Source organism: Juglans regia, chromosome 8, assembly GCF_001411555.2.
Source record: "Juglans regia cultivar Chandler chromosome 8, Walnut 2.0, whole genome shotgun sequence".
Lineage (NCBI taxonomy): Eukaryota > Viridiplantae > Streptophyta > Magnoliopsida > Fagales > Juglandaceae > Juglans > Juglans regia.
The window spans coordinates 28142027-28202240 of NC_049908.1; the positions used below are offsets into that span (position 1 = coordinate 28142027).

A 60214-nucleotide genomic window follows, 5' to 3' on the forward strand; every position below is an offset into this window, starting at 1 on the left:
AGACTGTGATGTTGCTGAGTTGGATGGTGAGGCAGCTTTAGTCTTAATAGGGATTAATGTTGTTGACGTATCAATCTCTCATATTATTCTTTATTAATTATGATGAAATCTGCAAAATCATCGTCAGTTTCTTGCATCCTTTTTCCAGAAAAAGGACTTCTCTACCAAGGACTTCTCTAACGAGTGCAAGAGCCCAAAAGAGAGTTGGAGAGGGTGTGAGATTTTGAGCTCTTCCTGGGACCAGTTGTAGTACCTAAGAATGATCTCTGGATCGGCCTTTGAGCTAAGCAAATGGCAGAGAAGCGCGGTGGGATCTGTTTCTTTGAGATGGGCCTTGACTTCTGACCAGTGTTGCTTTGATATGAGGTCTTTGAGAATTGGGATGGTGAGGGAGCGTGAGGTTAGGGTTGATGCGGTGGAGTCTGAAGAACAGAAAGGTCTCGGGAAAATAATAAGGGCCCGTTTGTTTTCAGAGATGAGATGAGATGAGATGAGATTAAAGTTAAAAAGTTGAATAAAATATTGTCAGAATATATTTTTTAATATTATTGTTGTTTTGGGATTTGAAAAAGTTGAATTGTTTATTTTATTTTGTGTGGGGATTTGGGAAAGTTGTAATGATGAGGTGAGATGAGATGAGATGTTTTTGAAAAACAAACAAGGCCTAAGTCTTCCATTGAAAAATTTTCCCCCAAGAACCTTGGAGCTCCGATGCATAAAGATATCCATAAAGATATCCAGAAGCTGTCACAGAAAGAGAGAGAGAGAGTGAGGTAACCAGAAAACGAAAGCAAGGTTTGAAGATGTGTTTATCCGATATATAATTGGAAAGACACAAATGACAACCACATCCGTATAGATTGTATAACAACATGCATGTAGATTAGCGAATCAAAATATAATTGGAAAGACACAAATGCCAACCACATCCGTGACCAAACTAACTAAACACATGCAACTCATCCACAAAAGATACATGCATGAAAAGAAGATAGGCAGCAAGTGCCAAGTGACCTAAACTGGAAACGTTTGAACCCCAAAAATGAGAGAGCCGCAAATTCGTAAAACCCAGAAAGAGACTATTTTTCAGAATCGAAAAACCAAATCGAATTTAAAGAGGAAAAAAAGCAAAAGAACAAAAACCGATTCAAATTTAAAGAGGAAAAAAGCAAAAGAACCCGTACATGTACTTCAAACTGCATCTGGTTGCATATGTTTTTCAACAAGTAATTCAGAATCAAGGATTTTTTATTATCTCCCTATTCACATGCGGTGAATGATACAAAATATGTTAAGTTTGACATAACCATGCAGTTTTGATATTTTTCTTATATAGATATAGATAAACATTGACTAGGTCATGTTCTTCTCATATTTGAAAAACTGATTAAAAATATAAAGTAATTATATACATTTTTGTCAGCTTATGATGCTTAGGTTTCTGTTCATGACAACCCATCTCGGATTTGGACGTTTGGGGGTGGGGGGAGAAAACAGGATTGAGATGAGTTTCAAGAGGACGGTATATGCTACCTAATCTGCAAGGAATTTGGGGTACAAATTTAGTAAGGACATAAAAACAATCTTAAAATATTTGGTGACTAATAATGTCAAGTAAGGTCTGATTGGTACCAACTTTGGTGTTTCTAGTTTGCTTTTATATACTCCTCGACCCTAGTAACGATAGACATAGAGAAGAACAGTTTGATATATGATCCGACTGCCCAAAAAGTAGGGGTGTGCAAAATTCTGAAAATTCTGAAAATTCCGTCCGACTTCCGCTCCGACTCCAACTCCGACTTCGTCGGAGTCATCGGAATTCGGAGTCGGAATTCGGAGTAGCTCCGAATATCTATTCGAAGTCGGAGTCGGATTCGGAGCTCCAAGAAGCTCCGATTCCGACTTCGAAATTTTTATTACTGAACACTTGCGCTCGAGCGAGGTGTCGAGCGCAAGTCGAGCATACGTTGTATTGAACATTGGCTCGAGCGACATGTCAAGCGGAAGTCGAGCGAACCTCTCTGGAGTCGGAGTCCGACTCCGATTGGAGGTCGAGCGAACCTCTCTGAAAGAGTTCCGCTCGAGCGCCACGTCGAGCGCACGTCGAGCTCCGATCTTATGTTGGAGCTCCTATAGGAGGTCGGAGCTCCGACCTCCGATCGGAGTCGGACTCCGACTCCAGTTCGGAGTCGGACTCCGACTCCAGTTCGGAGTCGGAGTCGGAGCTCCAATTTGGCTCCGACTCTTGTCGGAGTCGGAGGTCGGAAATGAGCACTCCGACTCCGTCGGAGTCGGAGCCCAGCCCTACCAAAAAGGCATAAGATTTTGATAATTTATAAATTGCAACCACTTTTGTTACTCACCACTCAGAGGAACCATTCCTCCTCTCTTGTACATATCACTGATCTGTAATAAAGCATAAAAAGCTGATGATAAAGTGATTGAGTGAGTTCTGTGGTGTAAATTATAATGTGGGTTTGAGAGTCTGAGTCAGAGTGTTTGGAGAGAGAGAGTGAGAAAGAGGGGGAGATTCAGTCACCATTTAGTTGTAGGGGGAGGCATCCTAAAAATGACAACTGAGAAAGCAAAAATGTAAGAACTTTTTTGTCTCCAATCCTACAAAATTAGCATGGCTTCACTTATTAATAGATCTTTTCATTTTTAGATGGCTACCGATGGCGCAAATATGGACAGAAGCCAGTGCCATAATCTTCTATGTATGACCGTGCGAAACGAGAATCATGCGTGAGAGCAGAGCAACGGTTCCTTACCTGGTTGGTGGTGGCGTCGTGATGGGTGGTGCGGAAGCAAAGCTTTGCTCTGGGGCGGATACAGATCTGTTTTGAGAGCACTCAAATGCAGTCTGCTCCGAATGAGAGCTTACTGGCCGACGGTGGTGGAGGAGATTAGTAACTTGGTGCCGGTGGACGGAGCTGCAAGGGGAACTCGACTGGCAGAGGGAAATTTGGTTGGTGCGGGCTGGGCGTAACTCGAATGCCAGAGCTTTGCTTTGGGTCGACGACTCTTACTGGCCGACGGTGGTGGAGGAGCTGAGCAGGTCGACGCTGGTTGACTGGGCTGTAGAGAGAACTCGAATGGCAGAGAGAAATCTTGGTGGCGCGGGCTGGGCGGAAATCGAAATCGAAATTTGGGTGGCAGCAGCAAAAGGGATCGAAATTGAATCTTGAATGTCCGAAATCTTGAGCAGAAGGTTTTGGGTCATCGTGAGAGCAGAGGGGTTTTTGGTCATGAGGAAAACTAGGGATCAGCCACTCTAGAAGTACACACAACACACCTAACGTGGCTTTTTTTCAACAAAACGTACGGTTACAGCTGATAGTGTCACACATGATAGTGTGTCATTAAACTCAAAGACCCATGATAGTGTCACACACGGTTACAGCTGCTTGCCATTGCCCACGACAACGAGGTTACGAAGAGAAGTTCTCTCATTTTTGCTAGCTTAGAGGAGAAGAAGAGAAACGAGAGAGAAGTTGAGGATGGTCGATCGTGGCCACTGGCATAAAATACATCAAATTAAATAAAATCAGCATCCTCGAATTGCATCAAACACAGCATAAAAATATATCAAATTACATAAAATGCAAAGTAGTAAAACACTATTTTCCTCCTTCTGCAGCTTGTAGTGAGACTTTGGAGGCATGCAGCTTGAATGCATGCGGCCTTGTTGGGGGTTAATGTTGTTGACGCATCAATCTCTCATATTATTCTTTATTAATTATGATGAAATCTGCAAAATCATCGTCAGTTTCATGCATCCTTTTTCCAGAAAAAGGACTTCTCTACCATGTACCCGTTCTGATCATGATCATCATTGCATTGAAGAAGTTCGACGTCACTCGGATTCAGTTGGTTTAAAACTCCATTCAGATCGTATCTTTGAGATTCTGAACTAAACGTCCCCACTTGCTCAGCATAATTAGGAGCCCATCCACTGTAGTTTTGATTATAGTTTTGAAAAGGTATGGTTGGATTCATTTGGATTTCCAAAGGAATATTTCTGTACGGATCTTGAATGATCTGATCTCTCAAATGATCATCTGATGATGTAGCTAATATTGAAAATGGTTCTTGAATCTGATCTCTTCCCAGGATATTTGTAGAATGGATCATTCCTTGACCCCAGATCATTCCCATCATTGGATTTTCTGCTCCTTGGTTTCTAATATTCTCATCTAAATGCGGAGGGAAATTCATAACCATCCCTTCACAAAACATTTGTAAAAGAAAGTTAAAAGAGCAGTACTATTTTTGGTTGTCAAAACCTTGACATGCATAGTTCTGAAAAGGAAGAAAATTACTGCAATTCAATACCTGTTGGATCATTGATACTAAAGCATGGTTGGTAATTGGTTTGTTGATAAGCTTGAACTTGTTGCATGTCACCCACTAATGGAGTAGGGACAATATTCGAGAAAGGCGACTGCAAATTACTGGAGCTGATCATGTTTGGCCTATCTCTATTGAAATCTAAAGAAAACTCTCTTGTGGCATTGTAGAAATGATCTTGATCTGAGTGGAAGAAAGGAGAACTCAGACTAGGGAATGGTCTCATGCTCAACATTAACATCCGGCTGTCGCATTGAAGGAGCTTCTTATAGTGTTTGTCAAGGGCACCTGGTGGAAATTCAAGATAGTGCCTCCTATATATAGATAGCGTGTTAGTGAGAAATTAAAATTCAATAGAGTTGCATGTAAATAACAAAGACAACTGTTGCATATATAAAAAGATTACACAAAAATAAACCCACAAACTGGCGTGAGTTTACCTAATCTGTTAAATATATTTTACAATAAAAGTAAGTTTACAATTTGACGTACTGCATCAAACTACGTCAGTTTGTGAATTTATTTTTGTGTAATCTCTTTTTGACTAAAGTATTTCTCAATAACAAATGAATCAAGGAAATTATGTGTGTGTGTATATATATATATATATATATATATATATATATATATATATATAAGCATATTGTTTATTGAAAACGAATAAACCTGTGAATTAGAGCTTCACCCTCAGTGAAATCTGAACAATTTTTCCAAAGAGTATGTTTCCTTGGCCTCGGATTAGTTTCTTTGTAGAATGCAGGTGGACTACTGAGCTGAAAAAAGTGACAACACTATGATGAATTGAGACTTGAACAAGGGAAAAAAAAAAAAACTATATCAATTTAAGGATATATAATAAAGAGAATGACCTCAATTTCCAGAATTCCTGGCTGACCTTCCACCATTGAAGCTCTAATTGCTAGAACTTGAGACCACTGTATTTCAATCTTGCTCTTCAAACCATCCTTCAAAATTTCCCACATCATGATCTTTTTCTTTGCATAGTAACACTTTGCCACCAAAGTATCTCCACGTTTAGCAACAACCTGCTCATTTTTCAGCCAGATATTCTTATTTATTTTATTTTATTTTATTTTATTAATTACAGATTTAAAATTCCGGGTATCACCTTCCACGAGCCGATTCTAATAAATGATGCGCAGAAGTTTGAAGCTTTCATCTTCTTATTATCAGTACAGGCCTTTTCTTGAACCCCAGAATGGCCTGCGCTATGACTACTAGTCCCAGCAACAGCATCAGTACATTTACTAGTGTTATCTGCATGGGAAACGCCCAGTTCATCCAAGCCCAAGAAAGGGGCCATGTTCGAGAGTGTCAAACCAATAGGAGGCAAGCACAGAAGAGCTTCGATCAACTTAGCCTACAAATTAGGTTTAAAGTGGTAACAAAAAACAAAAACAAAAAAAAAAAAAGAGAAGAAGTTTAGAACTTAAGCGTGTAATTCATGAATGATATCAGAACAACAGAAACCAACCTTATTAATTTATATCAATGCATGAGCAAAGAACAGAAATCTACGTTGTTCACTTCCAAAAATGGCGAAAAGAATATAAAGATCAAATCTTTTGAACAGAAACCAAACTTGAGAGGGACAGAGTTTAATATAAATATTAAATATATATATATATATATATATATATCCATATATACGTACACTATATATAAGCCCCAGCAATGAGTAGTACAGATGCTGCATGCAGATACCAAAACCGCCCATGCAGATACACAAAACCTTTCCAAAACCTCAAACTAGAAACAACACCCCTGAGGCAACCACAGATATGACGTACTGTTTGAACCCCATGCATAAACCCGCGGATAAACAACCATAAACTCATCAAGAAAAAGATCAAGAATACCAGACGTTAATTAAAAAAAAAAATGAATCTTGGTCGACAAACAATGGGAGAAAGAAAAGAGTGCTTCAAGACACCTTTTCCTCAGTGTCTGCTGGTGTTTGCATCAGCCTCTGATTTGCTGCTTCTTGGATCTGAAGCGCACAAGCAGAGCTTCTATTGTTATAGCTAGACTCAAACGGCAGGTTATTTGACTGTTCATGAGACTCAAATAACTCACAATACTTCTGATTCAACGACGAGAGAAACTTCCCACCTTGAACCATGTCTTCGCTTTTACTATTCTTTTAAGCAAACTATTTGAGATCAGAATAACACACACACACACTTTCAAATGAATCCGGAAATCCTTCAGTTGGACGATATAATATATATCTATATATGTAGTGAGAGAGAGAAAGAGAGAGAGAGAGAGAGAGAGAGGGCGCCAATAAGAACAGATGGCCAGCGTAGTTTGGTAGGAATCGTAGAAAAGGGGAAAGCAGAGTATGGGAAAGAAGTCTTTGTGATGTTTGATTTTCAAACGGATTCTTTTGTTTAGAACAGACAATGAGACTCAGGTCATCAAAATTTAAAATATAAAAAATTGGCTCCAAAAATATTTCTTTAAATTTTTGCCGTTTGGATTCGTTATATGTGTGTGTACGTAAATATATATATATATATATTTATTTAAAAATTATAAAACTAAAATCAAGAAATTAATATGACTTAATATGATGATTTTTATTATAAGTAATTCTACATACAACCGTGAAGTGCGTAATCGTCGCGTAATCGCTTTGAAAAAGAGTGAGATCCACTATTAAAAAATTAATTTTTTTATGTGGGTCTCATGTTTTATTCATTTTTTTCAAAGCGATTACGCGGCGGTTACGTAATTCACGGTTGTAAGTATATTTTCTCTTTTATTATTAATAAAGGTTATTAAATAGTACAACATTGGCGGAATGTGATAGTTATTTTAGGGTAATTTTATTTGTGATATTTTCTTATAAAAATATTTTTTTATTTATTTTTATGTCATTTGGATAGTCATAGAAAGTCTGTTTCTAAAACTCACAATCTACGTGTCTCTCTTCAATTGGAAGCAAACTTCTAACAAGTGTCCTAAGGCGCCACCATAACGTCATACATGCTTATGGGTCCGGTATAACTAGGGGTGTAAATTTAAATTGGAAAATCGGTCCAGACCGGACCAGATCGATTTCACCGGTTTTGAACCAGTCCGGTCCGGGACCGGTTCTTGGAATGTGAAAACCGGCCGGTTCCGGTCCGGTTCCTGTTTTAGGATTTTTGGGACCGGACCGGTTGATAAAAAAAATATATAAAAAATAATATTTTTATATATAAGTTATTAAGTTTTATACAAAATATTTTATATATATTAATATATAAAATTATAAATTTATATGTGAAAATTTTATATATAATATATAATTATATATATTCATATTATAATTTATAAATTATTACATTAAATGTTAATACTAATATATAAGTTTATAAATAATACTAATAGTCTAATATAAACTATAGACTATAGTTATACTTATAATTAATACTAAAAGATTTTACTAAAAGTTTATAACTAATACTAATATTAAATATATAGTTTATAACTAATACTAATATATAACTTATAACTATACCAATAGTCTTATATTAATACTATTATATAGTCTGATATATTATTTAGCTATACTAATATTAATATTATAATATATAAGTCTATAACTATTTAATTAATACTAATAGTCTAATATAGACTATAGACTATAGTTATAATTAATACTAAAAGTTTTTACTAGAAGTTTATAACTAATACTAATATTAAATATATAGTTTATAACTAATACTAATATATAACTTATAACTATATTAATAGTCTAATATTAATACTATTATATAGTCTAATATATTATTTAGATTTACTAATATATAAGTCTATAACTATTTAACTAATAGTCTAATACTAATAGTTTAATATAGACTATAGTTTTACTTATACTAATATAGTTATACTAAATCACTATAGACTATAGTTATACTTATACTAATATAGCTATACTAAATCACTAAAAGTTTATAACTAATACTAATATATAGTTTATAACTAATACTAATATATAACTATACTAATAGGCTAATATTAATACTATTATATAGTCTAATATATTATATAGCTATACTAATATACAAGTCTATAACTATTTAACTAATAGTCTAATACTAATAGTTTAATATAGACTATAATTATAGTTATACTATTATAGTTATACTAAATCACTATAACTAATACTAATATATATAATATAACTATACTAATTGACTAATATTAATACTATTAATCTATTATATAGTCTAATATATTATATAGCTATACTAATATATAAGTCTATAACTATTTAACTAATATTAATAGTTTAATATAAACTATAATTATAGTTATACTAATATAGTTATACTAAATCACTATAACTAATACTAATATATAACTATACTAGTAGGCTAAATTGTATATTACAAATATTTATATATAGTTACAAATATTTATATATATAACTATACTAATATTAAATTTATTACAAATATTTATATATAGTTATATTAAATTACTATAGTCTATTAAATGTATTACATTGAAAATATATTAAATGTATTACAAATGTTTATATATAGTTATATATATAAAACATTCCAAGTAGAGAATCATGAAAATTATAGTACCTTCCATCTCTTAAACAGAGTAATACTGAGGTGTTTAATCCACTTCTAGTAAGTGGTTTTATAGTCACTTATACTAATCCAATATGTATGAAAGAGTATTTCTGTTCTTTGTGACGATTAATTGTTATCCTAATTATTCTCTTTCATTATTTGATACCAATATCTTGCATTCTTTAATATTAAATATTAAAACAAATGGTTATCATATGATGAAAGGATCACATCCTTTAACAGTAGTTTATAGGATCTACTATAAATTAATGAAAACAACATTAGAGCCACAAGCTCTTATTACCAGTCCAAAATGATATACATTACTATTACAATCTAGTACACAAAACTCCAGTATACAAATTCCTAAACAAATCAATTAGAACCAAATTACACTTCCAAATGAATGGCAATTAGAGAATATCATCTCATTACCTAAAATAGAAAATAATTCTAAAGATGATTTTGAATATATAGAACAAAAAACAGACGGAACAGTTCAAATAGCTTTTCAACCCTTTAGAAGATCATTTTCACATTATTCTTCTCCAGTACCCTCTAGTTATTAGACACCCAGATCTGCATTTACATCAATCACTCGGAATAAATCTCAAAATTTTGATACTAGATACCAGAATCTTGACACACAGATTCGGGGAATTATTCCTAGAAATATTATAGATACACCAGTATATACTGTTAGCCATCCTGATAAAGCATCCACCTCTCGTAATCTTGAAAAAGAACCTGAACCTTCTTCCCCAACGTACTCACAAGTAGTTGGAGATGATGCCCAAATATATACCCTGAATAAAGAAGACTTTAAAATCAACAAGGAATACCTTAAACAAGATTATATGAAAGAGGAAAATAGTCACAAAAGAATAATATTCTTCTCAACTTTTACAAAATTAGAAAGAGATTATATTCAAGAAAAATATTATGAGGATTTAGAAAAAATACAGACTAATATACATTTCTTTACATGGTTCGAGATATATAAATCCAATCAATTATCTATTATAAACAGAATCACTAACCAATGGATTAAAGGAGAAAATAACCAAACTGTTTATGAGGAATATCCCCATTTTGAAGTTATCAAGTTCAATCAAAGAAACACTCAAATTTTAGCTTCACCAATAAAAAAACATAATATTACAAATACTGATAAAAATTTTGATAATATAATTCAATAAAACAATTATACCAATTTATATTTAAAAACTATGGCAAACAATTAGAAAGAATTGAAACCTAAATATCTCCTATAAAACCTACTATTAAAGAAGTAAAAGAAACCCCTTTGTTTGTTCCCCACGAGATTCCATCTCATTTAAAAACTACTTTTTCTAAAAGCAAAAATGATTTATTAGAACAAATCTCTAGTAAATTAGAAAAATTAACTATTAGTAATTCTGCTTCTACCTCAAAACAACCCCATATTAATGTATTAAGTAAAACAGACTCTCCTGTATTATCTGATTCTGAAATTAGTAATATTGAAAACTAATTTAAAAATCTAGACCTACAAATAAATAAGATTAGAGGAGATCATGTTAATAGCTTTTCAGCTAGAGATTCTAAACATCATATTTCTATTACTCGAAATTGGTATCCTAGGCCCACTCCGCCGGATATGCAATTCGAGGAAAGAGAACATATAGCAAGATCTGATTTCGCACCAGATATATTATATGAATGCAATATAGATGGATTATCTGAATATTAAATATTAAATCATTTCTAAGAGATGATTATAGTTGCCAATGTCTATAAAAGTAATAGAAAGACTAATCATCAAGTAGCACACATTATTATCACAGGGTTTACTGGTCAATTAAAAGGCTGGTGGGATCACTATCTTTCATACGAACAAAAGTCACAGATATTAAATGCTTATAAATATGATAAAAACATGCAAATGATTAAAACTGAAAATGATTTACCTATAAAAGATGCTGTAAACACATTAATATATACATTAACTAAACACTTTGTTAGTGATCTTGTTCAGTTCAAAGAAATAACTAGTGATTTATTGATTAATTTAAAATGTTCCCAATTATCTTATTTCCGTTGGTATAAAGATGTATTTCTAACTAAAGTTATGATCAGAAATGATTGCTAACAGCCATACTGGAAGGAAAAGTTCATAGCCGGACTTCCACATTACTTCGCCCAAAAAGTACGAGAATCATCATTAAGACCAGATGGTACTCTTGATTTTCATAATCTTACATATGGTGATATAATAAGTAAAATTAATAGAACTGCATTAACTATGTGCACCGATTTAAGATTAAAAAAGCAAATGAAGAAAGAAAAGAAATTTGCTAGAAAAGAATTAGGTACCTTTTGTGAACAATTCGGCTATACTCTATTATTAGCCCCTTCAAGTAGACATAGAAAAGGGAAAAAGGTCTACAAGAATTATTCTAATAAAAGACGAAAATACAAAAAATCCTATAAAAAGATAAAAGAGAAACAAACATATAATAAGCCACTAAAAAATTCTAAAAAGACTAATAAAAAGAAAAAACAGATTGTTTGTTATAAATGCGGAAAAGTTGGACATTATAAATCAAATTGTAAAGTCAAACAACAGATTAATGAATTAGATATATCTGAAGCATTAAAAGACAGATTATTAGATATTTTTATAATACATTCAAGCGAAGAGGAAGAAGATAGTTCTTCAAAGGAAGAAGAAATCTATCAATTAAAATAATCAAGTTTTTCAGAACAATCTTCTGATAATGAATCCGAAGAAGATGAAGTATAAATTTATAATTGTCTAAATAAAGATAATTATATCTGTAACAAAACTATTAATATACTTTCAAGGCAAGAAGACATTATATTAGAATTGATAGATAAAATTAATAACCCTCAAGAAAGAAAGGATTACTTAAAAAAGTTAAAAGATACTTTTAGTAATCAAAATTCTTCAGTAACGGCATTTGCAACACCTTATAATTTTTCAGAAATAATAGGAAGATTTAAAACCGACAAACAGAAAATTACGATACAAGATATACAATAAGAAATTAATGAGATAAAACAGGAGATTAAAAATTTAAAAAATCAAATCTTAAACTAGAAGTTTCAAATGAACAATTATTACAAGAAATTATATTATTAAAAATAGAGAAGAATGAAAATAATTTTCATAATAAAGAACATGATAAAGAATAAGGAGAATGCTCAACTTTAGGTATAAAAGATGAAACAGATAACTTCATTAATATCCTTGAAAAGATAAATTTTCAAAAATGGTATACTGAGGTAACAATTTTTATTAACCAAGAATTTTCTTTTACGACAATTGCCCTCTTGGATACAGGAGCAGATTTAAATTGTATACAAGAAGGAATAATACCCTCTAAATATTTTGAAAAGATAAAAGAAATATTATCCCAAGCTAATGGAACAAAATTAAACATAAATTATAAATTATCCAATGCACACATTTGTAATAGTAGAATTTGTTTTAGAACAGCATTTATTTTAGTAAAAAAATGTTAATACTAAAGTAATATTAGGAAATCCTTTTCTTACTCTACTTTATCATTTTTCTGTAACAGAAGAAGGAATTTTTATTAAAATACTTGGACAGGAAATCCAATTTAAATTTTTATTTCCTCAAGTATCAAAAGAAATTAATTCTTTAAAAGAAATCTCATTAACCAAAGAAATTAATTTTTTAACAAAAAATAGAATTAAAACAAAAGAAAACCAGATAAGTTTTTTAAAACAAGAATTAAAATACAAAAGAATCCAAAAACAACTAAAAGACCCGTTATTAACCCAAAAAATTGAAAATTTTAAAACTATAATTGAAAATTAAGTATGCTCTAACCTGCCTAATGCTTTTTGGAACCGAAAACAGCATATAGTTGAATTACCCTATGAAAAAGATTTTTCTGAGAAAAATATTCCAACCAAGGCTAGACCTATCCAAATGAATAATGAATTATTAGAATACTGTAAAAAAGAAATTAAGGATTTAAGATCAAAATGATTAATAAGAAAAAGTAAATCACCATGAAGTTGTGCTACTTTTTATGTTAAGAAATATACAGAATTAGAAAGAGGAGTTCTTCGCCTAGTCATCAATTATAAACCTCTAAATAAAGTATTACAATGGATTAGATATCCAATTCCCAATAAAAAAGATTTATTATCTCGACTTTATAATGCTACAGTATTTTCAAAGTTTGATATGAAAAGTGGATTTTGGAAAATTTAAATTACTGAAAAAGACCGATATAAAACAGCATTTACAGTTTCTTTTGGACATTTTGAATGGAATGTTATGCCATTTGGATTAGAAAATGCCCCTAGTGAATTCCAAAATATTATGAATGAGATATTTACCCCTTTTATTCAATTTGCGATAGTTTATATAGATGATGTATTAATATTTTCTTCATCTATTGAACAACATTAGAAACATTTAAATACTTTTGTTCAAATCATCAAACAAAATGGATTAGTAGTTTCATCACCTAAAATAAAATTATTTCAAAATAAAATTAGGTTCCTTAGACATGAGATTTATCAAGGAACTATTACACCAATTAGCAGAGCTATAGAATTTGTCGATAAATTTTCAGACGAAATAAAAGATAAGAACCAATTACTGAGATTTTTAGTAAGTCTCAATTATGTCGCAGACTTTTATCAATCTCTCAGACCATTATGTAAACCATTATTTAAAAGATTAAAAAAGAACTCACCTCCTTGGACAAATGAACATACTAATATTATAAAACAAATTAAGGCTCATGTTAAGAAATTACCATGTTTAGGAATTCCATCTCCGCATAGCTTTAAAATTGTTGAAACAGATGCCTCTGATCTTGGATATGGAAAAATTATGAAACAGAAATTATCAACGGATTTGGAACAAATTGTTCGATTCCATTCAGGATGTTGGAATTCTGCCCAAAAGAATTATAGTACTATTAAAAAGAAAATTCTAGCTATTGTATTATGTATTTCTAAATTTTAAGATGATTTGCTGAATCAAAAGTTTTTACTTAGAATAGATTGTAAATCAGTCAAGGAAGTTTTGATTAAAAATGTTAAAAACCTAGCTGCTAAGCAAATATTTGACAAATAACAAGCTATATTAAGTATTTTTGATTTTGATATTGAACATTAAAGGAGAATCTAATTCTCTTCCTGATTTTCTATCTCGAGAATTCTTACAGGGAAAATCATGTCTTCCTCAACGTCCAGAGTAAAGTCCAAATCCTCATATGCGAGGCCACCATCTCCTCCTTATCCTTCACCTTGTCCCTCCGCAACTCCAAGACCATATACGGTATTGGGGTCATTACCACAAAACATTAGACCCTCTTATAATTCATTTTCACCATTAGCTGCTCTAAAACTACCGACCTATTCCAAAGCTGTTTCTCCCTCTTCCTCTTCTCCTTCCCAAATTATTAATCCTCCATTATTATCTCAACTTTTTTCATCTCCTATTATCATCAAATCTCATTGGCACCCAGTTTTTCCTATTGAATCTGAAATTCAACATCTGTCTGACTCCCAGAAATTACTTGATGCCTTCATTTTACCAGACTGGCATTATATTCCACAAAACATTAAGAAAACTCAGCATTTTTATAAATTCATATTAGTAGATACCGACTCAATTATTCTCTCTGAAATTCATTGTTCTCTACAAACCCAACCTTCTCCACCTGCATCACCAATTATTGATTTTCATAAAGTCGCCATTAAACAGGTTCTCACTCTGGAACATTGAGGAAAAAATCCCTATTTAACAAGAAAGTTCACTCATCCTTATGATCCTACTTATTATGATTATTATGATTACCAGCAAGCATTGACAAAAATGTTTCTAAAACAAAATAAAAACCTGCGTCATTCATGGTTCCTTTATTTTGACAAATTATAATAAATCACCACACTCCCGAAATGGTTTTCACTATGGTGGGAATATTACGGACCTGAAACTCTTATCCTTCCTCTTCCCCTTCAAGAAAGTCTCCGAAATTTCATTTCACAAAATGATAATCCACCAGCATTAACCCATTGTTCTCCACTTCTGATTTTCTTTCTCAAAACAAAATTAAATTGGATTTATGAAATGAGAATATGTTATCAAACCTCATCACTCTCTCAAAACCATTATGTTTCTAGCCCGTCAAGTTTCTGTCAAATGGTGGAAAAAATACAATTACGATCATGTATTAAAAATGTTTTCAAAAGTCACCAAAACTCCAGAAGTCCTAGTCCAATGAAACAGATTTTAAGCACAATTAGCATCCATTACCAATAAGAAAGATTTGAAAAAATTTGCTGAAGCAATGTCACAAATATCAGACAGTGACGATGAAGAAGAAGCACAACACCAAGCCAAATTATATCCACTACAACAATCCGCATTATCACCAACTCATCAAGCCTCTCCTTCTCAACAGGCCTCCCAAAGTAACCAAGCCGCCTCTCCCTCTCAAGATTACTCACCTTATCATCCAGTATAACTGATGGATTCTCAAGACCCATTTGAACTTGAATTAGCAAATTACGATCTTCAGAATATGTGACTCCAAAAGATTATTACTTTTCGATTAGTCAGCAAGACAGACGGAAGTTGTCAGGAATATTATCCCTCCAGAAGATTATTATTGTTTGTGCAAGTCCTATACAGTGTTTGTTTTTAGTGTCGGCTATACTGTATCTATTTTTAGCGTCGGCTGATACTGTTCTTGTTTTTAGTATCAGCTGATACTGTTCATATATCATTAGACTTACTGTTTAAGTGTCTATATAAAGGGGTTCACGAGGAAAGAAGGGCATTCAGAATTCTTGATCTGAAATCCCTTCCTCTCACTCAAACCTCTCTATCCGTCCAGTCCGTCCTTCTCACTTCATCTCTCAATCCTTTTTTCTAATATCTTCAACCTTCAACTCCTTTAAGAATTAGTCTCCTTGTAAGTATTATGTTTTTAATGAAGAAATTTATTTCATATATCTCTCTTATATTATTTACTTCCTCATGCATATGGTCGGTTATACCGCCTGCTCTATCTGTTATCATGCATATAGCCGGTTATACCGCCTATTGTCATTACTATTAATATTATCTGTTTATCTATTTCATACCTGAGAAATATGTATTACATTGAAAATATATTAAATGTATCAGTATTAGAAATATTTATATATAGTTATATTAAATTCATAATATCATTTAAGAAAAAAACACATAGATCAAATATTAATTAAATAAAAAATCCATAGAAAAAAACACATAGATAAAATGTATCGGTAACCCAGGTCCCGCATCAGCTTCAGCCTTCATTAGTCATTACACTTCAACCCTAAAAAGTTAAAAACTAAAATCGCCTATCTGCTCCAGCCTCCAGCCTTTGTCCCTCGTCAAGTCGTCATCGTCTCTCATGCAGGCGCCGATTTCAGCTCAACTCTCAGTCTCAAGTACTCTCTCGTCTCTCAGTCTCGTCTCTCCCGAGTCCCGTGTCTCACTCTCTCTAGTATCTAGTCTTCTCTCAACTCTCTCGGAGTCTTGTCGTCTCTCTGCCGAATCTGCCCCGGGGTAAGTTTTTTTTTTCGTTTTGAAATTACATATTAAGATTTATGTGATTGGATTTTGTGATATTAAGATTTTTGTAATTAGGTTTTGTAATATTGAGGTTTTTGTGAATATGTGATTGAGTTTTCAGTTTTGTGATATTAGGATTTTTGTGATTGGGTTTTGTGATATTAGGATTCAGTACTAGTAATCACTTCTTTAACCACTAAGAAAAAATAATAATGATTAGTAATTTTAATAATTTATAATCCAAGTTGATTCGATAAAGAACTCTTGAAATTCTTGTATGTATGTGTAAGTACTAAGTTATTTCCTTTAACATGCAAGGACTTATTATAGATAAGGTAGTTTATTGCAGATTTTTTTTTTCAGTTTTTGTAGTAGTTATATTTATAAGTTTGTAAAACAATTTTTTTCCAGTTTTTTTTTCCAGTTTTTTAGTAAAGCAATTTTTTTGTGTGAATCAGATTTTTTGTAGTAAAACAGATATTTTATAGTAAAACAGATTTTTTGTAGTAAAACAGATTTTTTATTGAAGTAATTTTTAGTAAAGCAGATTTTTTTATTTAAAGTTAAAATAGATTTTTTGTAATAACAGTTTGTAAAACAGATTTTTTTAAATCAGTTTTTTTTCTTTATAAACAAATTTTTAATGACAAACTATGAAATTTACATTTTAAAAAAATCAAAAAACAGGACCGGACCGGACCGGAAACCGGTAAAATTGGAAGTACCGGTTTAGGAGGATAACCGGTGTGTAATCTGTTTTGGAAAATACAAAGCCGGTACATACCGGTTCGGTCTTAGATTTTGTCCAAAACCGGACCGGACCGGTTACACCCCTAGGTATAACCTCTCACTTCAGTTCTGATATGAATTCCACTTATCAAATTCATCCCAAATTCTCTTTAAAAGGAGGAGGAGAGAGAGAGAAAATACATCTTATAACTTTAACTATTAATTAAGATTTCTATATTTTTTTTTTAGTTTATAAATATTAATATACCTAATTATACTTAAATTATCAAAAAAATATTCCGCACTCTTCGTTAAAATATGATTGTCAAAATTATTTATTATTTTATTTATCTGTCTTAATAGTTGAAATTAAAAGTATAAAATTATGATGGTATACAAAGTACAAAGTATAATTATTTTTAACCAATCTTTCACGTTCGAGACTTCTTTTTTATACAATTTTTTTAAGCATCCGATGCTTACTTTTGTTTAAGAAAGAGCTTAAACAAATATTTACTTATGATAAATGGATTGCATCAAGTCATTCTAAAAGTAACGTAGGGAAGGAGATAGGCAAGATTGTTCTAAAAGATAGAGAGTTTTGGGCTCAATATCAATTTATTGTGAAAATTAGTGAGCCCTTGATTCGAGTTCTACAACTTGTCGATGGGGAAGAGAAGCCTGCAATGGGATACTTGTATGATGCAATGGAAAGAGACAAAATGAACATAAAAGCGAGATGCAATAACAAAGTTATTGTATTCAGTCCATTCATCAGGATCATTGATGCTAGGTGGGAGAAGCAGCTTCACAGTCCATTACATGCGGTGGGTTGTTTTCTTAACCCTGCAATTTACTATAACCCTTGCTTTAAAAATAAAAATGATGTTGCAAGATGGTTTATAGCTTGTGTTATGAGGATGAAACTTGATCTCGATAATCAAGACATGATTATTGAAGAACTTGAATTGTATAAGAATGCAGAAGGCAATTTTGGACATTCTTTAGCAATCCGCCAACGTGACAAAATTAATCCAAATATTTTCATTTATCAATATCATTTGTTAAATAGTGTGAATTTATACTTTATTTTTTGCTTTATTTTTTTTATTTGCATTTAATTTATAATTTATAATTGCACTATTGCTACAGTTGCATGGTGGACTAATTTTGGTCACGAGATTCCAACGCTTCAAAAGTTTGCAACTCGAGTACTAAGTCAATGTTATAGTGCAATTGGATGTGAAAGAAATTGGAGCACATTTGAGTTTATTCATTCGAAGAAGAGAATTAGATTAGAGTATAAACATTTGAATGATTTAGTATTTGTTCGTTATAACTTGAAGCTGTGAGATAGGTAAATTTTTTTTATACAAATTTTTTTCACTGTTGAAAAATATGTAACATTTTCACTTATATTTGACATTTATTTTGACATAAACATAAAAAAATGTAGAGCTGATTTGGATCCAATCAACTTTGAAAACATTAACTTGATGGAAGAATGGGTGGAAGAAGACTATGAGCTTATTGATGGAAAAGACTTGGATTGGGCAAGTATTGAGGAGCCATTAAGCTCACTAAATTTGGAAGACATCGATGATGATGGTGACGTTGATGAAAATATTATGAATAACATTTCGAATGTTGATCGTTATTGTCTTTTTATATGAAAATGAGTATTTTATTTTAATAGTTAGATTGAGAACTTATTTAATTTTACATGTATGTATGTTGTTAAAATTTAAAACTTGTATTGAGAAGTATTATTTGTTTTATGACTTATTTTATTGTTATTTTGGAATATAATTTGTGTGTATATATATAATTTATCCATGTATATACTATTTTGAAACGTTACACCAAATGGCACCGATACCAAAATATTTATTTGAAAAGGTACACAGAACAGTACCGGTATCGAAATATTTCGTTCAAATGCCTTGACTGAAACGGCCACCTAAACGGTATTCAAAACTTTGGTTGGAGTTATCCCATATTCGTCGTAGAATGAATGGTGGTCAGTTTATAAGTATGAGGAAAAGTCTCACCTCTTGAACTAGTTTTTGAGGTTGAGAGAGGCCCAAGACCTTCCAAATCAAAACCCATGTTTACCAATAGTACTCTGTGGGAGAAATGGGTTGTTGCTACTCCGATCTAGGGCCCAAGTGAGGGGGAGATTGTTGGGATGTCCTACATTGGTTGTGAAAGCGGCTAGTAGTCAGTGTATAAGTATGAGGGAAAGCTCCACCTCTTGAACTAGCTTTAGAGGTTGAGAGAGTCCCAAGACCACCCAACACTGGTATCAGAGCCCAGGCATGCCAACAATCTCTGACCCAACAGTATTTCGTAAGAGAAACAGGTTGTCGTTGCTCCGACCCAGGGCCCAATATGCGAGGAAGAGATTATTGGGGTTGTCCCACATTGATTGTGGAAGGAGCTAGTGGTTAGTTTATAAGTGTGAAGGAAAACTCCACCTCTTGAACTAACTTTTGAGGTTAAAGAGATCCAAGACCACCTAACAAGTTGTAGAGGAATAAGTTTTAAAAACTTTCAACAAAATCTTACGTCCAGGCATCCTTTTGAAAAATTTATTCAAATTCTACTGTAACAAAGAGGACTAAGTAATGAAACCTGCATTAGTAATTTATCTTTCTTTTGGTTTTAGAAATCCATTATGTTGTACCGTTTTAGATGTTAATCATTGAACCCATCATTCTAAAACTCCATTTTCCTCAATTTCCTTTACATATAGAGTGAAAGTACATATTTTACATGTGAAATCATCACTTATTCTAAAAATTTAAATCGTTGAGAAGAAATAAATTTTATTATTTATTTTATATCTTAACATTATCCTTCACGTATGGGCTAGACTCTCCCTCAATGGATGACCCAACACGTGGATTAATATTATTTACCTAAATGTAATAGAGTGTAGAGTCAGAATTCAAACTTAAGACGTCTCTTCTGATACTATGTGAAATCACTACTAATCTTAAAAATTTAAGCCAATAAGAATAGATAGATTTTATTATTTATTTTATATCTTAACATGGGCCTTTCATGTTTGTTCGTTATCCACTTGTTTTTTCTTCTTCATTTTTTCCCTGTAATAGATTAGTGTGATTTTGTGTTAGTGGGCAGCTCAATGGGTTGGGTCCTTTTTGGATTGAAGTTTAAAATAGAGACAAAAAGGCCCAAACATCCCAAATCTTAATGACATTATAATTCGGATAATGCGCTAGGGGCTCCTGCTAGGCTGTATATGTTTTTTATGTGTTTTTTTTAAGTTATTTTTTATATAAAATTTTTAACACTTTGAAATATTTTTAAAAAATAAAATAAATTTATAAAATTACTAAAAAAATAATTTCTTAATCACAAAGTAAAAAAAAAAAATATTAGTCTTGCCGTTTGGAGCTCCCGCTGTGATTTTTTATTTATTTTACTTTGTGATTAAGAAAGTATTTTTTTAATAATGTTATGATTTTTTTTTTTAAATATTTATAAGTGTTAAAATATATATATATATATATATATATATATATAAAAAGAACTAAAAATTACACATGAAAAAACACAAGCTAGAGCTTAGCGGGAGCCCAGTGGTGGCTCTAGCATTATCCTTATAATTCTGTCATCCTTCAATCACCATTGCACCATATTATCTGTGGAAAACTACAGTATCCAACATGAATTACAACCACTTGCCTGCTATCTGAACCCTATAATGGCAACATAATCAAACTATAGTATATTAATAACACCATGTAAACCTCACATCATACCATTTCTCAGGTAGTTTCATTGTCATATTTACTGTTGCATGTTTACTACTTTAGGACCACTATTGAGTAGTACAAGCACACCAGTCATCCCACTAAAACTCTTCTACCATTAGTCCCTACATTCAGAGTCTTACAGTATAAGCACTCATCATGCTTAATATCCATGAATCAAACACATTTTTTCTAAAAAGTATCTTCCTTCAAACATCAGCTGCGAGAGTATAAAGAATACAAAGGTATTCCAATATGCTCACCCTTGTTAATTTGGTTCATATCTTTGATTATTTATATATATATATATATATATATATATATTATAAGTTAATATTCGAGTATTGGTTTTAAGTGCAGGTTAATCATCATGAAGACAGTGCCTGTAGTTCTAATTGTTACTGATTTTCTGCTCCTATGTGCACTCCAAGGTGATGCCAAAAAGTTTATCTTGGAGGTGTGACCAGAGGAGAAGAAGCTGGAGGAGTAGTCAACAATGACAGCATTAATTCAGCAACAGGTTCAGAACCACCAACTATCGTTGAGGCCAATTCAAATGATAAAAAGAGCATCAACGATTCCAAGCAAGATAACAACAACATCATGGATGAGAAGAACGAGAGTTACCGTAATAATGCTTCGGGATCATCATCAACTGAGAGTCACCATATTTATGTGACTGAGCGTCTGCCTAAAAAGAACTCGTGAACTTTCGTTCTGTGAGGAAGGAAGAAGGTGTCAAAGTACTAATTCGTACGTAAACTACAGTAATAAAAATAAAAATTGTGGATGATGGTCTTCCACAGTACTGTTTAGCAAAAAAGTAAAGCTTTTTAAGACGTGTGTAATTAATCTGACCAGTGTGTCATATTGTCATGTACTCATGGCCAGTGCATGTGTGGTTTTATATTGTATTATACTATCTATGAATGATTATGGCTAAAGGAAATTTAAGATTATATGTATGTATGTATTTATCTATCTTTATTATCTGATTGAGTAACATCCAATTCCATACATAATTTAAAGTGATTGGGATGAAATATGTTTTCTCTCTTTTTTCTTTGGCATCTATATATTTTTTTCTAGAAAAAGTCTATTTGTAACTGGCTAGGGAAACCGCCAGGGCATCGCGTCCCACGTGGCCAAATTAAAGTTCATAAATTGTTCATGCATTTGCCTTCTTTTCGTCTGCTCTTTCAGTTCGAAGACAAAGAAAACTCTTTTCGTCTACTCCTTCATACCAAGATCTCGAAGTTTCCACAGAATCGGCTTGCAATGAAAAGTGTTGGCAACACCACAACTGCTACTTCTTCTTTACCAACATTTAGATCTTGGTCTCTATCTTTCCTATCTTTTTCTCCCACTGGACCCATTTTCAGACTCGGCCTCTGGATCATTGGTTTGCAATTTTTGTTATGGGTATGCAATTGTTAATAATGATTGGCAATGAAGGGGGGATTATAGGATTGATGGATACAAGCGAGAGAAGAAGAATGGAGAAATATTAGCTAGGATTTTTCACCCATAAAACTGAGAGGATGCTTCTATTGTGTTTATGGCAAAAATGGAAATGGAAGAAAGATTCTGAAGGGAAAGAGATGAGTGTACGCGATCTCTTCTTCCAGACCCAAATCTTTTGATTTTCTTTTTGGCTTCTGAACTCCCGTCTGTGTTTTCTTCTTTTTCCTTTTTTCTTTATTTTTATTTTTATGGGCTGACATGGCATATCGATTCCCACACAGTTTTGTGGGTTGGTTGCCTATAGCAGAGCTGTTTTCTCTATCCCCCTTCCTATTCACAATAAAAGAAGAAAGAAAAAGAATAATGTAAGCTTCAATTTTTTTTCTATTGATGAATTTTTTGAGTTATTAAGTCTTGGTTAAGAGTACCACTACATGTATTTAGAGTACTTTTACCTACACTTTTACTTTTAAAACTCAATTTGTTAGTTTTGTTTTTTTAAATTTAAATTTTGAATTTCAAATTTCATGATTTTCAGAATATCAATAACTAATACGTGGAGAAGTAATTTTTGTTTTTTATAAGTTTTTCTTAAGTACACTTAACATTTTCCCTTAGTTAAAATGCATTTCCTTCTCCTCTTCTCCAATGCCAAACAAAACTTGGGATGATTTTTTTTCAAGAGTAGGGTTGTAATTGAGCTGAGCTGATTGGGCTCGAGTTCGAGATTTTTATTTAATCTTTGTTCGAGCTCGAGTTGAGCCTAGCTTGAGCTCGGCTAGAGTTGTTTATTTATTTATTTTTGAATAAGATTTAATAATTAGTAAATTAGATAAATAAAAAATGTAATGTTAAATTTGTACAACTAACAAGTAGAACCTCTGTTGAATTATAAAAATTATAAAAATTTATAAATAATTAATATATAACTAGTTGACATTTATCCATAATAATAATATATTATATGTCTACATAAATTATTAATACATATACATAATATAATAGCATATATGTATTTCATATATGGTTCTCACATACTAGTATATGAAATTATTAAATCTTATCGACTAATTATTGTATAAATTATAAAATATAGCTACAAAACATATTCAATGTATCGGCATAAGTAATTAAGTTACATATTATATATTTAATTATAAAAGTGTTTTGCTTATATTATTAGCTAATACATATATATATGTATGTCTATTTACATATGTGTATGTATATAATTATCAATATATGAATGAGTTTTAATTGAGTCAAGCTAACGAGTCAACTCGGGCAGAGCAAGCCTTAGCTGAGTTGAGTTTAGTTTAGTTTAATTACGTATGTGTCATTTACTAACTGAGCGACTGGTTCATTTATAATCTTATTGAAGAGCCATATTCATAACCGGAACAAAACAAATTGAAAGATTTGTTCTTAATAAAAATGAGAGAGTTTATTTAACATCTTCCCAAAATTTTTTAATATGATATTAAATCATTGACCTACAAGTAGAACATAATAAATAATCTTCAATTATTACCTACCATATCTCATATGAGATGAAAGAAGAATGAAAATCGTAAAAAATATGGTGGGTAACAATCTATATGGTCCTTCTTCATCATTTTCCACAACCAAATGTCCCCACACTCCCATAATTTTCAGCAAGACAAGTATGAAAAAAGTAAAGAAACTACTGATAAACAACTTTCAACAAAAAATAAAGGTAAATAAAGAAACATTGTATGTCTATCTCCTACTTCATACTCATGATTTTACATCACTGGTCAATGTTCTTCGAGCTTATCCAACCACGTAGTGTATGTTTTTAGTATAGAAGATTTGAATACGAAGAAAAACATTCTTTTCACTGCAACCCTCTGTTGCTGTTGGTTGACATTGATTAGGGACTTGAAAGCGCCATCTTTTCATGTCCATTGACAGTGATTGTTGATACGTCATTGGGCTTGTTCATGTCCTCTTTTGGAGCTTTACTTTCATTCTCTGATCTTATATTTCTTCAACTTTTCTCAAGCACTGTGTTGAAGAAATACTAGACTTGTGGTCAGAGAAGGAGCGTGCGTTTGATAATGGGGTCTTTGGGAGGTGAAACTGCGAAAAAGAAGGAAATGTGGCTCTATCCAAAGGTTTTGGGATTCAATCCTTCCGAGAGATGGGGGCATTCTGCTTGCTGTTCTCGGGGGGTTGTTTACGTGTTTGGAATTTGTATAATTTACTTTATGAAGTACAAATGATTTTTCGCCTTTAATGCTCCAAGGATAACTTTTTTCTTCTCTTATTGTGGTTTTTGAGGCTTCTCATGGTTTCATTTCTTTGAAAAATGCTGCCTTAAATTGCTGAAGTTGTTTCCTTTAGGCAGTTGTTCTGTTATAACCAGTAGCATTTTTTTTTTTTTTTTTATGTTTATTTGATGTTATTTTCATTTGGATGCTTGCTTGTACCCTCTTCTTTAGTTTTGCAACAAATTTATCATTGGCTTAAGGAGACATACACTTTCTTCACTGGAGACTGCTTCTTCCTAAATTTATCTTCTTTTTGTCTTGTTGGAGAGTATTGACTGAATTCTCTTGGATTTTTGTTTCTCTAATTAGTAGGACAGTTAAGTGGTAGTATGGGTTTCTTGAAATAGGGAATATTTTTTTCTATTTGCTTTTCTTTTAGCCTTCTATTTCCTTTCATCTACTTGTTTCCCTTCTTCTTTAGTATCTTTTCCTGAAAATTTTGTAGTGCTTGCACATAAAATGAGATTAGTTGTGTTTCTGACAATGTTTCTGGTTCTGAGATAATAAGTAGTGCATAACAAAAGTTTGATGTTCTGGTTTGAAAATTTTATTTAGATGCTGAATACCGCTCTTACACTTTTCCTACTGATGATACTTAAATACTTCAATTTCTTTCTAACTTTTCCTTCTTTCTTCCAATTTTTTCAAGAGAATGAATGCTTTTAAAAAGATGTTTAGATGACAAGAGAGGTTTTACTCGCTGAATTACATGATTGCCTTAAATACACTACTATAATTTTTCTTTTAAGTTGATCAATCTTTCCCAAAGAGTTCCTCTGGTGGTGTCTGTGTTTAGCACCAGCCAAAAATGGTTAGCGGTACTTGTCAAAAGGATTGTGTGGTTCAAGCTTCTTCCACTCTAATGGGGTATGATAATTTCTCTTTCTGAAAAAGGCAAGGGTGGTGAGGGGTAAAAGGGAAGATATGGATGAAGCATTTCAGGTTTCAGCCTTTAGACTTTTGTCTTGAAGAATGTCTTTGTGTTTCTTTTTTGTTGGTGTTCAATTTGATGCGCCCTCTGAGGAAGAAACATGTCCTCTACATTCAGCTATACTCTCTGGATCATTTAAAAAACAGAAAATCCATAATTTACTTGGCCTCTACGAGCTTAAATACCTTTATGTTTGACAAAGCAAAAATCAGAATTTCATGTTTCTGTCTGCAAGATATAATTTACTAAAATTGATGTTATTCTGCTATATTAACTAACTACTATAGTTAGATCCTTTAGAACTACATTTTACTGTAATGCAATATTTGTTCCCATTAGTATCTCAAAATTGATCTCTTCACTTTGACTGACGATTTTAGGGATGTTGTGGGGGCTTGCATTTCAATGACGTCCTTAAGCTGCATCTGGATTCAATGGTTTGGAACACTCTTGTAACCACGGGTCAAGGACCTGGCCCAAAAGACAGCCACAATGCTGTTCTTGTGGGGCACAGGATGATAGTGTTTGGTGGTACAAATGGTTCTAAGAAGGTGAATGATCTTCATGTGTTAGATCTTAAATCCAAAGAATGGATATGACCTGAATGGAGAAGGACTCCACCATCCCCCTGCCACGCTTATTGGAGATGATAAGATGGTTATATTTTGGGGTAGTGGAGAAGGAGAAGCAAACTACTTGAATGATTTACATGTTCTAGACCTCCAGACTATGAAATGGACTTCTCCTGAGGTGAAGGGTGATGTACCTGTTCCTAGGGATAGTCACAGTGCGGTTTCATTTGGTAACAAGCTTTTTGTTTATGGTGGGACCGTGGTGATCGTTATCATGGTGATGTAGATATTCTTGATATGGAGACACTAACTTGGTTAAGGGTATAGGCATCCCCTCATTATTTGCCTCATATTTTCAGCACTTCACTGATGGATGAATAGCTTTAAATTTCTACATGTTTGGAGATATATATTGGTTGAAATACATGCAAGAATCCTCATGATCGCTTCATTTTTCTTTCCCACCAGTTGGCAATTTAAGGGTCCTCACCAAGTGTTAGAGCAGGTCATGCTGCGGTGAATGTTGGGACAAAGGTAAGTCATGTTACTAAATACTAACACATTACATCATAAGAGTAAGGAGCATATAGACCCTGCAAAGTCTTGAGTTCTTTCTATCTATTTTCACATTGTTATGGAAGTGGGGCTCTACATTATCTGCAGTTAATTCCAAGATTTTCATTTATGGATGGTGATTACTCCACCTATTTTGTTGGAGGATGGTTTTTGATTTTGCATTGTATTGGATAGAGTGGCAGCATTAACAGAGAGATTTGAAACCTCGTCAATTTCTAAAAAGCCAGAAGTCTATGTGCTCTTCATGATTTGCAGGTCTATGTCGTTGGAGGGGTGGGAGACAAACATTATTACAATGCTGTTTGGGTCCTAGATGTGAGTACTTGTTTATGGACTCAGCTTGACATATGTGGCCAGCAACCACAAGGACGCTTTTCTCATGCAGCCATTCTTACAGACTCGGACATTGCCATATATGGAGGGTAAGTTCTTACATCATACTTTTTAGCTTATTGTTTACGCATAGTATCCTCAAAATTCGGAGTCTCATTTGCAGGTGTGGGGAGGATGAGCGTCCTCTCAACGAGTTTTTAGTCTTGCAACTTGGTGCAGAGCACCCCAATGGCCGATACAACATTTCGATGTGCAAAATTTTTGAAAACCATTGGAATCAAGAGGAGAAATTTTTGAAGAGAAGCAGAAAATAACCAGGTACAAAACTTTCCATGGATTTTCAAGATTTTATATCTTCTCTATAATACTTTTATTAAAATGGAGAATTATACTTTGGAGCAGAAAAATGCGCTCATCAAGAACAATACAACATTAATAAAGAGAGCTCTTGAATCAGAATCAGAGACAAAAGAATGTTTTGGCTTTAGTTCAGGTTGGTTTTGAAAATCAATATATCTTTGCCTCAGGTAGGCGTAGAGATTTATGATAGAGTTTCTTCATTATCATTTAGGTATGTTGCATCCAAAGAGAAGAAGAACTGCCAATTCAAAGTTGTGGGAAGCCGAATTGGAACAAGAAGAGCATTCTCTTTCACTTTCTCAGCATTTGTCTTCCTCGCAATCTGATCAAGAACATGCCTCACTTCAGAAATTGAATGATTCCATCTCAATCTCTCTAGGATTTCATATGTTTAAGCAAATTCCAACAAATTATCAATCTAAGCTAGAAATATAGCCCAAATAACTCAACATGATATTCAATTTCTAGGAGAACATCAAAACCAGTTAAAATTGGAAAAATGTCTTCATGTTGTTCCTACAGACAGACAAGGAGACCAATATTCAGAAGTAGAGCAAAAATCATTGGGAGGAAGACCTGCTCAAACCCTGGTAAGAAATGGGATTACCATGATCTCTTTTAACGCATTGTCAATTTTCACTGACTTGTTTTATGCTTCTACCCTTTCCATTTGATCATGCCATTGAATTTTGCTTTTTATGCCTTAGATTGATGCTGAGGTCTGAGGTAAAGTTGATGGAGCCTTCAATTCTGGTCTCCTGATGATTGCAATTATTGGTGGGAAAATTTTTAGAGGGGTATTGTTTGCACCGGTAAGTGTCGAAAACTTCAACTTCAAGTTCCAAATGGTAATCTTATGGAGAGTATTTGAGCTATTTATGATAAAATTCATGGGCCTAACTCATCTCATAAAATCGGTTGTATAAGAGATGATTGCTCATTACTTATAAACATGCCCAAGACCTTGTCCACAGCCAATGTGAGATTATTCCTCAACACCCTCCCTCACGTGCAGGCCAGTATTTTTTCTGGTCCTTGCCACGGGATAAGTAGTGTGGGCCCACATTCATCCTGTGGCAGGCTCTGATACCATGATAAAATTCATGGGCCTAACTCATCTCATAAAACCGGTTGTATAAGAGAGGATTGCTCATTACTTATAAACATGCCCAAGACTTTATCCACAGCAAATGTGAGATTATTCCTCAACACTTTATGCAACTGAACTCATTAACCAGGCACCTGTAGTTGTCTCAAGAGGGGCAATTCTTGCACAAGATCCTTCACCTATGTCAAGCTAGATTGCAGTTGATCAACCCTACCCGCAAAACCTGAATCATTCGGGATCCTTCAAGTTGTTGCAGCAGGCAATGAAACATTCCACCCCAGATTTCAGTCGCAGTTTCAAGCAAGCTGAAGTGGTTCGACAATATCCAGTCATTAGAACTGCTCCGTCTTCAATCAAAGAGCTGAAGCTAAGAAGTGATCTCCAATGTGTGGTTCTGACACTATGAGGGCTTGGAAATGGCTATGGCAGATCATAAACACATGAATTCCGCATTAGGATGGATATTTGATCCTTGTAATTGAATAGATTTTGTAACTCGCATGTTCTCTTTCTGTTCTTTATTTTTTGGTTTGATTAGTTATTATTGGTTTTACTTTCTGGCTTTCGGAGTTAGGTAAGTTAGTTGGTCCCCTCAACATCCAAACATACTCTTAAGCAACATTTGTGAGCTGTCAATTTATTCATCGGGTGATTTGAGAATATTATTTTTTAATATTATTATTGTTTTGAGATTTAAAAAAGTTGAATCATTTTTTATATTTTATATGAAAATTTAAAAAAATTATAATGATAAAATAAGATGAGATGAAACATTTTCTCTATCTAAATGAAATTAAAAAATACAACTTTTTGCATGTTAACTAATGTATTCAAAATAATCTATTATTACTGGATTAATCATCATTCTCTCCATATTAATAATAATAATTTATTATTTATTTATTAATCTAATTTTTTAATGTATATATTATATCCATCAAATAAGTTTCATTTCCATTTCCATTATTTAAAAAACAACAACCTCGATATTAAAATACATCCGCAAAATATAAAAGCATCAAAATACATGAAGATAAATAAAATTAACATCCTCCTCAAATTATACAAAGAAAACAATATAAAAATGAATCAAATTATACAAAGAAAACAATATAAAAATGAATAAAATAGTTGTTAGATATAATTGTAGAATGTATAAATATCACATAATTCTTTAAAAATAAATAAATCTACTAATAAAAAATAAATTTTTTTATCATATAAATCTTATATTTACTTATTTTTTTAAAAATATTAAACGATGTTTACACGTTACAAGATTATAAATATCATTTCTGATTATAAATTTTAGTTAGCACCGACATGTGGCTAACAGTAAAAGCTAAGATGCACCAGGGGTGCGTATATCAACTAGCCTACGCACTCACCTGCATCGCCCTAAGGCGCACCACCAAGGGTCTGGATCTATGAATTATTGAAGGTTAGAGAGAGAGAGAGAGAGAGAGAGAGAGATGGGGGACCCTGAAAACAACAACAAAGACAATAGTAAGATAGGCTACAAGGTGGTGACCCAACAAATGCACAGGACCATTGATTTTGGAGCAATGGTGAAGATTATTAGTCCTCTGGTTCCTCTCCCTACCTCTAACCTGGGAACCCACGTCTATATTTCCAATCACATCCCACTACCTGGCTAAAATTTCTAGCCTTTGGTTTCAATGTGCAATTTTATTCCCCCTTTGTCCCTCTCCCTAGCCTATCAGGTTCAGATATTATCCTGGATGGTGATCTAGGGTTTTGACGATTTTGTTGTGACCCACAAAAGGTAAGCTTCTTTGTGATCTATTTGATGGTTTTTTGGTGAATTTGTGAGGTTTGCACATGTGGGTATTGATTTTGGTTTATTTGTAAGGTTTCGGCATGTGGGTTTGCCTTGAAGTTAGTTTTTATGGTCATTTTGTGTTTTTTATGGATGGATTCTCTTTCTGCGCCATTTATATGTCGAATCTGTGATGTTTTCTTATATGGATAGCTATGCAGATTTTGACTTGGAGTTGTTTATGGGTGTTTGTAAATGAGTGTCCTTCAAAATATGACTTTATTTTTTTATGATTAATAGATATTTTTACTTGATGGATCATTTGGGCGTTTGTGATTTTTTTTTTTTTTACATGATTCATTTAATTTTTTTATTATTATTTATGCGTCTGGGATCTTTATTATTATTATTATTCACATATTTGTTTTAGTTGTCTTAATTCGTTGAAGTAAATAGCAAAAAAAAAAAAAAAAACTAACCAGTTTATTGGCTTTGTTGAGGTGGGTTTTTCAGCTTTTGGAAAATCAAAGCTCACAAAAAGTCTAGAATTATTTTCTTTGTTTCACGTAATTATATAATCCATCCAATGTGAACTAGCAGAAACATTCTGTTTCACAAATATTGACAAGCTTAATTGAACTTCACTTTCTTGGTGTATTGTTTCTTACCATTTGTGTATTCTTTTTGACTTATCCATGCACTCGTCTAATTGAGAAATTACAGCAGCATTTGGCTGTGGTTGCCTTTTTGACCGTCATGGAAGCTTTTGGAAGTTTTGGGCTCAGTGATAAAAACAGCACTGTGAGGAAGAAGAGGAGTAATACGTTCCGTCGTCCTCGAAATGAATCACAGCTACCTCCAGATTACCGTGATATTTCTTCCTTATCATCCACCCCACCTTCAGATAATGCGAGCAAAGTATCAAGTGATGAGAATAATGATTATGGTTCAGTTCCTCGTAAGAAAGATGTCAATTTGAACCCATGCAGCTCAAGTGTGATCAATAATGAAAATGGAGGAGGATTCGGAGAATCTGATGAAGCTTCCATGAATGGTTCTTTCCGAGGAAGTAATAAACAAAAACATAGTGCAGTTGATTCCAAAAGACACAGTGAAGGTGTTCTTGCACCAGCCGATTGGAAAGGTACGAGCAAGGTGGTGCATTTTGGAGTTGTTTCAGCTGGCTTAGAAAATGATAACAAAGTGAAAAAGGTTAAGCTTAAAGTTGGAGGTGTCACACGTACTATTCATGCAAAGTCAGTAACAGATGGTGCATCTGGTGTTGGGTTTCTTTCTACGAAAGCTTCTCGTGTTTCAGGTGCCCCACGGCCAAAGCAGAAGCTGATTACTCAGGTATCAAGGAGAATTAACCTATTTTTCAAAAAAATTAAAATCTGCATTGTTGTATGCAGCATGGTTGATTCGTACTAATCGTATTGCAAAATTATAGATATTATTTGGCTTATAAAATGATCGGGGTAGGTACATGTCAATTGCATTTTCTTTACTTCTACATAAGGAATCAGAATGCATGCAAAAAATTGAAACCTAAATTTCATGTTAACCTTTTCTAGATGTAAATGTATGCAGAACATAAATATGTCACGCTCAAGGAAGAAACCAGGATTGTAATCTTGTGGGGCTGAATTTCTAGGAGTTGGAATAGGCCATTAGATTGTAATTATTTGAGGGTTACCTTTAACAATGTGTGAGAAAAAAAAAACAAAGGAAAGCTGATGATAATAAAATAAGCATACCAAAGAAGAAGGATGAGGAAAAAATAGAGATTCAAGCCCAAAGAAAATAGACGTTTTACTAAACTCACAAGTACACATAATTTATGTACGTTTTTTTTATCAGTAAAATAAGATTTATTTCATCAAGGCAAAGCCCAAGTACACAGGAAGTATGCCTGGAGAACACCTAGTTACAAGTTAGGATCTAGAAATGGATACAATAACATTATGGGAACTAAGAATTCATATAACTTTTTAATTAGCAAGCCTACATGATTTAAGTACACACATTAAGAATGGGAAGCACACTATCCAGGCCTTAATCAAAAGAGACTCCCTAGGTTGTGTTCTGATCACCTTCCTATCCTCCTTGATTGTGGAGGTCTTCATGGAGTCCCAAGGAACTTTAAGTTTGAGAATATATGGTTGAAGTCAAAAGGATTTCTTGCCGACAATGGTGTTTTTCTTACCAATTTCATGGAAACCCAAGCGCTCGCTTGCAAATTGAAGTCTCTGAAGAAAGATTTGAAGGTGTGGAATGAGCAAGTGTTTGATGATGTGGAAGGCCAAAAAAAATACTCTCTTGGAGGAACTCAAGGGATTGGAAGAGGGAGGGAGAACTATCTGAAGCAGAGAGGGCTTGTAAAACCCAAGTGACTGTGAAGCAGAGAGCAGGGTCATACGAAATGAAATATGTTATGACCTATAAAAAAACCCAAGTGACTGCGCATATTGAAAGGGTTTCTTTATTGGAAGAAATATCTCGGAGACAAAAGTCGCGAGCATTATGGTTGAAGGAAGGTATAGATGCACCGAGTTCTTCCACCAGGCAGCTAACTCACATAGGAGATACAATGCTATAGAGATGTTGGTAATTGATGGGGTGGCTTCCTCCAACCAAACTGAGGTCACATATCACATTGTCAATCACTATGAGAATTTGGAGATTGAGATTAGATGGGCTTGCTTTTGACGTTCTTGGAACAGCTTGAAAGGTCGTTTGATGAGTTAGAGGTTAGACAAGTATTAAAATGCAAGGCAGGTGACAAAGCTCCAAGCCCAGATGGCTTCTCTATGATTTTTTTCAAACATATTGGGAAGTGCTTAAAGAAGACATCATGGGGGTCTTCCATGAATTTCATGAAAATGGTAGGTTTGAAAAAAGCTTAAATGCAACTTTTATAGCACTCATACCAAAAAAGCCTGGCATTGTAGAGGTAAATGATTATCGTCCCATTAGCTTGGTGAGCAGGTTGTACAAAATTCTCTCCAAAGTATTGGCAAATAGATTGAGCAAGGTGTTGGAGAAGTTCATATCGAAGCCTCAAAATGCCTTTGTCAAAGGTAGGCAAATTCTTAACTCGGTACTTATTGCCAACGAAAGTTTGGATAGTAGACTCAAGGTGGGAGAGCTGGGGCTTTTTTGCAAGCTGGATATGGGAAAAGCCTATGATCATGTCAACTGGAGATTCTTACTTTACATGCTCGAGAGATGTGGCTTTGGTATGAAATGGTGTACTTGGATCCATCATTGTATATCTTCGGCTTGTTTCTCTATAATTTTTAATGGCTCACCAAAAGGCTTATTTAAAAGCTCACGAGGATTGAGACAATGTGATCCCCTATCTCTACTCCTCTTGTTTTTGTGATGGAAGCTTTTAGTAAGATGATTTTAGGTTTCATGGAGGGTGGGCTCATATCTGGATTCTCAGTGGGGGAGGCGACTACTGCCTTGCTCAACATAGCTCATCTATTATTCGCCGATGATACCTTAATCTTTTGTGGAGCCAGCTACGATCAAATACAAGCTTTGAGGGCTCTCATATTATGCTTTGAAGTTATATCAGGGTTGAAGTTGTAGTAGGGTCACTTATAAAAAAAAAAAGTTGTATTAGGGTCGAAGGTGAACTTGGCATAGTGTTAGTGGGGAATGTTCCTAATGTGGAGAGTATGGCTTCCATTTTGGGATGTAAGATATCTCAATTGCCCATGAAATATCATGGCCTCCAGTTGGGTGCTACGTTAAAGTCGAAATCTATTTGGGATGATGTTCTAGAAAAAATGGAGATGAAATTAGTAGTCTGCTCTTTCTACCAAGCCATGACCACGCACAACATAAACCCATTTCCATGGAAGAACATTTTGAATACAAAGGCACCTCTAAGGGCAGCAGTTTTTGTATGGACAACTTTAGGGAAGATCCTAACTCTAGACAACTTGAGGAAATGTCGAATCATCGTCATGGATTGGTGCTGTATTTGCAAGAAGAGCGGAGAGTCTGCTGACCATCTACTGCTTCATTGTGAGATTGCCATGAATTTGTGGAATGAAGTCTTTACTTGATTAGGACTAGTTTGGGTGATGCTGAGGTAAGCAACCTCCTCGTTTCTTGGAGAGGCATTCAGGGCAACTCTCAAATTGCATCAATATGGAAGATGATCCCAATATGCCCATGGTGGTGCATTTGGAGGGAAAGAAGTTTTGAAGATCAAGAGTGGTGAATGGATGAGCTTAGAAACTTATTTTTCAATACTTTACTCCATTGGTCGATTGTAATTGATTTTCATGGCATGACCTTTCATGAATTATGTGTATCACTAAATTGCACGCATAAGCGTTGCTCTTGTATATGTCTCGTATACTTGGGCTCTTGTCTACTCTTTTCGTCAATAAAGATTTGTTTACCGATCGAAAAAAAGTACACATTAAATGAATGATGTTAAGAAGAGAAAAGATTCGTTACATCTGTTACATGCTTTAAATGTGTTGAAAATTGGTGACAGTTAAGCAAATGAACACGTTATCTTTCACTAAGGACAAAAGTAAAAGTTTTATTTGTCAAAAAGTTGATATGTTTTACCATAAAAAATTGTATTTAAAAATTTATAAAAAATAAAATAAAATAAAAGAGTTTAGAGAATAAGAGAGGTACTGGACAAAATTGGTAAATGGGACAACTAAAATCAATTTGGTGGCAAAAAAAGGCCTATTTACTAATGGGAAAGACCGGATTGGAGGAAGAAGTTAGATTGTATATATAGATGATTTTCATATGCATACAAGATTTTATTCATCCTATTGTTTTTCATATTTTTCCTAAGTTTTTGTTTTTCCTCTTAATCTGTTATATCAACCTATTGTTACATCAGCCTCTGTTATACACTGTTCATATAGCTTTTTACCTTTTTTTTGGCGGGGGGGTTCTGCTTCGCCCTTGGTTCCACTGGATTTTTTCTTGATTCCTTCCATTAGCCGAGAAGTCAATATTCTCTGACAACTTGCTTTCATCTTGTTGCGGCCTATTTGTGCAACACTGTTAATAGTCCAATTATGAGATTGGGTAGGCATTTAAGTGGGGCTGTCTATCTCGTGTATATGATCTGCAGGACAATTCAGATGATGACAATCAATCTTTTACTCCAGATAAGAGGAATCACTTACGAGGGGTTCCAAGGAAGGATTTCCCCAGGTATGGTTTCAATGTTGGAGAAGGTGATTCTTCAAGGAATAGGATACCTGAAGGAAATATATCCACAAACCAAGATGATAAATATGAGCCTATTCGCAAGAGCAAACGGATCTCTAAGAGACGCTTGGTGGATGAAGCACTTAGTGATGGAGATGATGATGATGATGAAATTAGATACCTTGAAAAACTCAAGACATCCAAGGCTACCATGGATTACAGTGTGGAGTATGAAGATTATGAGGAAGGAGGGAATGGGAAGCAACGGAAGATATCAAGGGCAGTAAAAAGTAATGTTGATGGAGAATTGGATGTTGATGTGGATGGTCATCATCCATCGAGATCAGGCAAGGAGGGTAAGAAAACTCGGTTTCGGAGGATATTTGAAGATACTGACTATGTAGAAGAGGAAGATCCAATCTCAGATGGTGAGGCCAACTCTAATAAAAAGAAAACAAAAACGGAGTTTGTTGATTTATTGGGTGATAATAAGAAGGAAATGACAGTCACTACACGTCAACGGGCCCTTCAAACTGGCAAAGATGTCTCTTCCAGCTTTGGTGCAAGTCTAATTGAGTTCCCAAATGGCTTGCCACCTGCTCCACCTAGGAGTGCGTAATTTTCACTATTATGCTCTTCTGTCATTGTTATTGTTATAGCTATTACCTTCTGCTGGTTATTGTTGAAATTTCTTTACATCTTAACTGTCTTTTTTTTTGCTTTCTTTCTTTTTGTTTGTTTTGTTGACAGAGCAAAAAGAGAAACTTTCTGAAGTGGAGCAGCAGTTGAAGAGAGCCGAGGCCCTTCAGAGACGTAGGATGCAAGTGGAGAAGGCAGCTAGGGAATCTGAGGTTTAGCCCCTTCCTTTTCTGATTTTTTTTTTTTTTTGCATTTTGAATTGCACAAATAATGGATGTAATTCATGTGTTTTCCTTTCCTTTTGACTGGAATTTTAGGCTGAGGCGATTAGAAAAATCTTGGGCCAAGATTCAAGTAGGAAGAAGCGGGAAGATAAGGCAAAGAAAAGGCAGGAAGAATTGGCACAGGTAGCAAGTCATGCATTAGTACTCTTGCTCTTATTCCCGGTCGTTGATTTGTTCTTTCCTTTTATATGCTACTCGTATATTTGGGCTATCTTCATCTGTTTTTCATTAAAGAAATTATTTATGGGCCAAAAAAATTAAAAGATCATGTGATGAAGCATTACACTCAATCTTCATACTTCTGTAATCTAATGCAGGAGAAGGCTGCAAATTCTATGGTACTTGCATCAGACTCTGTTAGATGGGTGATGGGTCCCTCAGGAACAGTTGTTACATTTCCTGATGAAATGGGCTTGCCAACTATATTTGATTCCAAGCCTTGCAGGTAAACAGAGAATTTTTAAGAATTCTTGTATCAATTCTCAATAAGTAGGTTGTCTTCCTGAGTGATTGTTTAGTAGGAGATCCCTGCCATCAGAAGATCCCTTCAAAATTGCCTTTCATCCTTAATCTATTAATAAGTAAAAGGTTTCTTCTCTCAAGACTTATATATTAGATGGAACATTATGGATTGCTGGAGATTAGATTTCCTTGGAGTTGTTTTCTTGCACATTGTTACTCTGATGGCCCTATAGGTTATACAGGTCTTAGTACCATGCTTTGTTAGTCTTTGCTCTTACCTCTATGACAGCTGATGGTTTGGTGTATTTTTTTAACTGTTTTTTTGTGTGGATGTTAGTTATCCCCCTCCCCGTGAGAAATGTGCTGGGCCATCTTGCACAAACCCGTACAAGTACCGGGATTCGAAGTCGAAGCTCCCCTTGTGCAGTCTCCAGTGCTACAAGGCAATAAATGAAAAGATGCAGCCTTTAACAGCCTGCTAATCAGGCGGATTTGGCCATATGGCCTTAATGTGTGTCATTGTGGGTATTCTTGCACTTCTGTCTGTATTTTGCAATTAGATTCAATCCTGTCACCGCTAGTTGTTTGTGATTTCCCTAATAATAGATCAAATTTCTGTATATGAAAGAAATTATCTTCCCTCTTCTTCGTCCTTTTTATTTTTTTTGCTATTAGGACTTTAGATATTGGCCTTTGTTCTTGTTGGAAATTCTGCCATTCTTGATAATCAAGAGGATTATGTTGGATGGTGAATTGATTTCCTTTTTAAGCATTCTGTGAGTGATCAATTTCGTTTTCACAAATTTCTTTCCTGTAATATTGAACAATATATTATATTTTGTATATTTATGTATTTATGCTATTCTATTTTCGATTTAGCCTAGCAAATATCGCCCATACAAGTCTAGCATTTTGTATATTGTAGTATCTAGTGTTCATGAAGTAGACATCTTGAGTTTTGAGTTTAATTTTACACCAAGAGTTCCAGCTATTTTACTTGATATAATGTCCTAAGAGCGGTGCTACTATGATGCCTGAGTAGCATCGTTCCAATTGATTGTTAGGCCAAGATGACCTTTTTATTTTTGTTTAATTTTTTTATTTATATTTTTTTTATCATTTTAAAATATTTTTAAAAATATAAAAAAAAAATATCAATATGTCATTTTCTTAACTATTAAGTAAAGAAAAAAAAAATAAATAAAATACATATAGTGTCAAAATGAAGGCAAAAAGTAGCATTTTTTATGTTCTAAAGGAGGGGAAGTGTATTTGATATTTATTTATTTGAAAGATTCTTTCTTGGTCGCTTTTGAAGGATGGATACAGTTTTAAAAAGAATAATAAAAATATAAAAAATAATGTTGGATACAGTTTTAGAGTGTAAAATTTCTCTGCAATTTGTTTAAAAAAAAGTATAATCTATTGTAAAATAAATAAATTTTTTCATATAAATTTTAAATTTTTTCTACTATTTTTAACAAGAATATATAAGACTTGTGCACTCCAATGTTGGACAATGCTAAAAGTACCAAGAATAGTCCGGAGTCCGGACTCCGATAGTGCAAATGTGCTTTTTTATTTTGTTTTTTTAAAATATTTTTAAAAATAAAAAAAAATAATTTAAAAAAAGACAGTATCAATCAAAATGAGGGCACCATTATTGGTCTCCCTATCATTTTCTCACCAAAATTATATATATAAAAAAATTCTACTCATTATCCTTACATCATACATTCACTTTTAAGATTTATTTAGATAGTAAGATGAGATGATTTTAGATGAGTTGAATAAAATATTATTTTTTAATATTATTATTATTTAAAAATTTAAAAAAATTAAATTATTTATTATATTTTATTTAAAAATTTAATAAATTTATAATGATGAGATGAGATGATTTCTATATCCAAACAAATCCTTATTTTTATCTTTTTATAAATCATTTCCCAAATATAAAACATTCTTTGCCTGCTGCAAGGTTTTCCCGATTTCGGGGCAAATTCCCAAATTCCACACATTTCTTGCCCTTTTGAACAAGTCAGAATTCAGCGTGCACGCCAAGTTGGGCTTTCTATTATTCCTTTAAATTTATCTCACCTATAAAAATACCACCCCCACTCACTCGCTTTCCTCATTCGCATTTTCCCCAAACCCCTCACCCTGACCTTTCTTTCTCTCGAAACTTCATCTAGGTTTTCCTCTTTTATTTTCAGACTTCTCGGTGTCTCGTTGTTTTCGGATCTTCAGGGTAAGCCTTTCTTCCCCAAATATTTATACTAATCTAACGTTTCATTGATCTGATTATCGATTGGAGTTGTTAGGGTTTACTTTTACCCTTCGATGATGTTTTCGTTTGGTTTGTGTGGTTTATTTTGTACGAATTTGCTCATTGATTGCTTGATTGATCTGATTTTCGATTTGGAATCGCTTTCCGGATTTAGATCTAACGCTTTTACATTTCGATCATCTTTTTGTTTGTATCTGTCTCATACATATGGATTTCATGTTTTACCGTTTAATTTCTCTTATTTTCATCGGATTTCGAAATAACGTTTTGTTTGAGGGTGTGGATCACACTTTTACGGTTGGAGAATCTTTCGCTTTGGTTTTATCTTTTACCTATCAAAAAAATAATCTTTTGCTTTGGTTTCTTCTGCTTTTGGGAATTCGGTATCTGTTTTGATTGCTCTGATTTTCTTTCCGAAATAGGATTTTTGTAACTTTGTGATTATCATGGATTTTTCATCGCACTGATTTAGTTTTGGGATTATATAATTTGTATTTTTGGGAATATACTTATCCTTTCAAATTGTCGTGGCTTTTAATTTTTCTTGTAATTGTTGTTATGTTTTTGTATGTGTGCATCTGTTCATTTTGTTGAATCTAGATCTTGTGCAAGTTTGTGCTCTTTTTTTGTCATAATTCCAATATGGTCCGACAAGCTAACCAAAGAAGAAATTTTTTTCCCATAAAGAACAATTAAACCAAGAAAAGTATAAAAAAAGGGGGGTTTTTTTCCTCTGCCCATGATGCTTTTAGCATGGGTTAAATAAATTTCTTATGCCCAAGTAAGGGCCAAGTTTTGATTAAATAACGCAAGTAATCAGCTTTTTAATTATGGACAAGTTGTAATTATAAAATGTTTTTTGGAGAAATGTGGATTCCTTTGTTTTGTGGGTATATTTTAGTTGATTTTGTTTAACCTATATAAAAAAATTAGTTGATTTTGTGTAGTTTAGTTTTTTATGTTATTCACACAGTTTGTGAATTGATGGATCGTTTTGTTTTGATTGATCTTGTCTATAACCAATTGCTAGTGGGCATAAATCTCTTTCATAATTTTGTTTAGAAGGGAAGCTAGGGGGTGTGATTGTGAAAGAGGGTGGCTATCAAACAAAAACTTCTGGGAAGCTTCTCTTCTTAGACATTGAAATCGAAAGAAAGAGAGGAGCTCTTCTGATGCTGAACCCACAATCAGCATACAACAAACTCTTGATTGATTAGATTATGTTAAATTCGTTATGCCTTTCAATAATATTAAGTTTGGCATTAGCTTTGGGATGTGTCAGTATCTTGTGCGATTTCTTGTGTTAAGAATTTTATTGGTACCTGGCATTATATTCTGAGTCATGCTACAGTTACGGATGCAAGTCTACAGAAGTCTCATGCACGGCACTTTTTGCCATTATTTTTGTGCATTTCCTCTATATTTCTATCATTTTTGTTTTCTTTAGGTTATGTTTTCTTTTTGCTTGCTGATTCTGATTATGTTTGCATATTTATCTGTCTACAGATGCAGATCTTTGTCAAGACTCTTACTGGAAAGACCATAACTCTCGAGGTGGAGAGCTCTGATACTATTGATAACGTCAAAGCAAAAATACAGGACAAGGAGGGAATTCCCCCAGACCAGCAGAGGCTTATCTTTGCTGGAAAGCAACTCGAGGATGGCCGAACTCTAGCTGATTATAACATCCAGAAAGAATCCACCCTCCACTTGGTTCTACGTTTGAGAGGTGGGATGCAGATTTTTGTCAAAACGCTCACCGGAAAGACTATTACTCTTGAAGTTGAGAGTTCCGACACCATTGATAACGTGAAGGCAAAAATTCAGGACAAAGAAGGAATTCCCCCAGATCAGCAGAGGCTGATTTTTGCGGGAAAGCAGCTCGAGGATGGCCGAACTTTGGCTGATTATAATATTCAGAAGGAGTCTACACTCCACCTGGTTCTCCGCCTTAGGGGTGGTATGCAGATTTTTGTTAAAACTCTTACAGGAAAGACAATCACCTTGGAAGTTGAAAGTTCAGACACAATCGATAATGTGAAAGCAAAGATACAAGACAAGGAAGGTATTCCTCCAGATCAGCAGAGATTGATATTTGCAGGAAAGCAGCTTGAGGATGGACGAACATTGGCTGACTACAATATCCAGAAAGAATCCACTTTGCACTTGGTCCTCCGCCTCCGTGGTGGAATGCAAATCTTTGTCAAGACCCTTACTGGAAAGACTATAACTCTGGAGGTTGAGAGCTCTGATACAATTGACAATGTGAAGGCGAAAATTCAGGATAAGGAAGGCATTCCTCCCGACCAGCAGAGGTTGATATTTGCTGGAAAGCAACTTGAGGATGGCAGGACATTGGCTGATTACAACATCCAGAAAGAGTCTACTCTTCATTTGGTCCTCAGGCTTCGCGGTGGGATGCAGATTTTTGTAAAGACCCTCACTGGAAAGACCATCACCCTTGAGGTGGAGAGCTCTGATACGATTGATAATGTCAAAGCCAAAATACAGGATAAGGAGGGGATCCCACCAGACCAGCAGAGGCTTATTTTTGCTGGGAAGCAACTTGAAGATGGCCGCACCCTGGCAGATTACAACATTCAGAAAGAGAGCACTCTACATCTTGTCCTTCGCCTACGAGGTGGAATGCAAATATTCGTGAAGACGCTGACGGGCAAGACAATCACACTTGAGGTGGAAAGTTCTGATACCATTGACAATGTGAAAGCTAAGATTCAAGACAAGGAGGGGATCCCACCTGATCAGCAGAGGCTCATCTTTGCAGGAAAGCAGCTTGAGGATGGTCGCACACTGGCAGATTACAATATCCAGAAGGAAAGCACCCTGCATCTTGTTCTTCGCCTTCGTGGTGGTCGTGTTTAGTGGCTTCATTGGTAATGGTAGGTTCAAATTGGGTCTTTTATCGTTTGTGTTAAGGTTTGTTGAACAGTACTATAAGTCTCCTTGTTTTTGATATGATGGTACTTGAAGTATGGTGTGAGTAGTAATATGTTTGATATGGTTATGTTTGTCGCATTTTATTCTATGGAACGTTTCCTCTTTGACTGGTGGTTGTTTCTTCATGGTTATTTTTGAACGTGTGGCAATCGTGCTATGAACCACTAATCCAAAACAAAAATAAATAAGAACATTGAAATTAAAATTAAAAATTGAATAAAATATTATTAGGATATATTTTTTTAATATTACTTTTAGTATTTGAAAAAACTTGATGACAGCGAGAGGAGATGGAACTTTTTATCTTGTTTTAGGTGATAGTAAAAAAATAATGAAATTGATCTACCCGTTAAAATTTGAAAAACTCTTTATACAACAGACCCATGCAACCGACGGGTAGACGCCACATCAGGCACGTTTCATTTAACGTTTTCAGCAGGCTGGGAGATGAAAATCACACCGATTCATTTAAATTCAAAACACATCGTTTTAACTCTTCTTCTTCTCCTTCTCCCTTCTCCTTCAGCTTTTTCCTACTCGAAAAATTTTATGTCATGCTTCCCCTTGTCCCTAATAACCATAACCATCGACGTCCCTCCTTCCCTAACCCAGCAACCTCTGTTAATGCTAACCCTAAGACCCATCTTAATTTCACACACCAAAACAAAACCTTAGTTTCGATTTTGATTTCCAACTCCATTTCAATTACTCATTATCCACTTCGATTTCGATTTCCTAGTTTCGAATATATACGTCTGAGACACATTGAGACATCGAGTCTTGAGGACAGAAGCACTGAGATAACTCCCAATTTCATTCCTTGCATACATATTCCAATTTTATTTTTCAAGAATGTCCCACTTGCTATTTGATATAGAGACTACCTATTTATTTGTTCTATTTCATTTTCCTGGTTTTTGGGGAGGGAAAAGTAGTGTAGGATGGATTGGGTTTTTGTTGAATTTTTTTTTTTTTTTTTGTTCCTTTGAAAAGGGTGTTGGCGAATGGACCTCTTATTGATTATTTTGAATACAAGGAGAGTGGTGGTTAGGTTCCTCCTAGTGGCTCTATTGGCTAGGAGTTGAGGCTATTCCATCTGTGTCTTTCTAATGCAATAAATTGAATTACATCAATTTATAGTTTGAGATTCTAAAGTCCCAAGAATCTTTTATATCTTTGTATACTAATGATGACAATTTGCTATTGTGATTTGCTTCTTGGATTCCTAATTTGTTGGAACTGGTAGTATTGATTAGTTTTTAGACAATTTTTATTTGGCTGAGATGGTCTTTGATGGACAAACTTCCCAAGTTTTTATTTGGTTGATGTGGTCTGTGATTGTGAAAGTGCTATATGCATGGGTTGTAGACACAGACATATGAATGGTTTCAAATGAAAAATTATGTGAATCCTTCTTTCTGCATTTTGTGTATTGTTTTGTTTCGTTTAGTTTTGTTTCAAATGAACTTGAAAAACTATGTGAATCCTTCTTTCAAATGAAAAACTAGTTATTACAGATTCCATGGAATAGCATTTCTGATCCCAAGGCTCCAACACCATTAGCTTTCAATCAAGTTTACCCCCACCAAAGTCTTACGACTCTTATCAACCACCAAACACTCCTAGATTATAATTTATAAATAGCTGAGGAAAAAGGAATTATAAATTCTAAGTAATTGCAACATAAAAATAAAATATCAACATCCATCACAAAGGATGCACTGCTTGTTCTAAGACAATTTGTAGTCAAAAGTGTAGTGTCTCAAGGCATGGGGGTTGAGAGGGCTTTAGATCAGTTGCCCACCCAGAAACTCCAATAATATAAGCTGAAGTTTGGCAAGTGACATGTAGGTAAAATCATGTTGGGTCTGCAGATTTGAACACCCTCAAGTTCCTTGCTATTATAATTCCAATAGGCATCAAAATACCCCAACTCACTAGTTTAGCACTCCATGAATCTGAAATTTCATTCCAACAACAGTAAAACAAAAGTTATGAGCATCTCAAAGCCTTGAATTCAAGCATAATGTGAAATAGAAATACATATGGCCATTTATTACCAAACTGTTAAGAGACTAGAAAGGAAACATATCTGTGTCAAAGCAAGGAGAGGAAAGAGAGCAATTTGATGAAATAGGACTTTCGATTTGGTGTTGCAGAGCAACCCAAACAGGTCTGTACATGATAGATATCAAGATTTCCTATCTTCTAGAATCGTATACGATTGCATAGAATTATAGGTCCCACATACTGAATCAAAACAGAAAAAGCTGTGAGGAAGAAAACTAAACTCAACAAATAAAACCCAATTTATATAAAAACCTGAGCAAAAAGATTTAAAAGAATAAAGAAGAACAAGGAGCAAAGTTTCTCATACTCACATTTTTGTCTCTGGATCTTGAGCTCCCCCCCTTCGGTTGTCGTTGCAATCAGCCCCGGCAGAAGATTCAAGGTTCCCATGGCATTAGTATGGCAGCAGCAAAAGAATGTCAGGAAGATATTGAACACATAACTCAAAACAATTCTTAAAAAAATAAAAGAAATGTTATATCTGAAAGCTGATCTTGTACCATCAGCAATAACGTTTATTTTGTTAAATAGAATTAGTTTGAATGTTGTGGTATTTTCATCTGGATTGAATTTGACTTAATAGCTCAACTTCCTTCATTTCTATTTGCAGGTAAGGGCACACAAGTTTGAATTAGTTTGAATGTTGTGGTATTTTCATCTGGATTGAATTTGACTTAATAGCTCAACTTCCTTCATTTCTATTTGCAGGTAAGGGCACACAAGTTTGATTTTGTGAAACAAGTCCCGATATGTAGATGCAATCATAAAGCCACACTCAAAAAATCTAGTACACTAAAAAATCTTGGACGATACTTCTTTGGGTGTCCAAAATATAATATAGAGGTGAATTGACTCTGTGACATAGTCACATATACATGTTGAAATGAAAATTGTTCACATCTGATAGGATCTGGTTTATATGTAATATTAACAGGGATTACCATACCATAAGTACTTCAAATTGGTTGAGAATAATTATATTATATAATACAATAGACTATAGGGATATAAGATTTTAAAATTTAATATTATATTAATTAGTAATTTATCATATAATACAAAATTATTTTATATATAATTATATATTATATATATAAATTATATACAATATAAAAAATTATAATATATATGAACTGGTCCTGTTCAGTCCGATCTGATTTAAAAAAAAAAAAATCGAAATGGAACAAATTTTGACTAGGGGTGTAACCGGTCCGGTTTTGAATAAAATCTAGGACCGAACCGGTATATACCGGTTTTGTATTTTTCAAAATCGATTACGCACCGGTTACCCTCCTAAACCGATACTTCTGGTTTTACTGATTTCCGGTCCGGTTCGGTCCAGTTTTCAGATTTTTTTTAAATGTAAGTTTCACAATTTGTCATTAAAAATTTTTTTATAAAAAAAAAAAAATTGATTTAAAAAAAACTGTTTTATGCTTTTATTAATATATTAGACTATATAATAGTATTAATATTAGACTATTGGTATAATTATAAGTTATATATTAGTATCAGTTATAAACTTTTAGTGATTTAGTATTAACATTTTATGTAATAATTTATAAATTATAATAAGAAATTATTTCATATATGAATATATATATTATATATAAAATTTCACATAAAAATTTATAATTATACATTATATATAAAACTTATATATATTAATATTTAATATATATAAAATATTTTGTATAAAATTTATATATAAAAATATTATTTTTTATTTTTTTTAATCAACGGGTCCAGTTCGGTCCAGTCCGGTCTAAAAAATTCCAGAATCGGCCAGTTTTTACATTTTAAAAACCGGACCGGTTCAAAACCAGTCCGGTTCGGACCGGTTTTTCGATTTGAGTTTACACCCCTAATTTTGACTAGTTTTAAGAAAAATAAAACCGGTACCAAACCAAACAAAATTTGATACCGAACCCAACCTACCAGTTCGGTTCGGTCCGGTCTGATTCAGTTTATTGATTCACCGATTTTTTTTTACATCTCTAACTAGCGTTGAAAGAGGATAACCATTTTGAATTGTAATTGATTGGATTCTTTTTTGTCGGATAATTGCTTAAATGAGATTGATGTGACTTTGGTTCTAATGGAGGTAGTTGTTTCTTTAGGTGTGAGGGTTTTTACTTTGAAAAAATCTAGAGAGAAGTCACTGTAGTGGGAGCAGCCGTTGCATATCCTATATGGCATAAGTAAAATGACGAAAAACACCCTACAACATTCATCTCTCAAATTCAAAATTATTATAGATTGAGAGAGTGATGAGAGAGAGAGGGGATATGAGAGAGAGAGAGAGAGAGAGGGAGAGACTGATATGAGAGAGAGTGACGATGAGAGAGAGAGAGCCGCTGATGAGAGAGACGATGGAGAGAGACGAAAAGAGAAGCCATCTGGTGCAAAACCAAATAAAAAAAAACACATGGATTATAAGCATCCTCGTAGTGTGTGCATTGTGTGCACCACTACAGTGAATGCTATAAAGAAGAACTCTTTTACTTTTCCTTTCAATTTTATGAGGAAGCAAACAGAGAGTTTGAAGGACAGCATGGTTTCGTTTCATTCTTTTTAAATTAGCCACTTCAAGCAATAAAATGGAACGGTACATCATAGGCGACCAAGTAGCAAGACCCATAAAATTAACTTAGTAGTTTCAATTTAAAATAAGATTGTTCACAATGTGCCTTAACTCTAAGGCATTGTTTGAATAGTGAAAGTATTTCATCTCATCTTATTTCATCATTGTAATTTTCTCAAATCTTCATATAAAATATAATAATTAATTCAATTTTTTCAAATCCTAAGATAATAATATTATTAAAAAATAATATTATAACAATATTTTATTTAACTTTTATCTCAACTCATCTCGTCTCAACTAACTATCCAAATGACACCTAAATTAGTGAACACTTTAAACTTGTAATACAATAATGGTTGTTTTCACCTTGTCATCCAAAACTTAATTACAACCTATAATCTAGAGCCACATTATATAAAATCAAAGGAAAATTCTATACATTGTACTACTATTTCGTTTTCTTTCTACTATGTAAGATGTGACACATTTATCGTTATTAGATGATCTTTTATTTGGTGATCCTTTATTTGGTGATTCTTTATCATCTAATGGTGATAAATATACCACATTTTATATAGTGAGATAAAAGTGAAATGAAAGTATATTATATAACATTACTCAAAACCAAAAACAAGAAAGAAAATGACCATCAAGCCTTAAATGGGAGTGTGTAGAAAGTAATAACTAGCTCCATTTGGGCATCTCGACCACGAGACATTTTGATAAGAAGAAATATTTATTGTATCAGTCGGAAGTCGCAGCACACTAGTGCATTGAGTTAAAAAAAAAAAAAACAATCACGTGAGGTGTGCTGCGGCTTCTGACTGATGCACAGAACTACTCTTATCAGAAAAGATATCTCGTACCAATAATGGTGCACTCATGAAAAATAAAAAGGAAATACTTTATATCTTGAGTATCCCTACCGACGATGAGTCTCAATACATTTTTTTTACTTAATGAGTAATGAAATATATTTGAATTATGCTATGAATTTTTTTTTAAAAAAATGTTTAAAAATATAAAAAAAAAATGTATGAAAAAAATATATTTAGCCTTATCGGGAGAATTTGTCGTGCCAAACCTACAATGAATGTAGCACGACTCAAAATAAAAAGGATCCTACTACAAGAATTGATAGTAGTGACTAATGCCATTGACGATAAACCATATAAAAAAAATGAAAATAGTCTATCGATCACTGTGGTCGGTCCCGCTACGAGCAGTATACAATTTTCCATAAGGATGGCTCTACAACCACCACTCTCAGCTCCCGCTGGGAGCTACAGTGTTAAGATTTTTTTTTTTCATATATGTATATTTTAACACTTTTAAATATTTATATCACAATATTATTAAAAAAACACATTTTTAATCACTAAATAAAAAAAATATTAAAAAATAAATAAAAAAGGAAAGTGGGAGGTAGCCGCCAGCAAGAAGTGTATCATTAATGGAGATAATACTTTCGTAGAGAAATGCTTGGGGTCCCATTTTGGGTCAGAGCATTTCTATCGATATCATTTTTTTTTCTTTTTATTTAGTGATTAAATAAGTATTTTTTTAATACTTTTGTGAATATTTTTTTTAAAATGTTTAAAGATATAAAGAAATGCATGAAGAAAAGAGAAAAAAAATGAGGCATTTATCCTTCTCATAGCATTGACATTAATTTCATCAAAATCATCTCTAAAATTTAGTTAAAAGTATATGTTTTGCATAAAGCTATAACCATTCAAGCCATAATCCTATATTGAATTAATCAAAATAATAATATAATATTATTTTTTAAATAATAATATTTTTTTTTTTTTATATTTTACAACTACACTAACCATCATTTAATTTTTACTTAAATTATTATTTTTTAACTAATTTTTTTCTTCGACCTAATTGCAACTTGTAAACTTGTAATTCATGTGGCCAAGATCAAGAGAAGGCCAAAATCATTTGCACCCTTGAATTGGAGTAGATTATAGGATCAGAAATGTGAAGTAAAAAAAAAAAAAGAAAAGAAAAAAGAAGAATGCATATTTTGATGATATATTGATATTTGATTAAGGGTGCGTTTGGAACCAAAACTTCTCTCAACTCATCTCAACTTATCATTACAACTTTTTTAAATCCCAACATAAAATATAATAAACAATTCAACTTTTTCAAATCTCAAAATAATAATAATATTAAAAAATAATATTTTAACAATATTTTATCATCTCAACTCAACTCAACTCAACTCACTTTAAAATCTAAACTCACCTAAGTCAATAGCAATTAGAGCAATATCGGAGGGCTCTGGCAGTGCCCTGAATGGAGCCTTCTCTCTCATCTTCCGTACAGTTTGGGTGAATTTGAAAAAGTGTGCGGGGGTATTTGGGCTTGGCCCACTGAAAGAGCGCATTGGAGACCAGAAAATTTAGACCCAAATTCCCAAAAGGCTCTCCTCCGTCTACAGTATTCCCATTCCCAAAAGGCTCCCCACGGAACGAATACATGAATGCAAACTCCCTCCTCTTCCAGAATTTTCAGAAAGAAAACCCACGCGCTCACTAGGAGTATTGTTAACCAACACAGCTGCTTCGTCTAAACTCCCCATGGCTAGGGTTCCCAGCAAGCACGGTCGTGATCAAGCTCTGGTACGCTCATACCTATACAAATTTCAGGCAATAACTTTCCAATTCTTGCTTTTCCCTCCTTTTAGAAGGGATGACGTTGGTCTATTTTCTGTTTTCTAATTTCCCATTTGTGGAAATGTTTGTTCGGTTTATGTAAACTAGTTTGAATGCTTTAGTTTATGAAGATGGTTTTTTTTTTTTAGACACTGGAACAATCTAATTTGTGCTTAAAATATTGCATGCTAATTTTTTTCTTTTTAAGTATATGTTTTATGTATATGGGTTTTGAATGGTTATTTCTAATGTGCGTTCTTATAGAGTGATGGTTGTATATAGGATTTCCAGGGATTTTTGAATGACTTGCAGGATTGGGAGCTTTCTTTCAAGGATAAAGACAAGAAAATGAAACCTCAAGCTCCTCAAAAGGATAAATCGGTAAGGATTTTACTAATCCATGAAAATTTAGAATGTTTCCTTGACATTACAATTAAAGTTTGTATGAGTACCAATTAATGGATATTTACTTATAAAAAAAAAAGAATACCAATTAATGGATATGAGTCGACATACAATGTTTCATTTCCCAAAGAGTACATACATATTTTTGGTATTATCCTCTATACTAAGATCTACCATAAGACCAGTAAGTTGATTTGAGAACTTGCCATCAAACTCGTCCTAAAAATTGCTATCTTGCTCGATAAAGTCATTTGATTAGGATAAAATTGCATCCTTAGGAACCATATGTGCACGTTCTGAATTCTCTGATGCATACACTTTGCCAAAATTTATAAGAAAATAGGGCAATTATTATAAAAAATTGGGTACAGAGAAATGTTATTGTGATCATGATGTCTTAAGTAGCTGAATAATTATTATGCTTTCATTTTTACTAGCATCATGCACTTGGAAAAGTTAATCGTATTTGGTGAGAAACAATTTACTTGCTTCAACATCATGTCCTCTGTATCTTCGAAAAAATGATAGTATGTTATCCTAAATGAAAACTTTGGAGTAGAATGGTAGTTTTTTATCATGAATTTTCCTGTATGAAGAAGAAATGTGGAGACTGAAATTGGTCAGGCCAATCCAACCGGCGATTTCCAACAACTCTCTGGTGCTTCTAGATTCTGTGGTGGATGTGTTGAGTTTGAAGAATAAGGCAAAGTGTAGTTGAGATGTCTTGTTTGGACTTTAAGGCCTGGTTTGGATAGCAAGAGCCTCCCATCTCATCTCATTCCATCTTATCTCAATATCCAAACACCACAAACACAAACACTTTTTAATTTCAAATTTTTAAATTTTTTCATCTAATCATTACTACATTCTCATACTTCCAAACAAAACACAAAAAAACAATTCAACTTTTCCAAATCCCAAAATAAAAATAATATTTTAACTTTATAATATTTTTATTCAACTTTTTCTCTTCCCTTTTCCAAAATCCCATAAAACATCTCAACTCAAACAATTTTACTACTATTCACAAACCATTTCATTACTATTCACAGACCATCTCATCTCATCTCACTATCCAAATGAGTCCTAATTCTCCGATGATATAATGACATCATGTGTGCGGATCAACATGTGTTTATTTTATAACAAATATATGATGCATGATATTCTTGGGCATTTTCATAGGTTTCTTCATCTCGGAGTACTGGAAAAATTCCCAAATTTGATTATTCAAGGAGTAATGCAGGAGAATTTGATTACAAGAATTATGGAGTAAATCAAATATCAAGCGGTCTCATTACTGAAGAGAGTTTTCCTGATGCTACTTCAGAGAAAGAACTGGTAGGAGATGCTCTCTTCAGTAGGTTTTGATGATTCAGGCTGTTTGTGCTAGTACGCTATTGCCAATGACGCTAATCATGAAATCTGTTGCACTTTCAAGGGTAATGAGCATTTTAAGCAGAAGAAATTTAAGGAAGCAATTGAATGTTATTCAAGAAGCATTGCCTTGTCACCAACAGCAGTGGCTTATGCAAATCGAGCAATGGCCTATCTCAAAATCAGAAGGCAAGTTTTGTACAGAACACTATTTTTTTCCATTTAGACATCAGGTAAACGTGTTATTTTTATAAGTACATCAGGTAATCTTAAAAACTTGCTTTACTTATCAAAAAGTACATCAGGTAAACATGTTTTAGAGATGCAGAAAACTTTTTTGGTGTGTGCTTATATTATATACACTTTTGAGTACCAGAAAGTTTCCACATATCTATTAACTTGCACTTTTATTTATGTTTAACTGCCTTTGTAGTGGTCCTAGTGGTCGTAAATCACGAATACTACAACCTTGTTACCATTTTTTTTTATTTTCATATTCTTATTCATTAGATTCCAAGAGGCTGAAAATGACTGCACAGAGGCCTTGAACTTAGATGATCGATATATAAAAGCATACTCACGTCGTGCAACAGCTAGAAAGGAACTTGGGAAATATAAAGAATGCTTCGAGGGTACGCTATATCCAAAACTATATCTTGATTCATTGAGATTATTAAATATATTTTTTGTCCTGATTTTTTGGGTATGTGATCTGTCTGATATAGTGAATATAGCTACTTGCAGATGCTGAGTTTGCCCTGAGGTTGGAGCCTCAGAACCAAGAAGTTAAGAAACAATATACTGAGGCCAGGTCTTTGTATGACAAAGTAAGCATTTCATCCTAACGAGTTGTTTCTAGTGTATTTAAACCTGACCCCCCTTCTCCCAAAAAGAAATTTATTTTTTTCTAGTTCTTGTCAGAAACTCTTTTTTCTATTGTTGTCTATTAACATAAATTATATGCTACAAAAAAGTTGGTATACCTGTAAAGGCCATAATCTTTGTAACTTTTATGTACTTCATTTATTCCAGGCAATTCTTCAGAAGGTGTCTGGACCATTGAGAGGCTCCAAGCAAGGAATGCAGAAAGTAGGAAGCTCAGAGAGCAAGGTTAATGGCCACAGCATTCATCCTGTCTTAAATAATATTCAAGGGTCAGAAGTGGCTACTGTTGAAGATCATGCCAAGGTATTGGCAATTAGAGATTTAGGTCTTGTTTGTTTTCGCAGATGAGATGAGTTGATATGAAAGTTGAAAATTGAATAAAATATTGTTAGAATATATTTTTTTAATATTATTTTTATTTTAGAATTTGAAAAAGTTGAATTATTTATTTTATTTCGAGTGAAAATTTGAAAAAGTTATCATAATTAGATGAGATGTGAATGGTTGCGAAAACAAACAAGGCCTTAGGTTAGGTTTGGATAGTGAGCTGATATGAGATGAAAGTTGAATAAAATATTGTTAGAATATTATTTTTTAATATTATTATTGTTTTGGGATTTGAAAAAATTGAATTGTTTATTATATTTTGTTTGTGAATTTGAAAAAGTTGTAATGATTAGATGAGATGAGTTGAGATCAACTCTGAATCTAAACGGGGTCTTAATTTCCTTTTCCCATGGCATGTGAATAAAAGTGTTTATTTGGTGAGGCCAAACACCAAATCCAGCACAGCTTTACCGATTCTACTGTCTTATAGCATGTTTTTGTTTCTGAGCAACAGCATTGATTACATGAAGAAAGTATTGCATGGTGTTTATCAGGTTTTGTTGCAATATATTTGACCTAGTCATATAGCTTTTTGTCAAACGAATTTCTGTTCTGGTTTTTCTTGCCATGTTGTTGTCCCTGCCCCCCCTAAAAAAAAACAAACAAACAAAAGGGTTGTTGTTGTTGCCAGTTTATAAAAGAAACATAACACATTTAAGATGAGACTTGCCACACCATTGTACAGATCGGTTCCACACGGGGATAGATGTAAGAAAAATAGATGAATAGAGGTGAATTATCGTAAGAAAAAGAGATGAAGAGTTTGCTTATTAGCCAATAATTCAATCTAGTCATCTATCCATCAATTGGCGATTTTCAATCTGGCTAATATTATGTTTATTTTATTGATAAAATACTTGATACGCCGCCAAGTGATGGGTAGATAATTCTAGAATCCCCCCTCCCTCATGATACATGTTTAACTTACCTGTTGTCTTTTCTCCCTTAAATTTGATTCGTAATTCTGCTATGTTTTTCAAATGAATTCGACAAGAAGCACATAAAGAACATGTGACATGATATTGGTAGCATAGTCTTATTTCCTCGTGCTTTTGACCTCTGTTGACAGGAAAATGATGGACTAGTCGCTGCGAGGGCATCTGCATCTGTGGAGGAAATAGAAAGCAAACATGTAAAAGCCGGAAGTAGAGTAGGACAACAAGAAGTTGATGGTTCTCGGGTAGATGCTATTCAGAGTTCTAGAGTGGAAAGTGTTAAGGTTTATGATGAAATCCTTGCTCAACTGAATGCTTCTCTATATGCTTACTTTTAATTTAGGTGCTCAATCATGTGTATCAGTTCTGCTTATTGTTGGCACCCCTGTGTAAGTGCACCATAGAATAGTTAGACAATTTTCTTGTTAAGGTGTTAGGGTAGTCTTTGTTAGGTAGCAAAGGGCTAAGGGTGTGAAAAGGAGATACGTCTTGAGCTTGTTGTTCCCTACTAATTTGCTTCATAGGTCCACTGTCTTTTCATTATTGGATGATGTACCGACTCTTAATTTCAGAAACCCTTTGGAAATTTCTAGTCAAAGAGTCACTCGTATATGAGAAAAAGAAATGATTCTTTGACTAGGATTTCATGGCTGGTTTGAGGTCCATGCTCCCTTGACTAGAGAAAGGATATTCAGTCTAAAGACTATAAGATGTTTGCTTGTATCAAGTTGTGTTGATAACCTTAAGTATGTTCTCTTTTGATTCTTTCTTCTCTATTTGCTTCTCAGCCCAAGTCCCATTTTCTTCTGAACAGACACGAGCTCCTTTATTCATGCTCTATTTTGGAAGTTCTTTTCGGTGTTATCAGTGATTGCTGTTCTCTTCTTTCTTCTCTTTCGGTTTGACACGGCTCGCTTTATCATTTACTCAGAAAAATCAACGAACTGGAACCCAAGAGCTTAAGACGTCAGTGCAAGAGCTGGCTTCTCAAGCAGCTTCTCGAGCTATGGCTGAAGCTGCAAAAAATATCACAAAACCAAATTCAGCTTATCAATTTGAGGTTTCTTGGCGGGGACTCTCTGGTGACCGTGCATTACAGGCCCGTTTGTTAAAGGTGGGTGATATTATTTTTGAGATTTAATATTAGAGAGATTTATGTTTTTGATACCCCATTTAATATGCCTATGGCAATATGAAAATTCATGTTCATCTGGCTGCACCGCCCCTCCTTATGGAAAGTACCTAAACTTTATAGTGGCTTTCTTTTTGAGTCCCCAAAAGTAAACCAGTTGATGGATTGTTAGGCTCTTCTGGCCTGATCTTTTCATGCTAGGGCTGTTCCGTGAATTTTGTATTCATATGTAGTCTTAGGAGACGTTTGTATTCACAGCTCATCTCAGCTCATCTCACTACTATTCATTACTATTTAGCAACTTTAACTGACAAATCTCACTACTATTCACAATTCATCTCAACTCATCTCAAGTCATCTTCGAATCCAAACGTCTCCTTAATTGATCAGCCAATTCACTGTGCCCTTTTAGTTGGAGTCATAGTACTCATGCTAATGTTCTTTTATGCGACTGCGCTATTTTCAGTCGATTCAATGATGTTGCCACTAATCATTGTTCCTCTTTTTTGTATTAGGCTGTATCGCCAACTACATTACCTCAGATATTCAAAAATGCATTGTCAGCTTACCTACTAATGGACATTATTAAGTGTGTTGCCACCTTTTTCACGTATGTACATATCTCTGGATGTCTTTCTCGAGTGCATATAATTTTTTGCCAGTGCTCCACATGGTGCTTAATTCAATTGCACTTGTACTTTTGGCAGTGAAGAAATGGATCTGGCTGTCAAATATGTCGAAAATTTAACCAAAGTTTCAAGATTTAACTTGCTCGTCATGTGCCTTTCATCTTCAGACAGGGATGGTAAGTACACGTGACTAAATTGCTTCAGTTTTTACTAACATGTGCCCATCATTTACACAATGCTTACCTAGCTTTCGGTGATAAGAACTTCCGGTAGCTTGTGGATATTTGGCTTATCATTTCGTTGATCCACAATATTGCCACATCCATGTAAATTAGTCTTGCTACCTAGCATTCCACAAGCTTCATGCAGAGTCTTAAATTAGCGTGATACCTATTGATGATGGTTGTTTCCAGCGAAGGTCTCTTAGAAGTTACAAAAGGAGGAAAGAAAGTTTAAATATTTTTACATTTCAGTATTGAAACCATTTTATAAAGCTAATCGGATTAAGTACATTATGCTTCTAATGCCATGATCATCTGGTGAACAGATCTCCATAAGATTTGGGATGAAGTATTTTGTAGCAAGGCAACACCAATTGAGTATGCAGAGATGCTTGACAACCTTCGTTCAAAATACCACCTAAAGCAGTGACAGACAAGTCCCGAAAGGGTTCTTAGAGATGGTGTTCGAGCTATCTGAGTTTTTTTTTTTTATCCTGAGCAATCATTGCACACGACTTTCTGGTCTTAATCTACTGGCTAGACCTGTATAAAAACAACCTACTAATGAGTTAAATATGTTCTTTGGCATCTTGTTCTTCTATAGGATCCCTTCAGGTCAAATCTATGATCCAGGGTTATGAGTTTGTGCATGTGTGTGTGCGTGTATATATATATATATATATATAAATGATCTTGATGTTATATCAAGCCTCCATAAATTTTGACATTTTCTTTCCTTCAGCCTCCATTATGTTTATTTGATAAGTAAACAATTATATATATCAAGAGGAAAAATCAAGTACACTGAATGTATATAAGACAATACATTGCCTAAAGTGACCTTAAAAGCTCCTAATGACCCAAAAAGCCCATAGAAAAATAATTTAAAATACATTAGACCTGACATCAACCCCTTGTTTTTCATAGAACTAAAACTCTATCCGAACACCCAATCCCAACCTCTTGATTCCCCCGTCTTCACAATGCCCGATCAGCCTCCATTATGTAATGGAGTAATACAATCATTATCCCAGGAAACATGTAGTGGGATCCAAAGTTTGCTGACTATTGTGGTCTTTGACACATTCAATGAATCGATTGATTATAATTTGAAGGTTCTTGAAGGGCGTAGAACTTAAATTGCTTCTTGTGGTCGGTGTGGAACTTATTGTCCAACCTCAGTTCAGTTGGATTACAGGTGGACAAATTCAAACAATGGGAGAGGTACCTATTTTCAGCAACAGTATATTCTGGCATGCCCCATCGACTGGTCCAATTAGGCTTATTTGGGAACATGCTAGTTAAGTGACACGCTAAACATACTCCTGTCTAAAAGTTCTCTACATCAATTTACATAATATATATATATATATATATATATATATATTGATATTTTAACCATTTTAATGAACATTATAGACTACACAATAAGTGGTGTTATTTGAACGAGTAATGGTAGATATAATTTTAGATAATGTAAGATTCACGCACTCGGTTTACTGTTAAAATATAGATTTTATATTTATCCATTTTTTTCAAAATAAGTATACGAGATTTACTTTAGAACTGTAACTATCGTTTCGTTTAACTAATTATGCATCATTTTGCTATACTTTTCTCCCATTAATTTATATTTGTCCAATCATGCCACAAGAGGCGGAGGGTTATCCAAGAGATTTAAACATCACCACCACCAAAATTGTCGAGAGTAATGTTTGGCAGCTGGTGTCTTGTAGTCTACTAATCTTTTACTCTATTTTTTTAATGTATTGTAAACCTTTTTAGTTGTCATCAGGTCAACATCAGAGAAGCTTTCTGCATCATGGCTCACATTTTCTTTGGGCATGTTGCTTTCCAACAACTCAGAGTTCCTTGAGCCATAGTTGTTTACAAACTTTTAATTGGCCAACAAATTCTATACAAAACAAAAGAAAATCAATTAAATGTAGAGTTGCATATGACTTCCTTAACATGCAAAGACCAAGTTGAGGTTAGTAGGACAAGGAATTTAGGATAAGATTTAAGGGCATGTTTGGATAGTAAGATAAGATGAGATAGTTTTAGATGAAAGTTGAATAAAATATTATTATAATATTATTTTTTGACATTACTATTATTTTAAAATTTAAAAAAATTGAAATGGCGAGATGAGATGACATTATTTATGTATTCAAACACGACCTTAGGAATTGTTTTTACAAAGATAGGTATAGGATGGATATATAGGCTTTATTAGGAAGAGATCAATCATGATGCTGCCATTCCAATCCACCCAAGCTATACCAAATATAATAATGATGATGAGAATTGTGAATATTGTTGATTAGGTGACATAAATTGTCATGTGCTGCACGGCTTAGTGCCCTACTAATGAATAATGATGGTGTTCGTTATTGTTGCGTAGTTTCCCCATTAAGGTGGTCCTAGTCCTTACATTGTTCAACAACACTTAATAAAGGAGTTCGAATATAGTCTTGTTTGTTTTTAGAGATAAGATGAGTCGAAATTAAGATTAAAAAGTTGAATAAAATATTATTAAAATATATTTTTTAATATTATTTTTGTTTTGAGATTTGAAAAAAATTAAATTATTTATTTTATTTTATGTGTAAATTTTTAAAAAAATATAATGATCAGATGAGAGGCTTTCAAAATTTTAAATTTTAGTCTTGAAAATAAACAAAGAGACTCGGTCATATTTTTCATACGGGAATGAAATAAATGTCAAGACCATGAAAATATATTATACCATATATTCTTATCATCTCACCAAGAATCTCTAGAAAATATCTCACATACCACTAGTCTCCTTTACACAATCTTAATTTAAATGAAGGATATTTTTATAAAATAACTTGTAAAAATAATATCATTTTTTATAAATACTATAAATTTAAATCATTATTATATAAAATATTATAAAAAAAATGTATGTGTATCATTACATAATATTCTATAGGATATGCAATAATTCTTATTATTAACTATAATTTTCGACATGATACGATAATCATGTGATGTGATGTGTGTGTGAGATGGAAGGTTGCACTTGTGTCTGATAAGCTTGTAGAAGAAGTATTTATGATGAGATCAATCTACACTTTATAGGGCATTTCATGACCAGGAGTTATAACAAAAATAAGATGAACTCTACGTTTAGTGGGAATAAAAAATACAATGAGTGGCAAATTCATAGAATATTACAACTTGATTAGGATGGAAAACCATTGCATTGAAAGCTTAGCACTCTCAAGCCTCAATGGCTTGTTTATCATATCTTTTAAAATACATTATCAAAATATACTTTTTTATTTTACATATTGATTTTTACAATATACTAAACACTAGTCTATCTATTTTTTCTCTATATTATTTAAATATTATATTTTTTAATACTTTTGTTCATTTCAAATATTTTCTTTAACTACTAATGATATTCTTATATATTTTGATATTTGCAATATCTCCTATGTAAGGAGATTTTCTCCCACTAAGCCCAAGAGGCCTGTAAATGAAAGGAAGCAAGATCAAAAACCTGGCTCAGAGTAACGAGCCCCTAACCCAACTCATAGGAAAGCTCCTCTGTACATAACTTGCAGGAGGGATGGTACTGCAAGGGATGAGACTCGTCGATTTGAGATCCCCTCGAGTAATGTTCAGTTCTCAAGTGCCCGCCCGCACAGTAGGTGTGATATATGAGAGCCCTTGATCTACTGACAGAGAATGTATGAACGGACTAGAGGGTAGACAGACTAAGAAAATGATGTCGGATAACTACGCCACATTAATAGCTTAACCACCCGAACAACACGCCACATTAATGATGCCGCCGCAGAGTTATGCCACATTTAAAGATTCTGACACAAGGAACAGTACGAGGGATACGAACTTCATAGGAGCAGGCACTATCTGCTCCTTAGGCCTGTAGTATAAATAACAGATCTCAGGTAAGAGAATGTCTCTCTGATCCCTAAACTCTCTTACTTATTCGCTACCTTCCAAGAATATTTACTAAATTTAGCATCGAAGGTTACTCAGCCCCTAAGCCGCCCTCTTAAAATTGTAGTCTTTTTTACTTTGTGCAGGATCTATTTTCGAAGACCTGAATTATCGAAACTTAGTTAAAAAATATGCAAAACACGACGTTAACTTCCCATTTACAATCCCGTTCTAAAATTCAACTTTAATGTTTGTTTTACGTGTTGAGAATTAAGTAGCTGCTGGGATTAAAAAACAATGTCATGACAGTGTCAAGAAAAGCAAGATCTAATAAAATATTTCTCTGGTTCACGTTATAAGAGAAAAAATCTGACTTCAATGCTTGAAATCCTCGTTGAGTTTGGGAAGAACTGTTGGAACAAATTGCTTTTCTTTTCCTGAAAAGTAGTAAAATTAATTGGAAGAATGTGCAAAGATACCAAACACACGGAAGAAAACAATGCGATGGAAATGAAATGAAACATGGGAAAAGGCCGGCAGTGGGGAAAAGTAGACATGAGGAGTGAGAGATGAATTAATAAATTTTTGGAGTTGTAAACAGAGGACTCTACATCTAACAGGATCACTTTAGCAACTTGTAAAATAAAAATCAAATACAACATC

The 60214-nt window shown here is 33.5% G+C and overlaps 3 protein-coding genes and 1 pseudogene across 7 annotated transcripts; all 4 read left to right on the forward strand.

Annotated features, from left to right (window-relative positions):
• The first annotated feature begins 24607 nt into the window (after positions 1-24607).
• Positions 24608-27546, forward strand: LOC108987735 (annotated as a pseudogene).
• Positions 27547-30151: 2605 nt separating this feature from the next.
• Positions 30152-37839, forward strand: LOC108987733 (ABC transporter F family member 4-like). 3 transcript variants are annotated; one of them, XM_035693195.1, is made up of 7 exons: positions 30152-30486; positions 31195-31833; positions 35603-36293; positions 36433-36533; positions 36639-36728; positions 36923-37050; positions 37405-37839. In XM_035693195.1, the coding sequence occupies exons 2-7, from the start codon at positions 31237-31239 to the stop codon at positions 37547-37549; spliced, it is 1752 nt and encodes a 583-aa protein (XP_035549088.1). In that variant the 5' UTR covers positions 30152-30486; positions 31195-31236; the 3' UTR covers positions 37550-37839. The 3 variants fall into 3 exon arrangements, with proteins under 3 accessions (XP_035549088.1, XP_018816261.1, XP_018816264.1); XM_018960716.2 differs by having other exon boundaries at positions 31204-31833; XM_018960719.2 differs by having other exon boundaries at positions 31207-31833.
• Positions 37840-39036: 1197 nt separating this feature from the next.
• Positions 39037-42427, forward strand: LOC108987734 (polyubiquitin-like). Its single transcript, XM_018960720.2, has 2 exons — positions 39037-39318; positions 40864-42427. The coding sequence occupies exon 2, from the start codon at positions 40864-40866 to the stop codon at positions 42238-42240; it is 1377 nt and encodes a 458-aa protein (XP_018816265.1). The 5' UTR covers positions 39037-39318; the 3' UTR covers positions 42241-42427.
• Positions 42428-49435: 7008 nt separating this feature from the next.
• LOC108987762 (RNA polymerase II-associated protein 3) lies at positions 49436-56215 on the forward strand. 3 transcript variants are annotated; one of them, XM_018960764.2, is made up of 12 exons: positions 49438-49608; positions 49924-50022; positions 51232-51387; positions 51488-51612; positions 51934-52055; positions 52168-52250; positions 52456-52611; positions 53765-53914; positions 54562-54744; positions 55278-55372; positions 55470-55567; positions 55939-56215. In XM_018960764.2, exons 1-12 carry the CDS (start codon positions 49567-49569, stop codon positions 56040-56042), a joined length of 1413 nt encoding a protein of 470 aa, XP_018816309.1. In that variant the 5' UTR covers positions 49438-49566; the 3' UTR covers positions 56043-56215. The 3 variants fall into 3 exon arrangements, with proteins under 3 accessions (XP_035549512.1, XP_018816309.1, XP_018816310.1); XM_018960765.2 differs by having other exon boundaries at positions 49954-50022; XM_035693619.1 differs by lacking the exons at positions 55278-55372; positions 55939-56215 and having other exon boundaries at positions 49436-49608.
• Positions 56216-60214: the final 3999 nt, after the last annotated feature.

Bases quoted from the DNA above. Each gene is read 5' to 3' on its own strand.
- LOC108987733 (XM_035693195.1), top strand. From the start codon at position 31,237: ATGGAAGCTTTTGGAAGTTTTGGGCTCAGTGATAAAAACAGCACTGTG. The intron at 31,834-35,602 runs GTATCAAGGAGA...TATGATCTGCAG, and splicing joins AGCAGAAGCTGATTACTCAG to GACAATTCAGATGATGACAA. The intron at 36,729-36,922 runs GTAGCAAGTCAT...AATCTAATGCAG, and splicing joins GGCAGGAAGAATTGGCACAG to GAGAAGGCTGCAAATTCTAT.
- LOC108987734 (XM_018960720.2), top strand. From the start codon at position 40,864: ATGCAGATCTTTGTCAAGACTCTTACTGGAAAGACCATAACTCTCGAG.
- LOC108987762 (XM_018960764.2), top strand. From the start codon at position 49,567: ATGGCTAGGGTTCCCAGCAAGCACGGTCGTGATCAAGCTCTG. The intron at 51,613-51,933 runs GCAAGTTTTGTA...CTTATTCATTAG, and splicing joins GCCTATCTCAAAATCAGAAG to ATTCCAAGAGGCTGAAAATG. The intron at 52,612-53,764 runs GTATTGGCAATT...CTCTGTTGACAG, and splicing joins CTGTTGAAGATCATGCCAAG to GAAAATGATGGACTAGTCGC.